General features: G+C 34.8%; 6 protein-coding genes across 9 annotated transcripts; 4 read left to right on the top strand and 2 right to left on the bottom strand.

Annotated features, from left to right (window-relative positions):
• The first annotated feature begins 4141 nt into the window (after window positions 1-4141).
• Window positions 4142-8439, top strand: LOC140958608 (protein NRT1/ PTR FAMILY 4.3-like). Its single transcript, XM_073416119.1, has 5 exons — window positions 4142-4475; window positions 4816-5033; window positions 5528-5971; window positions 6604-6749; window positions 7365-8439. Exons 1-5 carry the CDS (start codon window positions 4343-4345, stop codon window positions 8236-8238), a joined length of 1815 nt encoding a protein of 604 aa, XP_073272220.1. The 5' UTR covers window positions 4142-4342; the 3' UTR covers window positions 8239-8439.
• Window positions 8440-11602: 3163 nt separating this feature from the next.
• On the bottom strand, window positions 11603-28137 carry LOC140958752 (cullin-associated NEDD8-dissociated protein 1). The gene is made up of 27 exons (XM_073416316.1): window positions 27913-28137; window positions 27506-27602; window positions 27233-27402; window positions 25814-26024; window positions 24458-24623; window positions 24219-24348; window positions 23724-23838; window positions 23434-23591; window positions 23151-23342; window positions 20981-21179; window positions 20803-20904; window positions 20608-20706; window positions 19408-19518; window positions 19238-19321; window positions 19023-19163; window positions 16899-16991; window positions 16670-16791; window positions 16375-16537; window positions 16049-16288; window positions 14756-15004; window positions 14488-14664; window positions 14256-14402; window positions 13986-14102; window positions 12992-13160; window positions 12753-12830; window positions 12499-12637; window positions 11603-12105 (listed from the first exon to the last, which is right to left on the bottom strand). The coding sequence occupies exons 2-27, from the start codon at window positions 27539-27541 to the stop codon at window positions 12009-12011; spliced, it is 3705 nt and encodes a 1234-aa protein (XP_073272417.1). The 5' UTR covers window positions 27542-27602; window positions 27913-28137; the 3' UTR covers window positions 11603-12008.
• Window positions 28138-32858: 4721 nt separating this feature from the next.
• LOC140959072 (protein root UVB sensitive 6-like) lies at window positions 32859-40550 on the top strand. 2 transcript variants are annotated; one of them, XM_073416809.1, is made up of 13 exons: window positions 32861-33339; window positions 33573-33671; window positions 33864-33977; window positions 35511-35582; window positions 35670-35780; window positions 35866-35985; window positions 36589-36690; window positions 36803-36875; window positions 38559-38642; window positions 38768-38832; window positions 38949-39050; window positions 39125-39301; window positions 40017-40550. In XM_073416809.1, the coding sequence occupies exons 1-13, from the start codon at window positions 32992-32994 to the stop codon at window positions 40080-40082; spliced, it is 1533 nt and encodes a 510-aa protein (XP_073272910.1). In that variant the 5' UTR covers window positions 32861-32991; the 3' UTR covers window positions 40083-40550. The 2 variants fall into 2 exon arrangements, 1 of the variants encoding a protein (XP_073272910.1); XR_012171898.1 differs by lacking the exon at window positions 40017-40550 and having other exon boundaries at window positions 32859-33339; window positions 38921-39050; window positions 39125-39176.
• Window positions 40551-42227: 1677 nt separating this feature from the next.
• Window positions 42228-47860, bottom strand: LOC140959731 (26S proteasome regulatory subunit 6A homolog). Its single transcript, XM_073417727.1, has 10 exons — window positions 47674-47860; window positions 47407-47523; window positions 46130-46237; window positions 45483-45674; window positions 45193-45384; window positions 44431-44549; window positions 44176-44263; window positions 43734-43853; window positions 43458-43598; window positions 42228-42685 (listed from the first exon to the last, which is right to left on the bottom strand). Exons 1-10 carry the CDS (start codon window positions 47785-47787, stop codon window positions 42608-42610), a joined length of 1269 nt encoding a protein of 422 aa, XP_073273828.1. The 5' UTR covers window positions 47788-47860; the 3' UTR covers window positions 42228-42607.
• A 590-nt stretch (window positions 47861-48450) lies between these two features.
• LOC140959071 (methionine S-methyltransferase-like) lies at window positions 48451-56828 on the top strand. Its single transcript, XM_073416808.1, has 12 exons — window positions 48451-48686; window positions 49449-49642; window positions 49803-50009; window positions 50114-50209; window positions 50675-50863; window positions 50934-51122; window positions 51233-51469; window positions 52802-52936; window positions 53548-53868; window positions 53975-54154; window positions 54734-55699; window positions 56353-56828. The coding sequence occupies exons 1-12, from the start codon at window positions 48473-48475 to the stop codon at window positions 56668-56670; spliced, it is 3246 nt and encodes a 1081-aa protein (XP_073272909.1). The 5' UTR covers window positions 48451-48472; the 3' UTR covers window positions 56671-56828.
• A 3332-nt stretch (window positions 56829-60160) lies between these two features.
• On the top strand, window positions 60161-65167 carry LOC140960539 (2-C-methyl-D-erythritol 4-phosphate cytidylyltransferase, chloroplastic-like). Of its 3 annotated transcripts, none has more exons than XM_073418842.1 (11): window positions 60161-60462; window positions 60609-60686; window positions 61357-61412; window positions 61742-61821; window positions 61944-62026; window positions 62449-62526; window positions 62895-62963; window positions 63734-63802; window positions 63903-63949; window positions 64650-64740; window positions 64879-65167. In XM_073418842.1, exons 1-11 carry the CDS (start codon window positions 60250-60252, stop codon window positions 64933-64935), a joined length of 921 nt encoding a protein of 306 aa, XP_073274943.1. In that variant the 5' UTR covers window positions 60161-60249; the 3' UTR covers window positions 64936-65167. The 3 variants fall into 3 exon arrangements, with proteins under 3 accessions (XP_073274943.1, XP_073274941.1, XP_073274944.1); XM_073418840.1 differs by having other exon boundaries at window positions 60161-60468; window positions 60612-60686; XM_073418843.1 differs by having other exon boundaries at window positions 60168-60462; window positions 60612-60686.
• The last annotated feature ends 534 nt before the right edge of the window (window positions 65168-65701 follow it).

Below are 65701 nucleotides of genomic sequence, written 5' to 3'. Positions count from 1 at the left end.
AACGCCTGGATACATCGTCTTTCCATCAATCGAACACATAACTATGCGAAAAAATGGGGGAGAGTATATATGGAGTATGGGGAAGTTATTTTATTCATGTATAAATGGAATACGCACACGCGTTGCATGTATGACGAAATCAATAAATATTATATATTTCATGCGCTTACTAAATTACAATATTAAAAGATCATTTATATGTAAATGTTATTAATTTTATATATATTCTAAAAAGCGGTAGGCGAACGGCCACTCATAGCTTAGCGGTTAGGCCAATTGTTTTTACCTAAATATCAAATTCTTGTTTATCTTCATATTTCTTCAACTATTTGTCTATATCATATTCAAACTCAAAATTAATAGCATATTTCTCCTCTTTATCCGATTCAAATTGATGAAAAAATATGTCGAACAATCTTTTTAACAAAAAATTAAAAAATAATAAACGTTGTTCAAAAAATCAGGGGCCTATGCGGCTCAAAATCTGTCTAATCGGTTGTAAGGCCCGAGAAATTTATCCTATTAATCTGAAATGATTTGGCGATAATTATTATGATCTATTAGTAATTGAGATGTGTTTATAGACAGAACAGATCAGACCGGGAGAGCCGAAAGAATATTTGACATTATGTGCGAGAAGGAGGCCTCGCGCATATGCGCGACCCTGCCGGGCGCATATGCGCGAGGTAGGCAGAACATTGCGCGCACATGCGCGGCGTAGAGGCGCGCATATGCGCGAGTGTTGGTGTGCGAAGTCAGTGGGTCTCGCGCATATGCGCGGTGTCAGGGCGCGCATATGCGCGAGCTGCCGAGAATGATATGTGCGGAGACAGAATGTCTCGCGCATATGCGCCGACGCTGGTCGCGCATATGCGTGAGACGTGCAGAACATGCAATGAGCCACTTGGTCTCCTTCTGTCTCGCGCATATGCGCCGACGCTGGTCGCGCATATGCGTGAGACGTGCAGAACATGCAATGAGCCACTTGGTCTCCACATGCAATATATATATTTATAGCAAAGTTCATTTCCTCTTCAGAATTCCGAGAAAAGGGTCGTGGGAGGTTAAGAAATAATCCTTACGTCTTTTTGATATTTAGAATTGTGATTGGGGAAGATCCGGCTGTCCGAATTACAATCCGACTTCAGTACTGTGTTCCTATCGGCGCAGGTTACAACTGGACGTAAGTTTTGTTACGTTTAGACATGATTTGAAATTATGATATTGTCAGAATCAAATATGAATCATATATGGTGTTTTTGATACAGTAGACATCGTATATTTGAAGTCAGATTAAAGAACAGACTGTTTATGTAATTGTTATGATTTTTGGAGTTGATTTGATTGAGATTTGATATCAGATTTGTATTATCGTTGAGATTCTGAGTTATACCGATATCGATTATGAGTTCTGGGATTATATCTGTGATGTTGAGATTGACGGGGTTATTGAGATTGTATTATTATGCCGTCAAAACATCAGCAGATTGACATTTGATCAGATTGTGTTTTGATTTGAGTAGTGATCAGAACAGGTTTTGAACTGAGTTATATACTGATATTGTATTTATTCGATATTGTCATTGCCAGATTGGGTATGGACAGAGTTGAATTCGAGACTTCGTCTTCGTCGGACCGAGAAGAAAAAGGTATAAATTAATGTTGAGTTGGGATTGCACAACTCGAGTGAGGTTTGACTCGAGTTTCCCTAAATCACATACTTTATTTGATTGCATTAATATTTGCAATTAATGAGTGAATTGATATGCTTGTTCTATTGATTTATAGATTGCAGGTATTAAATGATTGGTCTTGTGACAGAAGGGCCGGATAGTGAGGAATCGTCATTGGCCCATTGCACTTTGTCACAGGATAGTGTATGGCGGAAGTGCCATAGTCTTTGACGGATAGGTCAGGACATCGGACGTTTGGTCATATCGAAGTGGATAGAATTGGAGTTGCTTCTATTACTGATGTTCGATATAGAAAGGGCCAAAGTCCGTGAATAAGAACGTACCACCACCCCGATCGGGAGTGTAGGTGGGTGTATGTTCTTATTCAGATCGGATCCCTAGATTAAGACTGAGTCGAGTCTGAGAATCAACGAAAGTGATTCATTGATTAATATTGATTTATGTTCATGAATATGATACATGGATTTATGTTCATGATTTTGGTACACGTTTAGAATATGACTTATTATTGATATTGATTTATGTTCTGATTTTGATACATATTATGAATATATGTGATATGCTTTTATATTGTTTATATGATTGCATGTATACATGATTTATACTGAGAATGTAATTCTCACCGGAGTTATTCGGCTGTTGTCTTGTTTGTATGTGTGCATGACAACAGGTGGGACGGAATCAAGAAGAGAATGAGTCAGGACTAGTTAGCGTGGAGATCCGGGCTCAGAAGTAGATTAGGATTCATCACTGATATGTCGTTGAACCTAGTATATCACAGATATTGAGGCCCCAGATTTTTTAAACCGCGCCCATATGCATCGTCTTTCCAAAAATTGGGACAAGTGACCACCCAACACCTAGATGATATCTTTTAAAACATTGACTTTTAGNGCCACTCAACTAGATAGTCCATGTACGTCAAAGTCTGCTATATATCAAGTAGAATTTTTTATTTGCAAATTAAATTATAATCTAAAACATATCACACATGTCAAGATAATACGCTAATTCATGTTCTCACCATTTAATTTACAATTAAATATTTTTGTTGAAAATTAAATATCTTGCACTAAAGTTTTTAGTGGGCGTGGAAAACTTTCCCCCAATTGAGACAATTCTATCCTTTTATTTTTCCTTTTTCTCGTGACTAAATATTATAACATGGTTTTCCAATTTTGACAGCTGTTCATCAAATTGCATGCTTAATATTAATTATGTCCATTAGAAAATATATATGGTCGTGTGAACTTTCTATTTTGAATAGAGAAAATTACAATTTTAATTTAGACAATTTTTATTAGTGTGTTGATGTGACACTACACATGTCAATGTTATATCAGCACCACGTTGACGTTACATCATTATCACGTCAGAAAAACTAAGATTAAAATATGATAATATGACCATTAAATTAATTGCAAAGAAGTAATTATACATAATCAAAATCATAATTTCTTCTAATTTTATCCATAGACTTTGTAAAATATCATAATTATATTCTATAACTGTAATTTTGTATCAATAAGTACTAAATAATTGTTTAATTTATTATTTGTTTGGCTTTTATACTTACTTTTTGACGGAAAATATATTTGTTATTATTTACATTAATTTCTAAATTCAATTATTTTTTGTTGAGATAATGATGATATCCATTTCTTCACATGGCACAAAGCTGCTGCGTGACTAATATTATTATATTATAGTACACATGCAAATGTCAACTGATCGTCGAGTTAAATTTTAAGTAAAAAGGTACGCAGTCCCTCTTGAATTAAAAAAATCGCTCAAATGATTACTGTTCATCATATTGATGCTAATTATGGTAAGTTTGGATAAGAATAAATATTATTTTGAATCACATGAAGTTGCGAATCTATGATTAGCTGTATCTCTAAACCATTGAGAGTCACACAAGTAACATATTATATATTCCAGATGACATATTCATATTCAAGGAGTTGAATTTCGGAGACTTTAGTTTGATTGAAATAAAAGAGTTATAAGTTGATTCCATGTAATGAAAGTGGGGAATTTAGATTAATTGCTAATTAAGTGAGTAGAGTGGAACTGTGTGTTTTAGTGGAGGAGTTAACAAAACTGACAGCGATAATATATAATATGTTTAAATATAATTATAAAAGAACGAATTGATTAAAAATACAGGCACTATAGTAAAATTATGTAGAATCGATCACCAAAAATAGTGCAAAAGACAACTTTTGTTACACTGTACTGTTACTATCACACACCTTAATTTAAGGTCAACAGAACCAATGAGTGGAACTAATTTGACCAGATTTTGAATTATATATATTGATTCTAAATGGGTTTTAATTAAAAATACTTTTTTCTCAAGTTGATGATGATGTATTTATGTTATATGTATATGTATAAGAAGTGTTGCTCACGCGTTAGAGTTAGAAGTGTGTTTAATTTCTTCATGGGCAGTTGGTCGTAATATTCAACTGTCGGGGGGGAGCTGTACATGTGGCTCTGGGATTGTATAAATTGAGGCTACTTTCTTGATTTCAGTATACAATTAGCTAAGGAAAATTTCATATCTTAGCTAGCTAGCTTGCAGAGATATTATTTTAAAGTCTTATACTGATATATTTCACACTCTTGGGTGTGTGTGTGGGAAAATGGAGAACACGAGAAAGTTGCAGGAGTTTAAGGGAGAAAGGATTTGTCAAGGGAGTGGTACCGTTGATTGGAGAGGAAGACCTTCAAACCCTAATAAGCATGGTGGAATGAAAGCTGCTGCCTTTGTTCTAGGTCTTTTTCTTCATCTTTGAATAGTATTTTCTCGAGTCCAAGCTCACACGTGTGTGTGTTTGTTTTGTTTGTGAATAGGCAAAAAGGGTTTCTGAGAACGGTAGTTTCAGCCCCCATAAACCTTGGAATGCAACAGATTTCTTGATTTCTCGTTGTTGCTAGCTAGCTGAAATGCATGTTTTGATCAGTTTCTTTCGAAGTTGGAAGTGCTTTAGTTCTTTGGATTTCTAATATTATAAGAATGTTGGAATGGATCAAGAAATTAACTACAAAACAAATGTATTCTTTTACTTAGAATAATGTTGAATTTTCTTGGTGAAACTAAATATTAATGTTGCAGGGCTTCAAGGATTTGAGATAATGGGAATAGCAGCCGTTGGGAACAATCTGATAACATATGTGATAAACGAGATGCACTTTTCGCTGTCAAAATCTGCAAACACAGTCACCAATTTCGTAGGAACAGTCTTCATTCTTGCACTTGTTGGTGGCTATCTTTCTGATTCACATCTTGGTTGCTTCTGGACTATGCTCATCTTTGGCTTTGTTGAACTTTCGGTAATATATAATAGTATTGTCTTCTTCTACACCTTTTCTCCATACTTTTTGTCTCCCTTTTTAACTATTCCCAATATTTAACAAAAAGTAGCTAGCTTACTTCTTGTCACCAAAATATGCACATATGTCCTATATATGTTCGAGTTTTTTCCCTTTATTTTTTTAATTTCAAATTGTATTTGGATACACTTATATAGAGATTTATTAGATTTTTCTAGGGAGTAGTTTAATCAATTTTTCTGCAATTTTATCGTAAATCCATACTTGGTATAGTACAATTTATTCGTGATGTAGAATTTCCATACCCAACTCAAACTTTTTGCCCCAAAGGCATATTAGGCATACATAATGCTAATTGTTATAATTACCATGACTGATGCATGTGCCACTCATGTTATTCTGACAAATTTATGCACATAATTGTAATATATACTGCCTATGTTCTCTTCTTACCATTTTTTCGATTAAAATCTAACTAGAAATTAATTTTGCAGGGTTTTATATTACTATCAGTGCAAGCCCATCTTCCCCAACTCAAACCACCACAATGCAACATGTTAACAGATACCGAAAACTGCGTGGAAGCCAAAGGGTTCAAAGCATTTATATTCTTTGTGGCACTTTATTTGGTGGCATTAGGGAGTGGATGTGTGAAGCCTAACATGATAGCACATGGTGCTGACCAATTCAATATTCAAGATAATCCAAACCAATCCAAGAAGTTATCCAAATATTTCAATGCTGCTTATTTTGCATTCTCTGTGGGTGAACTCATAGCCTTAACTATCCTGGTTTATGTCCAAACACACTCCGGGATGGACATCGGATTCGGGGTCTCGGCTGCTGCCATGGCCATGGGATTGCTTAGCTTGATTTGTGGAACACTTGTTTATAGGAACAAGCCTCCTCAGGGCAGCATCTTGACTCCTATCGCACAGGTGAGCTCCCGCGATTTCGTTCGAAAAATTTTCGGCACTTAATTCTAATCAGAAGATCATAGCTTGGCTTTAAAATAATAAAATTTTATTCATCTTGACTCCTATCGCACAGGTGAGTTCCCGCGATTTCGTTCGAAAAATTTTCGGCACTTAATTTTAATCAGAAGATCATAGCTTGACTTTAAAATTATAAAATTTTATTCATCTTTAATATATCCCATTATTGCACTCATAACATGCTCGATTACTTCCTAATTATGCAGTTGATCCCTACTATTTTATGTTCATAAATCAAATAATTATCATATTAAAGACGTGTCTTTAATATTCTAGCTAGTGATATTTCCTATTTGATTCTGATGATCATGAATGCAATATTGATTACTAAACAAATTAAACCATATTCCCCTCAATTTTTAATTTAATAAGTTTCTAACTGTCATAGCTAGTGCTCTCATTTGAATATTCATTTACACCATTAAAAGTGACAAATTAATTAATTAATCATAATACAAGATTCCGATTTGTCGGAAGATATTTTGGCAACCTGTTGGTCGTATAATTAAAATTTATTAATCCAGCCTTTTAATTAAATTATTTTTTTCCAATTATTATATATGAATTAATTTCAGGTGATGGTGGCTGCAACTTTAAAGAGAAAGCAAATATGTTCCTCTGATCCTACGATGCTTCATGGAAACCACTCAAAGGAACTAACAAATGGCGACATCTCCATTTCTGATAATATTGGCAATTTTCATCTCACTCAAAGATTCAGGTTAGAATATATTCTTTAAGTTACATGTAAATATCAGAAATATTTGTATTATTTAAAAAAAATCAAAGATGTAAATGCAATATATATACTTGGAAGTCATATATAGTATTAATATTCAGAAATCAAAATATATTAGAATTTTTTTTTTCGGTTTTATATAATTAAACCTTATCTAGCATCGAGGTAGAATTACACGATTTGATTTAAAGTATATGATTGATGTTTCCTTTTTCGATAGTGGGTTTTTCCTCCTTTTTTAGTCTGCTTCCTTTCTCTCCATTTTGAAGCAAAAATGTCTTTCTGTAATAATCTTTACTTTACTATATTATAATGCATAAACCCGTTAGAGATACTATATTTGATAATATTAATGAATGTCCACATTTGTCATTACTATTCTTCCTGTATATTTAAAAATTAAGGCGCAAAAAATTAAAGTGTCACTCAAAAAATTTCCACGTTTTTTTCCTGTTATTTGATTTTAACAACTATATCTCATTATCCTAAATATTATAAATTTGCATGTGCTTGATGCACTAATAATAATAATAATAATTCCTTATACATGTGATTAATATCACCAACATTTATTTCTTTATTTTATTTTATTTGCAGATTCTTGAACAAGGCTTGCATAAAAATTCAAGATTCAAACAACAAGAAGAAAGAAAGTTCATGGAGACTTTGTACCGTAAACCAAGTAGAGCAAGTCAAAACACTAATTTCAGTGATTCCAATATTTGCATGCACAATTGTTTTCAACACCATCTTAGCACAATTGCAAACGTTCTCAGTGCAACAAGGAAGCAAAATGAACACTCGAATCACGAAATCTTTCCACATCCCTCCAGCTTCCCTCCAAGCCATCCCTTACATCATGTTAATCTTCATCGTCCCTCTATACGACACATTCTTTGTCCCTTTTGCGCGTAAAATCACCGGTCACGAAGCCGGGATCACCCCTTTACAAAGAATAGGGTTCGGCCTGTTTTTCGCGACTTTTTCGATGGTATCAGCTGCCATTACGGAGAACAAGAGAAGGGACTCAGATAGAACGATATCTATATTTTGGATTACGCCACAGTTCCTGATATTCGGGATATCAGAAATGTTTACTGCAGTGGGGCTGGTTGAATTCTTCTACAAACAATCAGTGAAAGGGATGCAAACTTTCTTGACAGCTACAACTTATTGCTCATATTCATTTGGATTTTATTTGAGTTCGATACTAGTTTCACTAGTGAATAAGGTGACTTCACATGGCTCTTCTGGTTCGGGATGGCTCAGTGACAATGATCTGAATAAAGATAGATTGGACTTGTTCTATTGGTTGCTTGCAGGTCTAAGTTTCATCAACTTTTTCCACTATCTTTTTTGGGCAAGATGGTATTCTAAAAATCAGTCTGCATCTGGGATATTCTTGCCACAAGAGAATATTGGTTCCAATAATCCAAAAAATATTGGTGGAGATGAAAATGATATTGTATGATCTATTATGCTTATTTTGTAATTCACTTTATTGTTAGTATTATTGTACTATTTAAGAGTACAGAATTGGGAGGAGAAAATAATGTCATGTATGTAGCTAGGATATATATATATATATCTCTCTCTCTGTCTGTGTGTGTGGTGATGGCATTTGCATAATGTGTATATAGAAAACGGCATTAATATCAACTTTCTTATCTTATCTTATGTTGAAATTTTTATTTATTTTATTTTTTTCGATTTATTTTTCAAAAATAAGAAGTCGTTGTCATCTCGGGTCGAAAGAAATCTTTTTCTATAGCTAGTAATTTATTATGTAGAATTATACTAATTTAATTTTCTAGTGCGCAAGAGATATTGCCACTTTTAAGGGTTCTCAAGAACCTTTAAGAAGGAAAAATAATAATAAAAATCAAGGAATTAATATGATCTACATCCAAATCAAGATTCATTTGATTTTGCCTTATTGCATCATTGTCTACATAGTTCCCTAAGCGACAGAAAATGTGAGGGAAAGTGGATGCCCTAGCTAGCTAGCTAGTCAGCCAATATTTTGTCTCTACTTTTTGTTGCTTGAAAGAATAGAGTCCTCATTTGAAATGCAAATTTAACACGGAACGTGAAGCTAAGGGAAGCAAGTTGTAGTAAAGGCGATAGGATATTCCGTTACGTATATTCACTTTGCATATTGACATGTGCAGACGCAGTGGGAGATGTTGAGATTGAGATTTATATTTAACTCAACCTCAAAATTTATCTCAAAAAATATATATATTGTTCAAGTTCATATATGTATCTCTCGTACATTTTATCCAACAGATGTAAAACAATTAATATGATACCAGTTTCACTACTGGTCAATATCCACTCGAATGGAAAAAAATGTGATACAATTTATCAAAATATTTCTTGATTTCATCCAATAAAAAATATTTGAATCTGTTGTAGGTGTTCAAAATTAAGCTATATATATATATATATATTATTTATAGAATATATATATCCTAATCAGTAAATATTCTTAATGATTCAACTTTATTTGGACAAAGAAACACGTCTGGAACACGATGTGACGTTGGAACGTACAAGGCCCTACCTCCCATTGCATCTTCTTTGAAAAGGAGCCTTCTTTTCCAATTCCTAGCTAAAACCAATGCCTCAATTGTGTTGCCTAAAAGATTGACATTTGGTCCCTCCATTCTAAAATGTCTTTTCACTTTTTACTCACTTTCTTTGACAATTTTTACCCTTCAGTCATGGGATATTTCATGATACACCATGACTCAAGGACTTCATTTAAGATCATGTAAAAAAATTAAGCTTATACAATTTATAATCACCTCTTCTGTAGTGTTAATTATTAAATCTTCATTTTGACTCAATAATCATTATATCATATATAGTAAATCCTTCATATATATAAGTCCGTAGTAGTTTTACACATTCTTGTCTATTTATAAGGAGTAGATCTCTTATGAAACTGTCTCACATATCTTTATTAGTGAGACAGATCAATCTTACCTATATTTACAATAAAATGTAATATTTTTCATGGGTGACTCAAATAAATATTCGTCTCATAAAACTTGGGGTAGCTTTATGGCTTTTTCATAAACTATACCCTCTGTTTAGTTTCAAACTTGTATTCATCTTAATTTGTTCCCATTAAGAAATTCGATCTCTTATGAAAATTTGTTTTCTACCATTCAATTTCAATTTGATAAAGACCAAAATTGTCTCATAAATAATTGTCTTTCGACCATTATACGTAACTACACTTCTTTGTTGTAGACTTGTATCTATCTGTATTATATTAGAGCTAGGTTTTATTTGATATCTATTCTGCATAACTGATTAAATCTATCAAAATAACTTTACCTTTCCTGATTAACTATATAGAAAAAATTCAGAACTTAGATTATTCGAGCATAAAAGGATGATTTAATTAAATTACTAGCGCACGCTCCAATTAATTCTTTAAATATAATTTAACAGAAATAATTATTCTAATAATTATAATTTTTTTATGAAAACATAGAAATATATATAAATGTATTTTTAATTTAGAATCGAATTTAGCTTCATGAATAAAGTTTGTGCCAATTGTTGTATTATATTCAATTATAACAAAGTTTGAATTTTAGGCTGAAATTTTCATATATATATATATATACCGACATTTTTTCTGCTTGACATCGTTCGACTCGTGAGAAATGATAATATAATATGCATGATATAGAGATGATGATTAAATCAATATGTTTAGACGACATAAAGATTTATAACTCTAACCTTTTGTATAATTTGAATTAAACGATAATACAAGACCCCATTTAGTTAGAGTGTTGTAATAGAGAAAAGTTATGTTTACTTTCTTCCTCGTCGTCAATTGTAGCTTCGTAAAGATATATTAGATGCAGTAAGTTTAAAGGGGGTAAGGAAAGAAATATTTACTTTTTAATTATATTCGGAATGATATTTTTGACTTATTATATGGCTCTAATTTTGGGACTGTTTCATGCGATCGTTACAAAACGGGCAACACAAAAAAAAAAATTTTGTCGGGTTTGAGTTTTAGCCATTAAAAGCACATGGAGATTTAACTCGTTAATTTTTACATAAGATTTTAGCCTATTTTCGAATTATACATGGGGTTAATTTAATGCACTTTACTCCCAATAAAGTTCTCGCAAATTAATAAATAAGCAACCCCCAAGATCCTAAAATCATTTTTTTTAAAAANATTTATATATGTTCACATCATTAGTATTTAATTATGTACAAATTATGTGGTATGTCCTTTTTTGAGGATGTCACCTTCATTTGTTTCTTTATTTTGTTTAATATAATATAATATAATACACCGCCTTCTTTCGCAGTTACGTTTAAAAAAGAAATTAAGCACATGAGAAACAACGGGCCGACAATTTGTCATTAGTGAGAAACAATGAAATGACAAGGGGAAGTGCGCCCGGTAGATGTTAACCCCACTTTCCCACAAATCATGAAATGACCTAATTTTCTATATTGACGTAAAATTAAAAAATCTAACCCGTTAAAACTACGAGTTCGAAGTTCTAACATCCATATAAAGGAGCTTCTCTCTTAGATGAAAGATATGTACAAAAACTGTCGATATCGAGAAACAAAAAAAACAAAAAAAAAAAAGATTTGGAAGGACTTATCGTTTCGTTAATATTAACAAACGATCATATAAAATGTAGGAATTTATGACGCAAAGGTCAAATATTGTTCAATTTGTAACAATTGCTTTGTCATTTATCATTTACTGCATGTTGGTAACTATATTTTTTAAAAAACAATATGAGACATTTTGGGAACTGAGAACTAATTAAATGTTTACAGACAAGAAAATAAACCTTCTATTGATAAACTATGAAACTATCAAAGTCATCAAATGGTTCCATAATAACATTGTACAAAATATAGAAAATATAAAACCGAGTCCTCCAAATTTAAACTGTAGTCGCCTTTCACAGGACTACGAAACAACAACAAAAGTGCATCCTATACACAGTGCACAGGAAACCACACAGTTTTCAGGAGGGAGGGGGGAGGGGGGGGATCGGTTCAATCTCTTCATAAAAGATTCGCAAATCTAGCAAGTCATGTTCATATTACCACTCCCCTTTTCTTTTAACCTGTAACCAATACATTGTTCGTCTGTAACTGAGGTTAATATCCCAGTTCGAAAAGATCGTGCCCTCAAAGTTTTACAGCATGACCTAGAAAGCATGCACTGAAGTAAGTTCATTCGTTCCGGATTGAAGAGTACTTCTCCCAGAGAGTTGGGGACTTGGCTATTTCGTTCATAAGATACTTAAACTTGTGACTGCAATCATCTCCGCTGCAATCATCAACGGTAGATTATAAATTGAAAAAAGAAATAAAATTCTAAAATGATATAATCTCATGAAGGTAAAAGAAAATATATGCAATGCAGCTAATTAGAAGAAAACTATTGGGTTTTTAAAGGAGACATAAGCTGGGAATAGCAAAATCCATCCTGTTCCACTTCCAAAATATGTCGATAATTTCTACTCTTCCTGAACAGAAGAAAGAAGAACAAAATGCCACAGAGGGGGTTCGGTCGGAAGAGTTTAAAGGATCAAAGGTCTAACAAATCAAGCCTGAGGTGGTTATAGTTTAGGTTTTACCTGGGTGGTTCTTAAACTTGATACGCTGGAACAATCTGAAGAAACACAAAATTGAACTGTCCAAGAAATCACCAGAAACATACCTTATACGATTCAGTGATGCAATTACCCTGAGGGCGCTCCTGATCATGTCTTCATTCCGGTCAACTTCTTGCTTGACAGCGTCTTGCTTAGGTCTAAAATTAATAGTTTTCTGGAGTGGATCCACCAAAGAATCCAGAACTGAACGTACAATATTATCCAGCAATAATGTTTATTAACATCAAATTTAAAAGCTACAGCGAAGCGGAAAAATAAAATTAACTGCAACTGTGAAACAATGAATTGAAATAAATACCTGCCAACACAGCAGACGGACACTTTTCAGCCAACTTCGATAGGATGAGATGACAAGGCATTTTCACGTCATAATGATCTGGAGAAGAAAAGATGGAAGAATGAATACTGCATTCATCAAGGTATTTAAGATATTTATTAGGTCACGGGTCTTACAGTAATGCTCAAAACTAGTATAACCTAACTAGCCAAGGAATAACAAAGTATTGACAGGGTATATGGGGAGTCAGATTGGCTTACCATCTAAACCAGATGAAAGATATGGGACGATAAAAGATGAAGGATTCATTTGATCGAGACAGCTATCCAACAAAGTGTCTACACATTCAAATGCAGCTTTCCTCAACTCAAGCCCATCATCAACAGTGTGCTTGAAAGGACCTAGATCGACTGTCCTGATCAATTCTTGCTGTGGAAAAAAAAAGAAACTGATCAGCCAAACTTCAATGGTAAAATGACTTCAGCAACCACCAGTAACATGTAACTCAAATATACACTAGGTTGCTTGCAGTACAACTAAAGGGGTACAACAAAGAGAGACATTTTTTGAGATAAAAGGAGAAAGATGGTTCACTTTAACCCGCAGTAAAGGCGTGCCAGCTAGATTGCAGTTTAATCCACACATTTTACGGTTTATTAAAACCAAAGCTAACTTTCGGCTTCTTTGGTCTTGGTTTTGGATTAGCTATGCGGTATATCAATCGAGTTAATTTTTGAATAAAGATAATGATCACTGCCAATATTCTGATGTTCTCTAAACATGAGATAAGTCCTATTATTTAATAGAATTTGAATTTAGGAAACATTATTTTTAATGCATTTTCGCATCACACAAACTATCAAAATTTTACATAAAACATTCTCTCAAATATCGAGTGATAATCTCTTAATGAGCCCCAAATATTCATTTAACCATGTATATAGAAAATTTTTGCCGTTCACATAACACGGTTCATAACGCGGAGTCATAAGCACAACTGTAATCTTTTCGAGGATAAGAAATGAAGCTTAATGCTCACTGAAGCATCGAGTGAATGTATGAGTGGCTGAGCATACAAGCATAAAACAAACCTAGAATATAACACTGTAAGAAACAATGCCAAAAGTTTCGACAGCAAACTGCTGGATCCACAATGTTTATTCCGAATAGGACTTTTATAAGATATCATCATTGGTGCTTCTTATAGTTTGTGAGGCGACTATAAAACAGGGATGAAAATACTAGAGAAATCACCTTAATTACGGTTTGGTCATATAAAAGCGGCAATAGTTCGGGAAGCAAGCCCTTTATCAAGTTCGGTTTGTTATGAGCCGCAGTACTTAAGGCCAATACAGCTGCGCGCCTCACATGCTGCACAAAAAATTGACAAGCCATGAATAGCTGGAATTCTAAAACAGCAAGTAGGAAAATCTGGATGAGATATAAAATACTGTTTTATGATTCCACGTGAATCTTAGGTATATGAATGACTCAAGAATTACTAGGAATGATTTGTCAAAATACCCGGTCAGTATCCTTGATAAGCATCAAGAAAGAAGAAATCTCAGGGTACAAAATCTCATCTATCTTCTCTTGACGCTCAACAATAGAATATTTCACTGCAATCACTGCGGTTGCTCGAGTAAAAGCAGCTGGATATAAAGTCCTCTCCTACAATAATATGTCAAGCAAACCAGAAGAGTGATCACAATCAGCTCCTCCCAACTAAGAAAATGTATCATTTCTTGGATGGTACCTTGAGTTCAGGAACAAGCTTTCCTGGTTCAATAAGTGCAATTTTTCCGAGACATTCAGCAACCACATTGCGAACTCCCTCTTCATCACTTTCACAGTGGTTAAAAAGTAAATTAATGATCTTCTCAACGCTAGAATCATCAAATTCAGCTTTATCAACAGATTGTCTCACAATGACCTGTAAACAGGGGAGTAAGAAGCAAAAATCCGTTACCAGAACACGTCGACTAAAAAGTTCTATCAAATGAGTTTAAATTCAGAGAGCACACCTCTTTCAGAGAGTGGAGTAATAGATATTGCTTCTTCTGCTGATTATCGATTTTGTCCAATATAAAAGGCAGATACTTTGAAAGATTACCAACCGCAATATTTCCAAGAGCATAAGATGCCGCAGATTTTATTTCTTCAAAAGGTGATTGGAAGGAGTCGATAACAATATTCTCGATATGGTCCTGGGAACTTAGATCTTTTCTTCTCCCTATCTCCCCCAAACACAGCAAAGCAAGATGTTGCTTGGCCTATGTGAAATAATGCAGATTGGTAAAATAATATGACAACTAAAAATAGTGAGAAGGAATCACCATCCACGTGCATAATGAATTTGTTGAGAAAGTACGCCTAATATTTCTTTAAAGCGACAAATATTTCTTGAAAACAACAAAAAAGCACAAAAGTAATGCATATAAGAACAATGGGGACTGCTTTCATCACATTCCAAATATTTGATAACAACAAGATTTGTTTGATAAGAAGCCCAGATAGTGAAATTCTTCGAAGTCTTCCGGATGGAAATGCTCAAGAAATGTGACAGAAATAAAGCAGGAAGTGTGTGCATGCTAGTAAGCCGAATCCAACTTGTTCCAATTAGATGTTCAAAAGAAAAGGAACAGCTCAAATATTATTTGATTCGTATAAAAAAGTATCAAACTCGAACCAGGTCAATCATATTCGTTTAAAATTTCAAGCCAATTACATCGCAAATCATTTTATTCAGTAGCTTGTGAGCTTTAATATATGATTTATGGTAAATATACTTAAAATGAAATTCGACCCAACTGAATGAAATTCAACTTCGAACTCTAGTTCACGCTCAGCTTGAGCCTAAAATAATTTAGTTTCAAGTCTAGAACCGTCTAAAAAACTCCAAGCTCTGACTCAAAAGTGTAACATTAGTAGTTTTCGACTCGATTCAGTTTTTCTGCATCCCTACTTCCAACCTCATAGTTAAGAAGAGAAGAAAAGCCAAGTAGTTACTCAAATTCCAATACCTATATTTTCTCACATAATTTCTGACTCCACTTTAGCGGGTCATACATTTAATACCTTTGTTTTCAAGTATTTCAAACAAACAGTTCTTTCGAGAGAGAAGACGGTCTAATTCTTGTGAACTAGTTCTATCACACTCACAATTAGAGTTCACCAATAATTTTAGTTTGAACATCCCCTCGTATCCTTTTATTATCAATAATTATGTATCAACTCTTAAATTTTACAATTTATTTTCTGAATGCATACAATGATTGAAGTAAAGTACAGCAGGTAAGACAAATAGATTAGTATACCGAATTGGTGCTACTATCAGCTTTTAAGATATCTGTGAGCATATTTACAGTGGACAAACAATTCTTATCACCAGCAGCGAGGCACAGAACTGCCACACATTGGGCTATGGAAAACAAAGCCTGTTTCGCAACAGCACCAGACTTGGCAGATGGTTTTGCAGTTGAAAGAAGTGAGTCTAACAGGACATCAAAGCTGGTGTTTGTTGAGGATACAAGGGAACTGAAAAAGTGTTGCAGAGCCTGCATTTTTAGAGATAATGGTTACCACATAGCACACGATTCTATAGCAGGTGCACTTGTGAGTTGTGACAGCGTTAGATTAATACCAGTAGGGCCTGCCCTTGCAGCAATGAGCTTCTAATTAGAGTCAGTGCTTGGGGGAGAACTTTGTTTCTGACAGTCAAACCAACATTTGGACCAGATCTTTTGTCGGCCATTAAGGTAGAGCATAATTCCAGGGCTAGAGCAGCCATATGCAAGTCTGAGTCGCTGGAAACACAAGGCAGGTTTAATATAAGAAAAATTACACTGAGCGACCATAAATAATTTATCACCAAAACTTTGAGGATGAAACTAGATAGCAATTGCAGAGGGGTGGACGGTACAAAACTTGAGTAAAACCTTATCAGGGTTGAAAGTTCAACTACTATGACTTCATAAGCACCAGAAGCAATTTTATCACCATAGCCAACAATTAGTGTGTTTAGTGTTCCCAAGGTCGCTTGTCTTAATGCTCGATTAGCCTGTTAATTAGAAAACATGTAAGCTTATCAACAGCTATTGTACCAATTAGTAAGGTTCATTCCAGAAAAACCATTCAAAAGTAACACAGAAATATAGCACGTTACACCTTTCGTAGGAAAGCGGTCAACTCCGAAATTACATGCTCTAATACGCAAGATAGGTCGAGGTGAAGTGGAGAAGTGGCAATGACAGCGAAAGCCTGCAGAGAGGAACAAAGGATTAAACATTTGAAAAGCAGAGGCATTTTTGTGCAGTAATGTCCCAAAAGGTTAAAAAGAAATGGATTTCTTGAGCATGGCGTCTCAATAAAATCAATTCCACAAAATTCATACTATACATGTAGAAAATCTCCAAAGCAGACTAAAGGCCATCTGACAAAGTCCTGAAGGAAAATAAGTTATATAATAATATAAATCTATCAGAAAAATTTAGGCATGTCTTTCTCTACTCATCGATCGGACTTAAAGATAGTTCGGCTTTAATTGAAGGAATTCAGTTGTTACAAACCGAAGCATTATTTGATGAGTTATGCTAAAGGTAAATCAATATTTGTACATCAAATCTTACGTCCCAGAGGTCGTCCATGGACTCCGACAAATCTGCGAATATTCTATTGTTCCTTTCCAACCATATCGACCAAAAGATGCAATGAATTACCATATACCAAAAGCTCGTAAATCTTCTCCCGGTGGGAAATCTTGGCTCCATAATAAGCATGTCATGTGCCTTATTCAGAAAAGTCCATTGAAAATCCAACTCTTGCAACACTTTTATCCAAATACCACTCGAAAAAGAACAATGCACCAATAGATGGCCTTGATTCTCCTCTTGCTTTCGACATAAGCTACACCATTGTAGGCATAAGACACAGGCGGGCGACCTTCTTTGCACCGAGTTACAAGTGGGCAGTTTCCCCAAAGCTACAATACAAGATAAAACTAGAACCTTTTGTGGGATAGGTACTTTCCAAATATTATAATAGTAGGAGAATAAAGGGAAGTTAGAAATGGGGAAAAAAAAGAGTCGTAGAAAGATCGAAAAGAAAACAACCCGGAAGAATCCCCCAACCAAACTCTAAAATCATCCTTAACCAACTCCAATTTGACTGCCTCTAAGACCCCTAAAAGATTAGTGAATTCACCTACTTCGACCTCATTAAAATCTCTTCTAAACCGCACATCCCATTGGAAAGTAGAATTGATTCTGATTTCGACAACATCTACAAAGTTACGGATCGATTTGTTGGTTAAGGTACATATCTGAAACAAAGATGGAAATCGGTCTTTAAACGATGAAAACCCTCCCCCCAAAAAAAACATCCTCCTAAAAACGAATGATATTACCCTCTTTTAGCACCGCCCTAATCAATTGATGAAAAGCCGAGATAAATTTTCAAGAGCTTCTGAATGTCGAGATCCTAGCCAACCCCACGTCACACCCATTATCTTGAAGACCATAAATGCTCTTGATTACTTTTTTCCACAACGTCTCCCTTTCCACTGAACATCTCCACATCATTCCCTAGAAGTGCCTTGTACCTCAAACAAATATTCCTCAATCTCAGGCCTCCCCTGTCCTTCGGTTTACACACTTGATCCCACCCAACGATGTATGATACATTAGCATTATCCTTGTTTGATAGAGGAGGTTGCGATAACACATTAAATATGACTTAAAATGCAGATGTCAATTAGTAAAAAAAATATGCATGTTTCTCCCTCAGAGAAACAAAAGCAAATCCACTACCACGTTTGACTAGAACTACAAAGTAAGCAACTTCAGGAGCTTCAAATGATAGATGACCCAGCTCATTCAGTCAATTAAAAATTTCACTTACCTAATATTCCATGCACGAAACTAAATAAAAATAGTTTACAAAAGCATAACGACGTATCAGAATACGCTTCTATAAAGCACCAAACACTTCACATTAAGACAGCCACATCAAACAAGAGCAGGGCAAAACGATCCATGAAGAAGAACAGTTGTTCGAAGTTCACTCTCTTATAAGCAGACTTCTTCATCATACAAGATCTACTTCATCCCTCAAAAAACTTATTAAAGTATTTCCGAACACTAACACCACATTCAATAACAGTTATATAGTGCAGTTGGCAAAAATACGAGAATTCAGCCCTTAACACAATCGTAAGAAAGCAGCAAATGCATTAACAACCATGGAATAAAAAAAAAGAAAAAGAAGAAAGCCCCCAGCAAAATCTTTCAATACCTTCACAGCTGTAAGTCGAGTTATCTCATTACCCATCCGATCAACAAGCACAGGAAGACACTCAGGTAATTCTCCCCCAACATGATCACCAAATGTAAAAACCACAAGTCCCATGCAAGAAATGGCACATTCTTTAACCTCCTGAGAGAGAAGAGAAATCACACCCCAAAAAACTGGTGAGAGAACAAGATTTCTATACGAAAAATGGCCCTAACCTGATCTTGATCTTGGTTTGTTAGGCGTGACATTATAGCACTATAAATTGGATGGACATAAGGTTTGAAATCAAAACCATAAGCCTGAGGAACAAGATCATAGCAAAATCTCAGGACGTGGCCCTCCAAAATCCGGAAGACAGATATGCACAGAGAATATGAGAATGGACCTCAAAATTTGGTCGTAGAACACGAACAAGTTCTCCACAAACTCTTAATGCCTCTGCTGTAACTTTGTAATACCGTTCACCAACAGCAGATATAACAGGAGCAGAAATGGCCTAGAACAAGATTTTCAGCAGAGAAGCAAGTTTTAGATATTTGTTGGTCAAATTGTAGTGATTATGAGAAACACTGTTTAAATCTTTCACTTGAGCATTTTACAGATTACAAATTGGTGGGCATAAATTGAACCACTGCCCCATGCTCTACATTATGAGCAGAACAACAATCAATGCATCTGGTTTTAAACAAATTTTTCCTCCTTACACCAATAGATCTCAGTAATCATACATCATCATCTTCAATGATTTTTTGCATGCACGGTTAGAGTCCATAAATAACAGCATCCATTAGCTATAATAAAAGAGTGAAGACTGCAACATATCCTTTTGGTGGTAATGTCAATAAGGACATGGCAAGCTAAAAAAAAAAGGTAATCTTTCTATTTATCTGTTTTATTACTTATGGTCATGATCATTGCATAGATAAGCCAACCATACATGCTGTTTATGAATATTGGAGGACCATGGAATATGCACAAGGATATTGAAGAAAATTTCAAAATATGATAACTAGCTTAAACCACTTACTGAAAGAAGTTGGGGGTGTAATTACATGGACCGTACAACAGAAAATAAAGCCACGGCTAAATTCAGCTATAAAATAGATATCTTTAAGTGGCTATGGTAACTTGCAGAAACATGTACTTATGTTTACAGGAAGCTAATGCAGCTGCTGATTATATTACAAAATTTAGGAGTACATGATACAAGGAAATCACTGATACTTTATAGCACACAGACGAGATAGTCAAGAAGTCGCATGGCATTTTCAAGTCAATTCTAGTAACTGCTTGTTTCAATCTAGCTATCTATTATTTTGGAATTTATTCTCTGATAGAGGAATAGTTTCTGGACTCCTCTTTTCCAATCTTTATTTCTGGAATCTGGGGGTTCTAAAATGAACAATCCAAACTTAACTCAAACAGATTAAAAGATAACAGAGAAGCATCCCGACATTCATAACGGAGTTTCACCACCTTTTTCAACTGATAAAATATTAGTTTAGATAAAGCGCGTTCGCAGAAATTCGCCAAATATTCATACTTTTCAAGACATCATAAAACTCTGTGGCATGAAGACAAGTACCTTAATATAGGGATGGAAAACTGAAGGAGCATGCGAGGCTAAAACTAATCTTGTGAAAACAAGAGCTTCAATCTTTAAATTTGAGGTCGAGGATTTATCCTGTTCATAAAGGTAATATAAGTACTAGAGCATCCCTGGCAAAAAAAATAACAAAATTAATTCACAATATAGAATCCCCAAAAGGGTTAAGCTTACACAAAGCGCTTTCTCAATGCCAGGGGTAAGAGATCCAATGTGGTCAGCAAGGCAATCAGGTAAAACAATTACCACCTCTTTCAAGACTGAGAAGGCACCAACCTGTAAGACATGAAAAATGTAAGAAATTTCAGAATCTATTTTAAAATCACAGGGGTATACTTGCCACATTTTTTACCTTAGTTTTGATAGATTTTTCACGTAGCTGTCTATTTACGGATCGAATTATCTTTGGCACTTCTTGCTTCAATAGGTATTTGGGACTGCATAACATATGCAGAGTATCAGGAAAAAAAAGCCGTTGCATACTTGTTGTAGGAAAGGGGAACGGTGTACCGAAATCAGGGTATAATTCATCAAATTTTGACACAAGCATATCAAAAGTAAACAGGGGTCAACGAAAATGCAGAACACTGGAAATCTTGTATCAGTGACATAACACACCAATAGAGCAAGATTTCTACAGAAGCAGGTACGAATCTTCCTTAGGGCTATAGCCCAGCCCATTTTTTTAATTATTTATGTAGGGATTCCAAAATAATTAATAGTGCTGTAAAATTCTTGCCCTTGCATACGCGTTGTTTCTCTGAAATTTCTCTATAAAATTCAGCCTCATGACTTCGGCCTCTCGAGTCTCAAGCACAGGTGCGAAATCCCTTTTTCAGATTATTTTAAATATTACGATCATTGTGTGATGTGAATGTAATAAAAAATGAGACTTTTTCATGATTGATAGATAAAAAAATCGCAATTCTTGAATAATGAAATTTTAATTTGTTAATTTGAATCAACTATTCAATTAGATCAAACTAAATTTATAAGAGTAGGAAAAAATGAAAATTTCAAGTCGTATTTATTGTCTTATTACTCTAAATTCATGAAATTATCGAATGAGTATTAAAATATATTGTATAGAAAACCATTTAGATTGCTTAATTGGTTTTCACTTGAATATTTGTTGATAAGTCATTCATTGGTTATTGCTTGAATATTTGTTGATGAGTCATTGATTCTTCAATATTGATTATTTGTTGTTTAGTAATTGATGGACTATTACTTGTTTATTTGATTGATTTTTATTTTATTTCTCGTTTAGGGATATAACTTGACTATTTCAAAATGAAACTTCGATTTGCTGCAAAGAAGAAAAGACGTAATCATTTGTTGTTATATTCTATTATGCATTAATTATATTTTTCAAAATCTCGTATGGCACAACTTCGTGTGTATATATANTTCAGGAATCATGTACACATGACAACTGAGTCTTTAAGCAAAATAATTTTCTTTTTAAATGTCAATACGCCATCAAGATTAGTATTACCATCGTAAAAACATGACTTATGCCCAACAAAAAAAGATTTTTCCAATAATTATTGCAATTTCAATTTTTTTAGTTAAATTTGACGGAGTTCAAATGATAACCAACATCATAAAACTTTAAAGCATTAAAAGGCAATTTGAAATTCAACACCAAAGAAAAAAAAATTAAAAATGTCCAATCAAAACCTCACTAGGTTTTGTGAAAATGTTATAATCATCACACAATACTGCAACGAGTTAGGAGTGACTGATTGCCTATGTAGCACAAAGGACGTCAAGGTTTATCTGTCCAAAACTATCCACTATAGATTCAAACCAAACAGTTTGACATTTACCACTATGCTCTTCCTTGACCATCAACTGCTCGGGTTACCCTAATTTCAACTATGACAATTTCATCAGATACGGAAACTTGACCAATTCCATATTTTTGGGATTAAATTAACGCCACTATGTACAGTTTTTTCCCTTCCGTCTTGATACATGTCAAATGACAAATTTAGTCATTGTTAATAAATATTATTCCACGTGAAAATAACATAGATTCAAGCAAATAATGTATTAAATTTATCTTATTCATGTAGAAAAGGCGAAGCCTGAGAGTACAGATAAATCTTTGGCATTGCTTGGTTTGTTGAAGTGGAAGCTTCTATTTCTACCTTTCAAGTTTTCAACACTGTCACTAGCAATATATTGCCACCTTACAAGTAATTCTTTTATCTTCCCAATCTTCTATCTTCGTTTCGTATCTTCGGTAAAATGAGTTTAACAAGTTTTGAAGCTCTTTCAATTTAATTATTCGAAACTCCAAAAAGCAGATCAGCTTACAATTCATGAGGAAACATAAAGTAATTAAACAGGCTAGAGCTGTAAGCTCATTTGAGAGAAAAAGTCACCTTGTCAATGACATCTTGAATGACAATTTATTACAAGTCTCTTACAATTTAATTTTGTGGAGAATTATTTAAAGGATGCGTAAGAACAATGCCGAGAGAAGAGCTACAATGATCGTGGCATACTATTACCACACTAAAATAGAATGTTCGATTCCATATAAAGTATGTATACAATCTTGAAACTTATCAATGTATACCTCCTCATATAGTCTTGAGAGCATCTCAGGACGAGAAACAATTAATGCTGCCAAGCATTTAGCAGAAGCTCGACGCACCTTCCAGCTCACATCTTCATCGTCTGTGTATTCATTAGCACTCTCACTACAAGCTCATAGAATGAAATATTAGCATAAATCCTGTCATTGATAACATCCAAGTCCGCAATCAGCAAACAAATAACTTTGGAACATACTCATCCTCCTCTTCCACACAACTCTCCTCGTCTGTGTCTTCCTCCATGTTATCAGTGAAATTAGGATCATAACTAAGAAATTCCAAAGTAAGACGTAAAATTTGGTCGCAGTAGGAAGATATATCCCTGGGACATCTCAGCAAAAAGCTCTCCAATGCCTGAGCAGAAAAGTATTCAACCAAGTATAAAATGAGAGAAATAAGAACAGGGAACTCAAACAAAGATTGCTCTTCAACACATTATTAATCACGAAAATGATCACGGATACACAATATTAAAAGAACAAGTACCTGCAAGCTGTATTCTCTAAGCTCTTCATCATTCTCTGACGCATTATTACAGTAGCCAATTAGTATTGCAACAGTATCTCCAAGGTGCGGACCAAAACGATAACCAACAGCTCGGCTTGAAAACCAAAAATTCAGAAGTCAATCGATATGATTCATCATAGAAGGGTAACAAAAAAGGTAACACAAATGTCACAACAATCCGAGACACAACAGACCCGCAGTATCCGAATTATCAAAGCTGAAGCTGAATAACATTCTAAATTTCCATGATACACATGTTTCCAATGAACACACCACCAAGTAAAAAATTCATTCTCATATCTCAATAATAAAATTATTCCAGTCCTGGACAAATGAAAAAATCTACCTTTACAATAACTAAATCGACATTCAAAAGGATCGTAAGGGTTCACGGCACATGAGATGGCTCTAACAGCATCAGAGCAATCAGACACATCTAACCATCAGCCAAATAAGGTTATTTCAATAATTTACCTTAAAGCACCAATCATTTGGATGTTTGTCCGTGTAATTTCAGATTTTGTGGCCTTGCTTTTCAAAAGCCGAACAACTTCAACAGTAGCTTTAGCCAACAAATCATCAGACAAGCTTGAAGAGAGAGATGCTGCAGCAGAAATATTGTAATAACCAGCGAAAAGGAAGAATTTAATAAACTGATGAAACTAGAAACAACAAAGTATCATCAACAAGATTTTGAATTAGCTTCATCCTACCAATAGAAGAAACAGCCTTCTTTCTGACACTGGCTTGATTCAAACTCAACTGAGGCAACAATGCACCTAACAAGACCTCATGGTCTGATGCCATTACATTCCCATATTTTTGAAGAACATCACATATAATATCAAGACATTCACATTTGATTTCTGTACTCATTCCCTAAAAAAGAGGATACATAAATTTCATAATAAGGATAAAGAACGCCAAACTCGAATTAAATAACGAAAAAATTTTTGTGAATACATAAATATTTCAACTCACTGCAATAAATCTACCATTACAATATACAAAACACCACACACAATTACACAATCTACAGTTTTGGACCCCATAAGACAAGGTTTAAAAACCCCAACACGTCAATTTTTAAGTTTTAAGCACCCATAAATCAAGAGAGAAGAAAATCTTCCATAAAATAGGTGAAAGAAAATTATTGTTATTTCATACAAGATGATAATGACTATGAGACGACAGCTCCAACACTCCCATCTTCAAGCTTTGAAGGACTCCAAGCACGCAAGTTTATCTCCTTTTCTAGATCTAACAGGTTGCATTATAGGAGAAATCTATCTTTCCCAAAAGAAACCTAAACACACACCTACACTAGATCATCTTTAAATAATGCCGGTCCGTTCTGACAGGCATTATAATTTGTAACAAAGCAGACATTTTGAGATGATGAAGCCCGTGCTAAAACAAAAGGTGTGATCATGCAATTATTGTCCCAAAGTGAACGATGTTAATGGTCTTTCTAACAATCAATTTTTCAGCAGTCAAGTGTGAAACACACTAATGGCTCCAAATTCACATTTGTCTCACAACTGGTTTAAGCAAGTTGCTCGGAGATTATGCTTTACTAATAGTGCTTGAAAATCAAATTACTTCAGATCAACAAGGACAATGAGCTCATGTTGATATCATGATAAATCAACTAAGCTCACCCAAGATCCAATTCATGGGAAATAAAAAGAGGATGATAATAATAATATTAACGAAACAGATAACCTTAACTATGAGGAACCCTTTTCCATTCATAGAGAGATCCAATCGTCAAAATCAAATAAAAGACCATCATGGACCAAGATCCAAAGGGATCAATCTTGTTGGGAGGTAATGCCCAAGGAAAGGAAATATCAAGTGACCAATAACTGAGTGACTTGCACAGCTTCAATTAAATTTATATTATTATTGAATCCTAAAATAAAAATCCCTATGCATTCAAACTATTGTCCTCCAACTTCCAACAAAGTTTGCACATTATAGTATTGATAGTAAGTGTGAATCTGCTACTCAAGAAGGTAGTTGTCTCGTCCATATTGAACACATGCGGGATTGATCATGTGACTCACCGGAGCGGTTATTCCTCGAATCAACTTTGGAGAAATAGATACAAGAACAGATTGTGCAATAGATGGGCTAGGAACTTCCCCAACAATCGTCTTTAAAGCAATACTAGCAATGTCACGGTGTTGCTCTTTCCCATCGAGCAATTTATCACAGAGCTTATTAGTCATCTCCAGAACCTGCTGCTCTCTAATTTTCTTCACCAAAGGAACAAGACTGGAAATGAACATCAAAGCAAAATCAATAACATTGCAGTTTCCCAATATTAACTATTATGAACCGAAAATTTTGCGCAGTGATAATCCTACTACAAAGCATCAAACTTGTAGATAGTAATTTAGGGATGAGACACCCAAAAACCACAAATCTTATCACATCAAGAAGCATAATATAAATTTGCACTGAATATAATACGGAAAAGGCAGAACATTAACTAGTTAATTTCCATGTATAGGGTATCACTCTAATTAAAGGGAACCCCCTTCCTGATATTCACGAAGACCAGGAATGAGTCTAAGCCTACAAGGGGATTGGAAATAATTTTCAACCAGCAATAGACACACCTGAATTAGAACCTCACAAAGTACAGCATAAAATGTGTGTCTGGATTAAGAGAATTGAGCAAAAAGAATAACAATTTAATGAGAGAGATATCCAAATGCTAGTGTATGTATTCTAATTCTAAACCTTCAAACGAAACAATGCGTTAAGGAAAATTATCGCTGAAAAATATGAGCTGTGATATAAGCATGAAGAAAACAAAAATTCAAAAGAGGGAAAAGGGCAAAAAAATTGATTGTAGTGGGGCTTGTTTGTTTTCATTTGGGCGGCATTCTCAGGATATATGTTTGGTTATAAATTTAGGGAAATCTTTGAACAAGTAAGACATATATTTTGTAATGTATTGTTCAAATAAAATCAATTATGTTGATATCAAATCATGTCATAGATTACTTGGTCACGTCAAAATACATAAATGATTTAAAATTATAAAATATTGTGTTTCACACTACAACATAACATCACAATGTAGTATTTTTGGAAAATGTTGAACAGTTGAATTGAAAATAACGATTATACTGAGGCAAGTGAAAAAGAGAGTCTTTGGGGAAGAAGAATGAACATTAGAAGGTGATATTCGGTTCCATCTTGGGGGTACACAAAATGGAATTGGAAAACAAATCCTAAACGATGAAGTAGAATCTCCAAGAGACAAACAAGGATTTATGGCTAACAATAAGATGAGCATATGATTGCTTTGAACACTCTGATCTCTGCAAAGGAATGATGACGAAGGATCGAGATATATTTCAAATCAATGCAGTCAAACAGCAGCATAATGCAGAAAAAAAAAATGCATGAACAAGAATAAGACAGAGAGAATAAATCCAAAAGGCTATTTATTTAAAGAAGCGAGACCAAACCACTTCACAGCTAATCCGGAAACATCGCCTGCTGCATCATCCAGTTGTTGTATGACAATATTAGACAATTTTGCTTCAAGGTCGACATCTAGCTTAAATCCCTCTTTGTTTAATTCATTAAGCAAATCAGACGTCGCCATATAACGGTAATCTTTATCCTTTCCCGTCATCTGTAGGGCATAGACAATATTTAATGAATAATTAAGTCATACTAACATTAGAAAAATAAGAGCAACGAGATGAATTCGAGAATATAAAGTATCCATGACTTACCTTTTCAAGTATCCCAGTTAACGTTAAGTTAGCCATCTTCTTGAACCTCTAAGTGCAACTCGTTCAGCTTGTAATTCAACAGAAGAAGATAGACCACCTTTTGAGTTCATAGATACGAAAAATGAGTATAAGAAGATAGACCACCTTTTGAGTTCATAGATACGAAAAATGAGTATACGCGTCTATGACATTACATACATTAATCAATCAATTGCGATAAAAATAAGAGATTCCACAGAAAAACCCCAATTGATAGAACATTTTACCGAAGGGCATCGCAAAGCAGGAAGTTAACAAAATCAATACAAGTCGGTGAATAAACAAATGGGGTAAAAGAACTCTACTGTCAGAGTGGTTGCACCGGCTTATTATCAGAAATTGTCTCGGGATGGATTGGCATGTGTTACCTGAGATTGCGACAGGAATCGGAATAAAATTCACGCGGGAGCCGATGGTGGACGGACCGATTGTGGTTGTTCTTAAACCCTATTAAAGTATCGGAGAGGAGAGTGAGTCACTCGGGTGGTGGCCAGATCAGATGTAGCCACAACAATCGTGAATGCGGCAATGATAACTCGCGCATTCGCAATGCGTGTTATAAATTATGTGCGCGTAGTTAATTCAGTTTGAATCTAGATTTTTTTTTTGTCATAGATGATTTTGTTTGCATTTGGGGTGGGATCCGATCGAGACCCGTCTCGTGCGCTTCTGATCAATTCTATTTTATTTTTATTATAGTATTTGTTTATATAAATTATAGTATTTGTTTATATAAATTTTGTATTTGAAAGAATTAGTTAATCATTAATTTAAGTCCTGAAATTGTCATATATGTGCTAATATTTTTTAAATTAGTAAAATATGCATACATTTAAATAATACTAAACAATTAACATGAAATTATTTTCAATTTAGAAGAGTTGTTCGATTTAAAAGATAAGTTTTGTTTAGATTTTTTTCTATGTAAAATATGGAGTGACTTAATGAGGTTTTTAGTAGAGTAAGAAAGATAATTATGGATTTAAATATTTTGGTGTCCTCTAAAATAGTTACTCTAAGGGTCTCACACTTAATAATATAGTATAGACGTGTTAGTCAATTTGTATATGAGATTTGTCTCAATATTATTTTATTGAAAATTATAATCTTCTGATTCAATATATTAATAATATTTTAATATTTTATTAAAAAATATTAAAATAATCGACGTAATTCTTCTTCTTAAAACAAACTCAACTTTCCAAAATTTAGGAAATTTGGAGGTGAGAAAAAAATGAGAGCTTAATAATAATGTGTTAGTCAAGTGTGTTAAAAAATCTATTAATCTATCAATAAAATATACTAAATATTAATTAATAATATTATTTTGGATCGGACCGGAATTCTCTCGAATATCAATTTTTTTCCTCATTTCTCTCTCGACATTGATCGGGACGGGAAAAAAACCCGAAAAATCAGGTCGGAAAATATTCGAGACGGGAGTGGGTCGAGATTTTGGGATTTTTTTGCCACCCTAGTTTGCATGACTTAATCATTAGGCTAATATTATATATACATATAAATTTAAAAGATAATGAATTATTTAAAATAACTTCCAAAATTAGATACATATCTTATTTTATCTCCTTAAAAAAGTTGATGGAAATATTTTTAAAAATGGCTATTTTAGGAAAAATTAAAAACTCATAAACTAATTTAATAAAATGAGGCTGTGTTTGGTTGGAGGATAAAATTACGAAATGATTAAGAGATAAATGATGAAGAAAATTATTGAAGTAGAAATATAATGTATAATGATAAAATAATATTATATTTGGTATGATTGTTAAGAATGAGATAATTTAGAATCTTTTGATGAATTGACAAAATTGTCCTTCCACTATTGCGACGGCGGTCGGCCGGCGACGGGGGCGATCGGTCGGGGTCGGCGGCGGGGGTGGTCGGCTGGCGGTGGGGTGGTGTTCGGTCGGCGGCGGGTGGTCGGCGGTGGGGTGGTGGGTCGGCGGTCGGTGGCGGGAAGTGGTGGTGAGTTTGGATATAGAAGAAGGGTAAAATTGGAAAAATATGATGGATTAAGAGTTGGATAAATAATCTTATGTGAGAAGGAGTGATTATTTTATCTCATTTAATATAACCTAATCATTTATAGGAGGGATTGACTTGGTTAAATAAAAATTCTACCAAACATGGGATTAGGTAGGTTAAAAAACCATAAACCCACCTAATCCTTCCAACCAAACGCAGCCTGAGTGTATAATTACAATTTTAGATAAAATTTTATCAAATTAATTCGAGGGCCTCTGCTTTAATTATAATTTGTAACATCTGGCATACGATGAGTGCATACGTATTAAAATTTTCGTGTTAGATAATTTTCAAAAAAAATATATTATGAAACCAATATTAGTTACTCAATACTTCTCAGTTTTAATTAGGTCTCATTGATTTATATTTGAGAGACAGATCGACTTGATTTATATTTACGGTAAAAAAAATAACATTTTTGAAATAAAAATTAACAATTTTTCATGTCTGGATCTGATCGAAAATCTGTCTCACAAAATTGACTAGTAAAATTATCTCTTATGATTTTTTTATGTTAATTAATTATAATAAAATGATATACAATAATAAACAATAATTATTATAATATTGTATCACATATCAATTTTGTGAGACATATCTCTTACATCTTATCTCTTATATATATTTAATCGATATGAGTAGGATTCTTTAAGACATGTCTCCATGCACATGCCCAAAAATCCTCATACCTTATTACACATTTATTTAATCGGGTAAAATATTCTCTCTATCTCATCTTCCATTCGGATCAAGTATCAAATTATCCATCGGATTTGGCGGAAATTGTCATTTCTAAGTTCCACTCCTATCATTTCCATTTCAAAAATTGACTATTTAAAAAAATTGATACCTTTAAAACTCGTATAACAAAGTTGTATTTACCAAAGAGTAAGTCTTCAGTGAGACAGTCTAACAAAGTTATATTCATGAGATTAGTTGACCATATCCATATATACAAAGAAAAGTAGTGTTTTTAATATAAAAATAATATTTTTTCATGAATCATATCAGGTTGAATATGTGTCTTACAAAATTGATATATGAGACAGTCTTGTATGAATTTTTGTATTAATCCAATATGTATTTAAGTTCAATGAATCTTACGTGACAATATAAGTATTGAATATTTAGAAGAGAGTAATTGTTGATTCAACCAAACTCCATATCTGAAATATGATGTGGACAAGATGAAAACTAGCATTCAAATACGGACAACACAAAATGAAATATGATCAAACGGTGGTTCAACTAATTTTAAGCATGGCAAGAATAACTATGCTAAAAGAAACACAATGATTTATAGATTAAAAAACGATAACGAAAATAGACGCGAAATCACAGGGTGACCATTTTTTTACGCTTTTTTCTAAACTAAATCTTTTTGTTTATACTTTGCGCTTAATCGCATTTTTTTGTGCTTTTAAAACACAGTTGTCAACATGTTTTAACTTATTTTCACGAGTGATATGCCATGAGTACTTATATCAAACTACATATGTTGAGAGGCCATGGTTGTTAATAATATTAAAAACACAAAAACGGTTATAAAATTATTTTACGGTTAGTTTTCTTCTTACTCAATAGAACACAACTACTTGGTCTTAATTCTTAACCAATGCTTTATTTGAAACGTATAAAATTATCCATGACTCCGGAGTCCTGATAATTATATCACTTAGTACCAAGTTTTATTGAATTGTTATTTTTATTTAAATACTATAATTTGAAACATGTAATGTTCTTGAATTCTTGGAAGTACCATTACATTGCTGACAAGATAATCACACGATCTTGCAAAATTCACTGATTTGTTTAATCAACTTTCCTTTTCGACTTCCATACGTAATCTGCGATGTATTTACGTTGAAACGCAATCTAGGAAAATGACTAATTTTTTGGCATTGGTGCGTAGGAAATCGACAGATTGGAAAAGGAAAGAAAAACGGAACCAGGACTCACAATTCACAAACAATGATGGCCACACAAAAATTAATTTTCGGAACTCTTCGATTTCAAACATTTAATCCAGCCTAGAATATGCAAACTGTTGGTTTTCTCAACAACTGTCAACAGACTCCACCTGCCTAATGGGTCCAAATTCAAAACTAAGTTGTCCAATTTTTTTTTAGCTTAGTTATCGGATAGTTTCAAGGAGAATCTTATGAAAATTACAATAAATACTTAAAAAGTGCTCGTATTAATAATACACTATTTATCATCTCACCACACAAACCCAATATAATATCTATATGTTTATTAGTAGGATTAATATTTTTTAAAATAATCAAAGATTAAAATTTGTCATAACAATAATTATTGGGGATCTTTTTCTTCAAGCCATTAATTGAAGAGATTGACTAAATTAGCATAAAAATTCTTGTAAGACCATATTACGAGTTAAATTGTGTGAGATAAATTTCTGCTTAATTTATAAAAAAAAAATATTGTTTTTTATACCAAAAATATTAATTTTCATGGTAGGTATAGATCAGGTCGACTAATCTTAAAAAAAAAAAACCCATAGGTCGTCTTATAAGAGACATACTCATTAATCAAATGTACATTTCCAAGAGGATGACCAACCTTTCATGTCTCATTTACACATTTTCTACAAGAAACTTCAAACAATCACATTCTGTATAAAAAAGCAGTTTTTTTTTTATTATGAATTTTCCACGGTAATTTGTTTGTTTCGAATAATAAAATTCAATGTTTTTGTATTATCTTTAATTAATTTGATTATAAGTTATGCGATGATTGGAGTCGATAAATAACTATATTATCATTATATTTCAAATTTATCGTCTAATCTCATAAATCAAACCAATTTAAATTCATAATACATATAGTTATCCATTGAGCTATAAAAATAATGTATAAGGAAGAAATTGAATATAAAACGTTAATAAGATTATAAATCAATGTTATAATTAATGAATTTGGGTTAATCACACCATTATATATTTCATAAATTAAGTTTCCATAATAAAACAGAAATCGAACGGGCGAAACGCTCACAGCAGTGGGTGTGGGTTTCCGTGCTGCATTAACTTCCACGTGTCCGTTTTAAGAAATATAACTTTCCATAATAAACAGAAATCGAACGGGCGAAAAACGCTCACAGCAGCAGGTGTGGGTTTACGTGCTGCATTAACTTCCACGTGTCCGTTTCAGTCGTATTCGATGCACCCACACGTCATCGAATCAAACGCTCCCCCCCCGCTCCCCCGCCTTTTCCATCAAAACGGTCTCCTCTCACATGCCGGGAGGGGAGAGAAACCAAAACGAGGAATTCTGACTCTCTCTCTCTCTCTCTATATATATATAATTATATATATATATACGCACAAAACATTTATATACATGCAATCAAAGTGTGATCAAATTCTGAAAAATATGCGATGAAGCTCAAGCACCCTTCGAATTCGGCTTCCCAAACAATTGCGTCCATGGATTCGAGGCTTCTAGTGCGGGAGACCCTTCGCATTAGTGCAAACCTAGCATCAGCGGCTCCTCCGTACCCCTCGGCAGCGGCGGTGACGCCGGAGTGGCAGGATTTGAGACTCGGCGGACTTTCCAATGATCAATTTGTGGATTCGAGCTTGAGGGTGATATGTTGCGAGGAGATCGATGGCAGGAGATGGAAATACTTCGCTGAGAACGATGGTTTTATGAGTCATGGATCGAAGCAATTGAAGAAGAATTGTATTCGTGCTGTCTGCTTGCAGTCACCCCAGGCTCCAGTTGATGTCGGTATTTTCTTCCTCTTTTTTCCATGTTTCAGCATCGTTAAAATAATGTAATTGAGCGATTGAACTTTTTATTTTCATTAACGGCCTGATACTGCAGTTGAAGACCTTGATGTAATAATGGACATTTGTCACAGAAAAGTTGTGAAATACCTTGCATCTGTACATTTGTACACGAAATATTATGAAATACCTTCCTTAATCTTGCCTAAATTCGGTTGTGCCTGTTCCAGGAGTTGATGGCTTTTATAAGATCCTACGTAGTTCCAGAAGGTTTTCCTGATTCGGTTACACCTTCTTATGTTCCTTACATGACGTGGAGAGCTTTAAAGGTACTCTTTACATTTTTCGAATCGAAAGGTTGATGTGTAACTAAAGGGGATCCGGGGTTTACCTACCTTTTTTACCCAATAAAGATATCTAACCTGCACAAGCTAAGACCATTGATAATGTATTTGCATGCCATATACTATAGCATGGTGAAATGTTTAGTTGCTGCTCCTTTGTGATGCATTCTGTTGTAGTACTTCTTTGGCGGGGCAATGGGTGTTTTCACAACTCAAACTCTTCTAAGTTCAGTGGGAGTATCAAGAAATAGAGCTGTACCAGGAGCTGTGGCTATCAACTGGATTATAAAGGTATCATAAAATTAATGCAATTTAGTTGGAAAAAAATGAAGACAAAAATGATTGTTACATTTTAGTTTTATAGGTGCTTGGGTTTTGTTTGTGTATCCTAGAAAGTTAGGACATGTTTCAAATGCTTGACAGAAAAGTGTTGAAACCCTGAAGCTTGAAATAAATCTCAGGGGTAGTTGGTAACAGATATATGCTTCAAGTAGTGGGTCGAAGGCAAATTTTTAAACAATCCAGTAGTACTTAGATTACTTATTGGGTTTTATTGAACGTTATATTTATCATGTTCAGTACATATTTTTAAACAATCCAGTAGTACTTAGATTACTTATGATTTTCTTGTATTTTATCTTTCTCATGGTAAAAGATTTTGCTAGGCATTAAGTTTAGAGGAAAAACCAAAGCTAGAAGACTAGATCTCTAGGTTGGAGAGTCTCCAAACTTGTTAACCATTCCACAATTACTTTTGGAGTCGATATTAGACGTAATATTATCCACCCCTTGAGAAATTGGTCTTGGACGTCTTTCACTCATCTATCAATATTCTTCCCAAACATCTTAATCCAACATATAATATGCACACAACATTATCATTGACACTGATCGGATAGTAACCTTTCCTAAGTCACCCATTCTACTGCATTTGCTCATATTAACAAAAATGTTAAGCTCGAGAGAAAAGCCCTCACCGAAAAGATTAGCTATGGGATAGAAGAATCTCACAAATTATTATGTTCTATAATTTCTTGTGGAGCCTACGTGGGACGTAGTAGTTCTTCCAGCAATATATTAAGTTTTGGAGATGTAGAAAATATCTCAAAACTGTGAAAAATAGTATGCATCTTTGTCCTGCTAACAAGCCAATCTGGATGTAAGAATCTAAGTTTTATCGCGTCTTTTGTTTCCTGTAAGTGCTTGTTAGGAACAATGCTCACCTTTTGAGTTATACATAATCAACTAGGGAACTTATCGACCGAACTTTCCAATGTACGTCTAAATTTCGTTTGATTTACATCCATCGCTTTCCACTATTTGTAAGTGTAGCATTGATTTAACATCTGCTTTATTTTTAGGAAATTTTGGAAGGGCTTCTTTAACGCTGAGTCTTAAAAAAAATTAATGTTTCAGAAACTCATTAAAAATTAGTTGTTTTACACCCTTTCTACCCCAAAGACATATCGGGTAACGTCATTTTGTTTCAAGTGGATTTTGTTCTTTCAGAATTGAAGCTATAATATGTAGCACATATCAAACACATGTAAAAACCTCATCGATAGAAAAATGAAATAGAACTATGCTATTTATTTCTGAATTACATTTATGTATGATAAAAGCAAATGAAACTAAAATAGCAAATTAAAGTATGTTAAAATTGAGGTACTCTTGGATGTAAATGCCCGTTGCTTTACTTACTCAACAGCAATATATAGATTTTGATTGGGTTGCTAATAACAGTTAACACAATTATACAATGGTCTAGATGAAGTCCTGTGATAAAGTTATCTATATCATGTTCCTTGATATAATTAACTGTAGGATGGTGCTGGACGGATTGGGAAGATGCTATTTTCTCGTCAGGGAAAGAAATTTGACTATGATCTAAAGCAGGTATGTAAAAATTTGGAGGTCAAAGGAGATGCTTTTGTGACTTAATTTATAGAAATAATACATCGTCTGATGATTTTTCTTACACAGCTTAGGTTTGCTGGCGATATCATGATGGAGTTGGGAGCTGGTTTAGAGTTGGCAACTGCTGCTGTTCCCCATTTATTTCTTCCTTTGGCCTGTGTAGCCAATGTTTCCAAGGTCGTATCATCTATTGTCACTTTCACTTGTCCGCGTCATGCAATCCTGGCTAATTACGTTGACATTCATTGTGCTTTCCTTATAGAATGTTGCTGCTGTGACATCTGCTTCAACTCGAACCCCAATCTACAAAGCCTTTGCTAGGGGCGAAAATATTGGAGATGTGACTGCCAAAGGAGAATGTGTTGCAAATATGGCTGATCTGGTATGCTCGTCTGATTGAAAATATCACAACATTGTAAATTGTGGAAAATGAGCACTACTGCGAAATAAACTGATTCAAAAACTTCCGGTCCACGAGTGAATGGATTAATCCAATTTATTGCTGATTCCTGGTTTAGGGGTAGATATGAGAGGATTATTATTAAATTTAGAAGTCTAGTTCTTTTCTTACATCCTCTCAGTGATAAATTCAAACTATTAATTCATATATTTGAAAATCAGACGAAGAGTCACTAATGTTAAACTGGTGGAATGGAAGGAAATATACTTTGCAAGTTGAAGCACTGGGTGTGTGGTAACGGGGTTGAGAAGGTAACTACGGGTTAGTTAGGGTCGTTAACCACCAAGTAATTTTATGATCTTGGATAAGGGGTACAAAAGGAAAGGGTCTAACCTGGCCACCTACCTACTTAACATATTTGGTCCTATCAATCTACAATGCTTATGAAGAATTTTTCATTTCTGAGTTGTCATGAATGTCTTTGACTTTTTGACAGAAAAATTGCAACTTTAGTTCTTGCATTTTGAATTTGAACCAGTTTTGTCTCTTCGCTGGAACTGATTATTGAATCTCTTTCTTGTGAAGCTCGGAACTGGACTGAGCATTATGCTGTCTAAGCAAAATCCATCCTTGGTTACCACATTTACTTTGCTCTCATGTGGGTATTTGATGAGCTCTTACCAAGAGGTTGGATAGAGAGAAAACACGGGAACTTTTGTTTTCCTATTTGTTTATTACTTTTCTTTCTCCCAGCTAATATAACTACTGATTTGAGATGAATATTCTATTATTCTTTTAGGTGAAATCTGTGGTATTGCATACGCTGAATCGGGCAAGATTCACTGTGGCAGTTGAATCCTTCTTGAAGACAGGTCAGAATGAGTTCGTCTTCTCCCCGTGTGTGTTTGTGCCGCTTGTTGTTCATCGCCCTTTCAACTTTGTTTTTGTTTGTATATCATATTGATTGGAGAATGTGAGGAATGTATTATTTATTTTTGGTAGGAAACCATAGTAACATATGCTCAGAACTTCTCAAACAAGCCTTTGTCTTTTATTCGCGTTCCTTTCTGCTTATCAGGTGAAGAAAGCTGTTGTTAAGTGCTATTAATTTATTTTGTTGAGTAACCCAGTTAAGGAAAATATTAGGTCTCCTGGAAAGTTGGTCGGTCCCCATGAGAAAGCTACTTGTTCCTGGCTGTAGGGTCGTAGGCTTCGCTTCATGAAGTATTATTTCACGTTGTCTCAGAGATAGGCTGAATATGCATAATATTGGTTAAACCTCGGAAAGAGTAATGACTTTGGCAAGAGTTCAATTCATTAAGTTATAATTTAGTTTATGTGTGTAGACTATGTGCTATCTTCCGTGTGAGGAGACTTATTGAATTAACTCGTCAATCTTGAAAATGCAAAAAGGAAAAATTCATTCATGAAATCTTTGCGTCGAAGTTCTTGTTCCGCATCTTGGTCACTACTAGTAGTCATCTCGGTATTGTGCCGACAAGTAACAACAACTTAATTTTCTTCAGTTTTTCTTTTTGACTAAATTGTTAAAAAAATAAAATAAAAACCCAGTGCAACAACCACTTTTGAGATAAATAAAGGCGCTTGTCCCTTTGAGGATAGAATGAGCTCTCAGCTTCCAGAAGCATCCAAGCATGTCGGTCAATTAGGGGCCCTCATCCTCAGCTGATTCTGATAGCTAGTGAGCTTGGGCAGATTCAAACTCAAATTTAGCATAACCCTACTAGCAATTTGGTAAGTGCAAGTCATTAAGGCACTTCAAATCTATTGTCAGTAATGTAGCTTGCGGCAAACTGAAAATTGTCTAGTGCTCGAACATGAAGAGACCAACATCTCAATACAATCTTAAAGAATGAATCATGCAAAACCCGTATATTGGAGAATTTAAAGGGGTGATTCATCCTGTTGTTTTGAATAAGCGAGACAATACAGGGCAAATGATCCGATGAACAGCCCCAAACCAAGAAGTTAGGGACGCCATGGAAATCAGCTTACAACCAATCCTCATTAACGAGGGCCCCCAACTTAGAAATCACCAAATTTTTGATCAAATATAGAAACCACCAATTGAATTAATTTCAGGAGAGCCTTCGATGTTATCTGGGTGATGGACTCCTGGTAGATTATGGAAAAATATACGATATCTTCATAAGGACGGGGATGATATCGGACTGTTACAAAGACACATGCATGAGGATCTGGCTTGGAAATATTGGATGGAACCAAGTTTGAGCATAGGGAGAAAGGCCATTAGAATATTTTTAAACAAGTCTCTTCAAGTATTTTTGAACATGGTGGTTGACCATTGAGAGATGCTTCAGAGAGTGCTTGCCCATGCTTGCATGGCTAACTTTGCAAAAAACGGTAGCTCAAATTTCTAGTTTGTCTATACCTTCAGCAAAGCAAGAGGGATAAGGTATCCCTTTCGTCCAGTCAAGTTGGAAACGAATTAGGACATGAATTTTGTGCTTCTAGTAGAAAAATATTTACACCTTATGATACCACTCTAACTTTGACATATCTTTATTTTCCAGGGCAAGTTCCAACGTTGCATGAGGGAAATTCAATGGAAAATATATTCAATCTCCCATGGAAGGAACACAGGCCTATTGTTCTTGGTACATGAAAAGCCATATCCTTTACTGGCCCTCACACGAGCTTAGCATATTTTGGTGCTTTTCATCTTATTTTAGCACATTATTCGTGTAAATGTTGATCATACTATTTTCTACTACTTTTGCAGGTCCGCGGTTTAAAGACGCATTCCAAGATCCTAATTCATATCTTGCCGCGGAGCCAATTTTTGAGGTATGCTACCATGCTGAGCAGAAGATATTTTTATTTTTCGGGCTGTACATTCACGTAATTGTCCATTACGACTTTTAATAGTTTACAGCGGCATAATGAAATTTTTTTGGCAACAGAAAGAGCAATATATTGTTACCTATAATCCTTCGAAGGACAAAATATATGCTCTGTTCAAGGATGAAGCAAAGTCTGATGATATATTGAAAGCTGCCTTTCATGTAAGATTGATGACTTTTGATATCATAGTCACTATCGTTGTTGGTGTTTCTTGCTAAATTCTTTTCAATTACAGGCTCATGTGCTTTTTCACATTGTTCGCACCTCCAATAAGAACATGTCTTCCCCTGGGAAGCGAGAGCATGATTTCTCGGTTGGACCAACATTGTCTGATCTTCAATCCTTTAATGCTGAATCATATAAGATGGTGTCAGCTTTATATGGACCGTTCAAGAATAAAGCTATGGAACAGGTGAGGGCAGGCCTACTTATTTTCCTCTCTAATGTTGAAATTTGAATAGAGGAGCACCTAAGTTCAGCTACTTTGCATCAATATTAAATAGTTCTTTTATTATTGATTCAATGGAGCCTATGGTAAAATTGTGCATGACATTAGTAAATCTCATTTGTCCTATGCTTCATCTAAGCCAGTAATGGGGGAGTATTACTAAATAGATATTTTTGGAAGGGCCTGTATAACCCCTACCGACAGCTCTGGCTTCATACATTGAGCCATTAGGCGACTAGTAGAAAGCCTAGAATCTTGATTCGCTATTGTTTATCAGGTTTATGTGCGTCTAATGCTTCAACTTTGTGATCTCGAATGCTTGATTTTCTGTCTTGGTAATGTTTTTGATAACAGCAAGAGAAAGTTGAGACTGAATTTTAGCCGGCCCCACTCAATATGATAAATGTTTCTTGTTGTTTGAGAGTTCGTTTAACATCATCAGTGGGACTGAGATAGTGCTTGGTTTAAAAGAACTACTAGAAACTTTGTAATTCTTCGTTTTAAATCCATCTACTGAAACATAAATACGTTCTAACAAAACTGAACGCTAAAAATATGTTCCAACAAAATAAAAATTATGGGAACGTGACTTGAAGCACCTGTCCTTCCTATTTCTTTCATTTGTAAGATTTTTTTTTAATATATTCTCAATAAACCGACACCTTGTTTTTTTCTGAAGGGTTGGGTTATGTCTGAATCACTGCTTAATCCCGGCAGAGCACGGTTATGTGAATTGGGCAGTTAAGATATGACAAATCTAGTGTTCCAAATATCCTGTAAAAATATCGATGGATTCCGAAGATGTGAAGTTTGCTTGTTATCATTCATTATACTTGAACATGCCCAGAACTGCTGCTATCAGATTCATGTGAACCACGATAATCAAAATCAGTTTTGGCATCAAATGCATTTCTAAGACTTTGTTACTCGAAAGTCGAACCTGGCACTACATCTGATGATTGGGAGGTCAGATTATGCATGGATTCACAATTTTTGATTATGTTTCTGATCCAGTTAAAGGATTCTACGTTGCCTTTTTGTTCTACGTATAATGTACTGTATACTTCGTATCCTGTTTCATGTGCTTTTAGATATATTTAGTTTTTCTATGTATATTCAGTTACGACAATACTCTGTATACCTTCTCAGTGTGCTTCAATTTAGATTCAGTCCTGTAAACGGTTGTGATATGCCTTAATATTTTATCCTTTTTTCACGTTCCTGTACTTTTTTTTTTGATAATCCTAAACTATGGGGTGGGGAGGGCTCGAACTTGAGCCACTTACAGGGAGAAAGTGGGTGAGATCACTTAGGCCAAAGTCCGGTCTCACGTTCCTGTACATGTTTGCGCAGATATTTTACTTTTTTGCCTGTTTATTTCCTTTCCTAATTTTTCTATAGGAATGGTCGTGGAGATCATCCACCATCGCCTTTTTAGCTTCTCATTCAGGTAATAAATATATTTTTTTTCCCAAACTCATTTAATTATATTTCTTGTTTTAGTATTTTTACTTTGGAAATGTCTGATTGTTTGTATCAAAAAATCTATAACGACATTTCTTCAACAAATGATGAAAAAATAAAAATAAACATATATTTATTGTTCAATGGATGTATGATAATTAATTCGATCATGTGCCAGAAGGGCATCTGTATTCTCTACTTATTGTTGGTAAATGGATCTATGAGAGATGTGTGTGCTAAAATTCATTTGTTTCTGAAGTATACTTAATTTAATTTCGTATCGTTTTTAAAGTCAAAATTTGGAAGTTTGTAAACCACAGATTATTTCGTCCATCACAGATCCAACTATAACAAACAAGTGGTGTTGTTTCAACAAGTCTGTTGCTTAGGGACTGCGAAGCAATGAAATTTGCCAGGCTTAATAAAGCGGGGGCACACTCGCACTTCGCCTCCAGAGGTGTGCCTCGGAAAAGGAAATTATTTACTTAAGCTTGATTTCAAGTTCAACAAGTGTTTCTCTAATAGATAGAGCTTGAGCTCAAGAAGCTTGATTTTTAATCTCAAGTAGATTCTTGACCAAAAGATCTAGAGTGAGTATCTTGTGATTCAAGTTGATCCGATCTATATCTGAAGTAAAAATTAATAATTTTTATTAATTTTGACATAAAAAATAAATTTTTTATGGGTCAAGTATGAGACTCGTTTAACAAAATTAAATTTTGACATAAAAAATAATTTTTTTATGGGTCGAGTATGAGACTCGTTTAACAAAATTAGCCTGTAAAAAAATTTCATAAGAGTTTTTTTTAGAGATTTGTTAATTATTAACCTCGTACGAATTCTCAATAACATTTGTAATATGTATAACAAAAGTTGGGATTAGATGGTAAGTTTTATTAAATAAATTTGAAATTAATTACTTAATTTGGCTCGTCAAGTACTCGGAGCCTTAGACTCTTAGTAAGTGACAGTTAATAATATCGATCAGGTTGAAAATTAAATTTTAATCGTTCTGTCATATTGCTTCCTCCTCCGTCGCATCCCCGCCTCTCAGTAGCATCAAATTTTTTCGGGCTCAATTTGTAAACTTCTGACATAAAAGTATCCAACCTGGCTCCGAATGTCCAAGCTCATTACGAATGGGACTATATTATTTATGACTAATTTATTAATTATTATCTATAAATATATATTAAATTCAAAGAATTATTATTCAGTTCGGAACTCAATAAAACATAAATAAAACCGAATGACCTATCCATTTTGCCACCCATCAACTCCTTTAGAGTTATCATTATTGCGAACAGAACTCCCACAAGGCGTGATACATAACAGTGGTGGCTACACTGCATAACGCCTAGCATCCAAAGCTCACATCTAGGAATACAACTAACTCAACCTTGTATCCTAAAAAGATTCATATTCAAGCTTTCAATCGACTTCAGCCATCTCTATTAAATAGGAACTAGCCTTGTTGCACCACTATTTTGGATAATAAAGTAATATACCGTCTTGATGACTTGACCAGTTCATTATTTCTCACATTCTGCAAGAACATGAAACAACGCTTACGTGGACAAAGTAAGTTCATAAACAGAACAATATCCTGCTATTTTCATAGCACAGTTCCTCTACTTGAATGCTTGTTTTACATAAACTACTAGATTCAGACCATATTTCCCTGAATAGAGGGGAATACAAGGGGCAGCCTCGTCATAATTTAATCTTCAACTCCAAGGGGGCGTATTCGCGATTCCCCGAGTTTTTTATGCTCAAGAGTTCCACAGGGTTCAGAGCATTTGACACCTAGGCATAGTAATTTAAGCTGGCCTTTTTCTTTGCTTGAACTTGGATAATACCTTCATTAAAATCTTCGTGGTTTACCTGTTACATCAAGATCAGACATATATTTATGTATCATTAAATTATGCACAAAAAAAGAGAGATTTGAAATCATGAACATTAGGATGCAACTCGTACATTTTTGCTTCTCCAGACAAGTTTACAGAGATAAGCAAAGGCAACAGTCTTACATTCTCAAAGTTCAACAAAATTTTCAAGTGACACGGCAAAAGTTACAGGTTAAATTTGTGTAACCTTTTGAGTAGAATTGATTTCCAAAGTTTATATACACACTGAATTCCAATAAATCTCAAACAATATCACTATTTCCAAACTACAATACTCAAAACCAACAAAGACAATCTTGAATCAAGTTTGGGGCAGGGATTGAATACACTACACCCCTTATATGGGATATTTGAAGTAGACCCATTTAATTCAAATGTCAAAATCTTTGAACCTTCAAATGCCAAATTATTTCCACTTATACCAATTAATCACCAAATCACCATTGTTTTATTTGTTTATTAATTTTATTTAACATGGCATGACGTAAAATTCTAAGTTGGACATGCCCCAGCCCTGACCCTAGTACATTTTAGTCGCACCGCCACGGGAAAAACGCTAAACATATATTTCAATTGTTACGTATAAAACAGCACTGTTTCATTTAGATGCCCGTGTGTCTCAGTAGACATAAACGGGCACATGCATGAGTATGCTCATGTCGAGAGAGGTGTGTGTGTGTTGGTTTTTTTTTTTTTTTTTTTTGGGGGGGGGGGGGGGGGGGGGTGAAGGGGAGGGAAAGAGAGACCTCAGTGGCATCGCGGCGAAGGGCTAGCATGCCTGCTTCTACACAAACAGCTTTAAGTTGTGCACCATTGAAGTCATCAGTAGACCGAGCAAGCTCCTCAAAGTTTACATCTGGATGAACATTCATCTTCCTGGAGTGGATCTGTTATTAAAAAGATTTATAGTTTAGATGTTCCAACAGGGAACTCCTTTAAAATAAAACCTGCCATACTCACTTCAAAACCCAAAATTCTTTTAGGAAAACAATCATATATAGTTTCTCATTTAAAAGGTATACCTGCAAAATCCGAGCTCTGGCTTCCTCTGTAGGATGAGGAAACTCAATTTTACGATCTAGTCGACCAGACCGCATCAAGGCAGGGTCCAAGATATCAGCTCGGTTTGTCGCTGCTATGACCTAAACATGGTAATAAAATGTCGGAGCATAATAAGATAAAAAACTAGAAACAATACACGAGTTTCTGCACCAAAAGAAAACACATTTTACAGAGTTCAGATTCAAATATTGTAATGGTGGAATAAAATGTATCCAACCAAAGATCAAACTAATAGCACATACAAAGTCCATGAAATAAATCAAAGGCCGAAAGAACAGCACAAAGAAATTCCATCCCATCAATCAGAGGTGGGAAGATCAGAAGACAATTAAAAAGTTCCAACATGTAATGATCACTAAAGTACGCAACAAGAAGGAACAAATAAACAAGTAGGGAAAATACCTTTATCCGATCATCGCTGCTAAAACCGTCAAGCTGATTGAGCAGCTCTAACATAGTTCTCTGCACTTCTCGATCCCCACTAACTTCACTGCATAAGAAGAAAGCATCATTAATTATCAGCATAGACAAAGCACCGGAGCCCTCAACAGCCAGTCCTCAGGCTAGGAAGCGTCTCCAATTAAAGCCTCAAGAATCACAAAAATGAAGCAGGGGGACAGATGACAACCAGACAAACAATTAGAAAGTAAATGCCACCTATCAAAACGCTTTGTGCCAATAGCATCAATTTCATCAATAAAAATGATGCAAGGGGATTTCTCTTTGGCAAGTTGAAAAGCATCACGAACAAGTTTTGCTCCATCTCCAATGAACATCTAAAATCCACAGTAGAATCGATTATGGTGGATTCAAGTCATCAAAAGAAAATACTCTTTACTTAAAAGTGAGACATCGTTTGGCTATTTTAGAGCTTCAATTTAGGGTAGTGCCTACTCTGGTTAAATAAGAATCACGTGTCACAAGGACAGCATTTTATATACAGAAATTTCTTAGCAGATGATGCCAAACGAGCCATGTAATGAAATCATAAAAAGGATAAACACCACCAAAATGCATGTTACATGAAGTCTTCAAAACTGCATTAGAATGTGTAGCCGACTAAAAAGGAGGAACACTGAATAAACTAAATCATAGACTCACACACCAGCCTTAATTATGACAGTTTAAACATGAATCAACTAAAGTTGGACGAAGTTTGAAAACTCAAAAATTAAAATCTGCATCTGAAATTAGCAATTCATTCAGCTTTTATCAACTCCAATACAAAAGTCTCAACAATCCAATACTCCTTCAAATTCTGAATAACTCATTTACCATACTGACACTAAATGTATATGCAACAATGCAACTTCAAAACCCAAAAAAAAAGTAGAGATACCTAACAGGCATATTCAAGATTATGATTACTCTAACTCATCAGACAGTAAATCCTCCTCAAAAAATCTTGAATGTAGTTACCTGTACAAGCTGAGGGCCTGCTAGCTTCAGAAAAGTAGCATTTGTTTGGGCAGCACATGCACGAGCCATCAGAGTTTTTCCCGTTCCAGGAGGCCCATATAAAAGGACTCCTTTTGGCGGACGAACTCCTAGTTTCTGAAATCTCTCTTTGTGAGTCATGGGCAATACAATTGCCTCAACCAGTTCTTGAATCTGCAGCAATCATAAAGTATTCCCATTAAGGAATAGAAGCATTAGAAAAGATTTATGACAATGTGTCCATAACAATTGGTCTCAAAGGAATAACTTGCCTGTTTCTCCAGGCCTCCAATATCGTTGTAGTCTTCAGTTGGTTTCTCATCAACCTCCATGGCTTTGACACGAGAATCATACTCAGATGGCAGTGTATCCAAGATCAGGTAGCTGTCTTTGTTTACTCCAACCAGATCACCAGGCTTCAATTTGTCAGGATCAACAAGGCCTACTACAGGTAGGAAAATTGTCTGCATTTGACATAGTATATAGTAAAAATACCATCCATCAAGGAGGGCTGACAACTCAAAGTATGATCAATATAAAAAGGTTCACAAACATTATCATCTTCGGATTATTGATATCTGCAATGCAATTCTGTACGTAAGAGGTAAAGACACACTATCATTGTAATACTTGTACAGTTTCAGATTTTATTGCCAATTTCTATTTCGAGGACTGTATGGTTTCCGGAGAGAAAATCAGATATATGATCTTTTTTACTTCCAATATAAATGGGAACAACACTAACATACAAAGACAAAAAAAATACAAAACATCTACAATCTTGTGACCAGCTTTTCAGATAGAGAGAGAGAGAGAGGTCCGGACCAATGAACAAAAGAGAACCATGCACTAATCTAAGCACATTAAGGAAGAGGAAGAGAGAAAAAGGAAAAAAATGCATGGAGACATGCTATCAAACCTGGCGAGTGGATGTTTTTAGCACTACACATTTACCCTTTCTCTGTGAATCAAGATCAATATTTGCACCATCTTCTTCAGCCTCTTCCTCTGGGTTCATTTCCAGAATCTGACAAAAGTAGAGAATGGGAAAATATGATTCACAAATTCTGGAAAATCACATTACCTAAACATTCTCAAACTACCGGTCAAATGAGAGAAATTAACGAATACAAAATCAACCTCAAGGGAGAGCCTCTAAGAATCATTCATGATAGCAAGTTGCCTAGTCTAAGAGTTGATTGATACCAAAATTCAAAGCATTCTAAAATTCAAATACATATCCTCCCCAACACACACACAAACACACAGAGTAGGCATAGAAACGGACATGGGAACAGAAGGAATGAGGAGCAAACTGCTACAATTCTGGCTTCATTTTAATCAGTTTACATAAGAGGTAGAAAGAAAAATATAGAGCTCCAAATAGACTGACACAAAAGATTAATAGTTATCCCTTCTTTCCACAACCATAAAGTGATTGCTACTACTACCACCAACTTCCATTGGTTCATTTTTCCATAACTAAGTCAATTTTTAATCCAGTCCATATCTGTTGAAATTCATATTCCTTCAAAATCTCATACCTTCACTATGAAATTGCGAGAGAAAGAAACATAGTCTTAACATAATACACCAACTGGATGATGATGCCAGATAATGATTTTTTTCTCAGAATCCAACTAAATACATGTAACTAAGAAGGAATAGAGATTTCCAAATGAGGGAAAGAGTTAATAAGATGAGATCTTGGATCATCAACCAAAAAGAAATCGAAATATGTAGGGAGAAACTATGCCCTCTTAACACCAAACCCTTGCCCTCAAACTGTGAAAAATTTAAAAATAAAAAAAGAAAAAGAACGAGAAAGAAACAGTCTCTCATTGCAACCCGTTAACAGATTTAGTACAGCTCTCAGCACTGTCCGCAATTCACCTTATCGACATTATCGACACAACGGCAACACGTTGCTTCTACCACATGTGGTTCTGAACTTAGAGTTCCTTTTAACCCCCTGACTGAATTTTTCACGCCACCAGTCCATAGTTAGCAAATGACCAAGAACTGTAAAGAGCTAAAACTCAAGATGCCTGTTTTAAACAGTATTCTGTATTCATTTAATTCTGTTTCCTTCTCTCTGAAAGGTCAAAAAATAAAAACTTTTGAACAACACATTGATCAATGGCGCAAAATTATTCCAATTTCTAAAGTTACTACCGAGATGAACAGAAAAAATACCTCTACAATGTTGCCGACCAGATAAGGAAGCTGCTTATTCAGCTTAATTTTTTCTTGATTCTCCTTCGTCTTCTCCCTGAATGAATCTAACTCGAGATTCGTTCTCTGCAACTCTTCCTGTGAAAAAAAGAGAGAAATAATTCAACACCGTAGGACTAAAAAACGTACCACCGAAGATCAAAAATCAAATAATTTTATAATCAACGCAAAATTTTATCATCCATCACCATATTCAAATAAACGTAGAAAAAGTGACCAGAAGATGACCTTGAGGATTCGAATTTCGTTATCAAGAAGGCGAGATGCGCGAATGATATCTTCTGTGGTCATGGAAGAAAGCTGATCGTCCTCGAAATTGTCTTCTACCATCGGCGTCGCCATTTTCCGACCGTCACAGCGGGAGAGAGAGAGAGAGAGAGAGAGAGAGGTATGTTAGGGTTATGCGTAGAAGTGAAGAATTCTCTGCGAAAAGTGGTTTTAAGTCTATGGGCCTACAAGATGTCATGGGCTAGTGGTTCGATTCTGTTAATGGGCTTTGAAGTGAAGGATTCTCTTTTCGGGCTTAAATTTTAGGCCCAAATTTGGGCTACACAAATTTGTACTATATCCCGTCTTACATATACAGTAATTGTGATCCGAGTCCTAACACCAAAATATATTATGCAATTTTATTTATTAAAATTAAAATTAATATATATAGTATGGATTAAATCTTAGAATTTTAACCTATCCCGTCTTACATATACAGTAATTGTGTCAAATCCATGGATTATGTTTGTCAAGAAACTTGTCCTGTTTCCCGCATCACTTATTAGTAAGGCCACTCCCAATTTGCATGTTATATCAATTTTTGAAGAACATTTTGCGTGCTCGAAAATTTAATAGCTATTCAGAACATTTTTTTTTCAAAAATAAAAAATAAAAGAAGAAAACTCGTGCACTTAAAAATTATTATAAAATAGTTGTATGTATTCATATTTATTTATTTTAGGTAATAAAAAGGTTGAATAATAAATACTATAAATTGCGCTTGCTGAAGCTGCACTTCTGCCAACTCTGCGGAGCAATGGAGGAATTTCTGAAGCAGTGCGAACAGTCCGGTGATGGTGCATACGGTGCCCTCCGATCGCTCCTGGAGCGACTTGAGGATCCGATAACTCGCACGGATGCTCGGATTTTCCTTTCGGATATCCAGAAACGGTTTGCCGAGGAGGAGTCCGACCGCTGCCTTCTAACGTACCATTTCCAATTACGAGACATTTATCTTGAGCAATACGAAGGTAGACGCTTTGTATTGATACTTACATGTCTTTGTCGACGTATATATGGTTGTGAATTAATGACTTTATTTTAATTTTTTTGGTGATTTTGATTTGACGGGGAATTTGTTTGGGACACTTTTGTTTTTTCTGTACAATTCTTCTCCATGGGGTTGAGTCGTGGATGCATTTTTAGTTCCGCAGAATTTGGTTCAGTTATGCTTTGATTAATATGTCCACTGTAATACTCTAGCCGATGTGTTAAAACTTAAAATGCACGATGTTTGATTCGGACAAAAGAAAATATCAGACATGGTATATGTATCCAAAATAAGGAAATGCAAAGCATCAAGAGTTGAATTTTATTTTCATTTTGCGAGCTCAAACTCCTGCTATTGCAATGAGTTTGTTTTTGGTGTTTTATCACATGCAAGGAAACTTATATATTCTCTAATGATGCTAAATATCGAGTCAAAAGTACTGTTCGTAATTCTCCTGAGTTAGGAAATCAAACCCTACTTTCTGAATACCTCTGCATTCAACAACTTTAGGAACTTTCTGTTCCCAAAGATCAAATATGTCATCATTCCTAGGTTGCCAATTTCAGATTGCTCCACAAATATATCCTTGACTTCCTTGGTTGTCATGTTGTGGTCATGCTTCTTTATTTCCACAATTGATCAATGTAATTTCATTTGATATGATGGTTGTGGTTTTGAAACAGCTTTTTCTCCAACTTTTGGACTTAGTTACTGGATTGACATTTTCTGTCATCTGTTACAGGATTTCAGAAGAGGAAGAAACTTACCATGATGGTGATACCCAGTATATTTATACCAGAGGATTGGTCCTTTACATTCTATGAAGGACTAAACAGGCATCCGGACTCTATTTTCAAGGACAAGACTGTAACCGAGCTTGGTTGTGGAAATGGATGGATATCCATTGCTATTGCTGAAAAATGGTCACCCTTGAAGGTAATGATTCTTTAATGATACACTACCTATTTTTAGAATACCTCCATCTTTTCATATATTTTTCCTCTAATCATGGTACTATGGTTTTTATCAAATATATGCTGGATACTTGATAAGTATGGGAAGTGAGGTTCCTTAATTGGCTACAATGACATGGCAGGTATATGGACTAGATATAAATCCAAGAGCAGTAAAAATCTCATGGATAAATCTATATTTGAATTCTCTGGACGAGAATGGCCAACCTATTTATGATGGGGAGAAAAAAACTTTACTTGATCGAGTGGAATTTCATGAATCTGATCTGCTCTCCTATTGTAGAGATAATCATTTAGAACTTGACCGAATTGTTGGATGCATACCACAGGTATTTGATTTTGTGAAACCTTGCAAAGTTCATAGACTGATAAAAATTGCCATGGATGGACTCTTCACACATTCCCTAATTTTTAGCATTTGGAATTTTTGCAGATTCTAAACCCCAATCCGGATGCAATGTCCAAAATGATTACGGAGAATGCAAGCGAAGAATTCTTGCACTCTCTTAGCAACTATTGCGCCCTCCAGGTTGTCCCATGCTTCAACTTACTATTCTTATCCAGCTTTGTGGGTTTTAGACTCCAAACTAGAATCTAAATGCTCCACGCTATTATATGAACTTACCTTTTGATTATTTATATGATTATTTTTGGAAATGATTGGGAATCATGAATGCAGTCGGACTATGCTTTATTTCTGAAGTCCGAACTCTTATCTGAAATATATATTCAATTAAAGCTGCTGCCTTTTATTCTCTCTCAATTAGCTTAAACCATTTTTCTCCCTTTTAGGTCTAGTCCTATTAATTTAGGGAAACTACCATCATCTATGGAACAAACTAATTTCATGTTGTGGATGGTTTGATTTGATTTTTTTTAATATGATAACCTGTTAATCAACTGCTTCAAAATATTGTTTTATACTTACTTGCTCAACTGCGGAGCAAAAGAATCGCTGTCACTCGTTTAATGAGTCATAGTTTGTTCTGTTTAGGGCTTCGTGGAGGACCAATTTGGTTTGGGGCTCATTGCTAGGGCAGTTGAAGAAGGGATCTCTGTCATAAAACCTCATGGGATTATGATCTTTAATATGGGTGGCCGCCCAGGACAAGCTGTATGTAAACGCCTATTTGAGAGACGTGGTCTACGTGTTAACAAGCTTTGGCAAACGAAAGTTCTTCAGGTTTACAAAAATATTAAACCATCATTTATATTCATGAAAATGTATATTTTAATTGAATCTGTTGTTGCAGGCTGCTGACACAGATATTTCAGCATTAGTCGAAATCGAAAAGAATAGTCCACATCGTTTTGAGTTTTTCATGGGGCTCGTGGGAGACCAGCCGATTTGTGCTAGATCAGCATGGGCATATGCAAAATCTGGTGGTCGTATTTCTCATGCTTTATCAGTATATAGCTGCGAACTTCGTCAGCCTACTCAGGTATGGAATTAACTTCATGTCTATGTGTAATGATAGACCTATAATGTCATTGAATGATCATAATTTTTGTGACAAAAAAAGTAAAAGTTACCGATGAACTGCTCTGACAGGTTAAAACAATATTTGAGTTTCTCAGAAATGGTTTCGAGGATATAAGCAGCTCTTTAGATTTGTCCTTTGATGATGATTCTGTCGCGGATGAGAAGATTCCTTTTCTATCTTATCTCGCGAGTGTCTTAAAAGAGGTTTCTTTTTTCCCTTATGAACCACCAGCTGGAAGCAGAAGATTTCGTAGTCTCATTGCTGGTTTTATGAGAACATACCATCATATCCCCCTTACTGCAGATGTAAGGAAGACTGTGACTCTCAACTTTTGTAGATACTATTTTTCCTCTTTCAATACAATTTACCTGAACTGAGCAAGAATTTTGTGGTGCTTGCATTATATGTGCGTCTGTTATGTGTTTCTAAATGTAGTCGTATTTGCTTGTGTACTTGCAAGTGTGCCCACGTGTTCTAGATCATTTTTCTTTCTTTCTTTCTTTCTTTGTTTTTTTTTTTGTGAGGGAATGATTTGCCGGAGGTTGTGCAGCGGTTATACCAAGGAGGTCACACATGAATATCTTCCTAAAGATAAATTCAATGATCCTGAACTGCATCATTGAGCCTAACCTCTCTGGAAAATCAGATGTACTCTCCAAAATTTCCACATTGCAACTGCACCCAAAGAAATATCAAACTAAGATTAACAGGCCACGAAAATGCCCATCGATAAAAACATACCTCCCTGGCCAATGGGATTGGGGTTTGGGGAATGGTATTATCGACTTGAGATAAATGATGCTAATTCTAGCCCACTTTACCCGACCACATGCAGGCTAAAAATAGAAGGACAAAAGTTTCTTCTCAAAAAAAAAATAGAAGGATAAAAGTTTCTTCTCAAAAAAAAAAAATAGAAGGACAAAAGTAAAAACCAAAACGAATCTTTAGCACCCTAGAAGAGGGGTCAACTGCCAAAGTTTGAAATCTACCCACTGAGGGATGGAATTCTAACTCAAGTGGGCGAGGGTCCGTTGGTATCATTGTTTCAAAGTCAAAGTGATGTCGTTAATGTCCTTCATTTTTCGAGCCTCAGCATATCACTGGTGCACAAAGCAGTGTAATACAGGTCAAAAGAATAAACAACCTGCCACTAAAATGCTGGATATAATTTGCAGAAGGAAGCAAACAGGATGTGTGCCGCCCTAAAAAAATCATTGTAAAAAAAAGTACAGTGTTGGGAAAGAAAAATACATATCTTTTGTACACATTTGCCTGGCAGGTTTCGGTTGGTTACCAGGGGCAAGGTGGGAGGATTTAAGTGCTGAGTATTGTTTTCTTGACTGATGCAACTTCGATGCAAATTTTGAATTTTCACAGACCAGATAATAATTTTGCTCTTATCTGTATCTCATTACGATGACGAGCTTAGACTTGCTGTGCTGTGAAATATACATTGCAATATTGACTAAAGTTCATTATGGATTCATTGATTTTCACTAAGTGATCTTAAGTTGTTTTTAGGATGTTACATAGTTTATAAAGCTGATGCTTACTTTACTTATCTTTAAGAAATATAAAATAGGCAGATGTCATATCTAATTTGTCACTCTTTAAATTTTGTTATGACTATGAACTAGAACATTGTTGTGTTTCCTTCGAGGACAGTGGCAATTGAAAGTGCTCTACGTTTCTTATCGCCCCACCTCGCCATTGTTGATGAACAATTGTCCCGACATTTACCCAGGCCATGGTTAACATCCTTGAATATTGAGGTAAGGTGATGCCAGAAAAAAATTGTGTATTTTTTATATTAGCTTTTGCATGGCACTAGTTGTAATAGCTGCTGATTTTAGACTGCATTTAAACATGACATCTAAGAGAGCCGAAAGACTGAGGGCTATATGGACAAGTTTCGCCATGCTTTGAGATATGCAGGGGTAACAATCAGCATGATAACATCTAAGAGAATCTGGTTGAAAAGTATAAACTGTCTTTTATAATTTAAGAAATTGCATGACCACTCTCTCTCATGAGCAATGGTCATGAATTACAATTCATAGTCACGGGCAACTAAGGATCACTATTTTCTGGAGTTGGAAGTTATTCCTTCCATTTATGTTTAAATTGTGGACATTGGATTATAAATCGATACATAAATTATATGCACCAGAGTATCTAATTGAACCTCATAACCTTGAAATAATTTAACTTGTAGGGCAAATTATAACTCTGAGATTAACCATAATGCTGTTGGTGTGGTTCATTGTCATTCATATTTGACATTAGCATGTTCCGGAGGCTTTCATAAAATTTTCAACATTTTCATTTATTCTTGGAGTTGCTAGTGCAAGATTTCTCACACTATTTTGTGTTTTCTCTGTAGAATACAGAATCTGGAAGAAAATTAGAGGAAGTAATCACAGTCATTGAAGCACCACGCCAGTCAGATTTAATGGTAGAGCTGATAAAAAAACTGAAACCCGAGGTGGTTGTCACAGGGATGGCTCAATTTGAGTCGGTTACTAGTTCTGCATTCGAGCATCTTTTAGATACTACGAGAGAAATTGGATGTCGTTTGTTTTTAGATATATCTGACCATTTTGAGCTATCTAGCCTCCCGAATTCCAGTGGAGTCCTTAAATATCTTGCTGGAACTCCACTACCTTCACATGTGGCAATCATTTGTGGCTTGCTGAAAAATCAGGTACATACAAGTTTCTCAATGATGGTTTTTGCAAAATCTGTTTAAAAAGCTTTTCTACTTTTATCCACTAGTTGCAATTATTCTATTCGACTTTTTCCTTGTCCAGGTTTATTCAGATCTCGAGGTGGCATTTGTCATATCCGAGGAGGAAACAATTTTTAAAACACTATGCAAGACCGTGGAACTTTTACAGGGGAATACTGCAATAATTAGCCAGTACTACTATGGTTGTTTATTCCATGAGCTTCTAGCTTTTCAGCTTGCTGATAGACACCCACCTGCACAGGTTAGTCTACATCGAAGTTAGTCATAGACTCATAATGTATGTAAATTTTGCTTGTCTTCCATCTACTTTTCATCTGTTGGTCGAGTGGGATATTGCATTTTAAATAATAGTTATAAGTTATAACCACTTAGCAACCAGGCATTGTTTGTATATCTATTTTTCCTAGTTTTGTACCGCCAACTCTCTTTTTAATATTCTTATATCTTAGAATTGAATCTTTGAAGATTCCCTAGTCATGGTCCGTTAATTAAGTGTTAATCATATCTTGCGATGCTAGGACTCAGTAGATTTCTGAGTTCTGAATAACGGTGATCTTTGATCATACCCTGAGGCGTGAATCATGGCAGGTACGCTACCTGTGATACATGTAAATTAAACTGCACTCAAATTTCTCATAGACTAATGGACCCTAAGATTTTTTTTAATAAAGCTAATCAGCAGTTCTTTCTACTGTTGACCAAACACCATGAACGCTGATAAAATAAGTTGCTGTTTCCACTTGGAATGGATCTATTTTCACCGATGCTTTGTAGACTTAGATGGTTTCACAATATGCGTAATTCTTTCTCCAATTCCCAGAGAAATGGCGAGTTATCAAAAGCTTCTAAGGTCAATGGCTTTTCCAGTTCCACTATTTCAATACTTGATCATGCAGAGTTGGCAATAAACGAATCTGATGAATCTCTCCTGGTTCATATGGATGTCGATAAAATATTTCTGCCCATGACAACACCAGTTAAAGCTGCCATCTTTGAGAGTTTCGCAAGACAGAATATAGCAGAATCTGAAACTGATGTTACATGTGGCATTAAACAATTGATTTGCAGCAGTTACGGATTTTCGTCTGATAACCACACAGAATTCATTTATGCGGACAATCCCGTGGCACTTTTTGTTAGGTTGATGGTCTGTTGTGTTCAAGAAGGTGGAACATTGTGCTTTCCAACTGGATCCAATGGGAATTTCGTTTCTGCTGCAAAATTTTTAAAGGCAAGCATTGTAAACATTCCTACAAGTCCCAATTATGGGTTCAAATTGACAGAGAGAACTCTCACAGATACACTTGAGACTGCAAAGAAACCGTGGATATATATTTCCGGTCCAACCGTTAACCCTACTGGCTTGCTTTATGGTAACGACGAGATGCAAAAACTATTAGCCATCTGTGCTAATTTTGGAGCAAGGGTCATTCTAGATACATCGTTTTCAGGTGTGGAATTCAATTGTAAGGGTTTTGATGCCTGGAATTTGGGAGCTACCATGGAGAGACTTTCATCAACTAATCCAACATTTGGTGTCTTTCTACTTGGGGGATTATCTTATAAGATGCTTACAAGCGGACTTGAATTTGGATTTCTTCTTATAAACGAAACGTCCCTCAAGGATACACTCTATGGTTTTGCTGGATTAAGCAAACCTCACAGCACTATCAGATACACAGTTAAAAAATTACTTGATTTGACAGAAAAGAAGACGGTGGATCTTCTAAATGCTATTGCAGAGCAGAAACAACTTTTGGCAAGCCGATATAAACACTTGAAGCAGGTATGCTGTGCATTTATGAACTAAATTAATTCATGTTGAAAACTATCTGATTCCATAAAGGATCCCTTAACAATCTTACCTTGAATGTGTGGCTATAACCGTCTTTTCCTATAGTAGACACTCATTGTGCACTAACAAAAACTAGATGAATACATCTACTATCTTGTCATTAGGTTTCACATAGTTCTAGGCTCTAGCGACTACAATTGATATGTTGCTCTATAGTGGAGTTCTCTAACGCCGATTTTAAAGCATGAGCCAAAGGCAGGCAAGCAATGCTTAAAAATTACTGCCACAGATCGACAAACGGTAATCATTAGAAAACAAACTTCTAGTTAATGTGTATTCAAGACCGATTGATGGGTTCAAATTCAGGAGCTCTTGTTCTTATGTCATACTAAAATACGACTAGTTCCAAAAGTTGCAATTATTATGAAGCTGGCCGACAAGACAACATTAACCAGCCCTGTATCTCCTGCCTATTATGCGAATAATTTGCAATTAACTACCCCAATCCTGTCCCGTATTCTACTTAACATAGGAATAAAGATCACAGGTTCCCAAACCTCAAATCTATGTTGTTGACCATTTACCCTCCTCTACTTCCAAGTGAACCTTTCATGCTAATGTTATATATGATCAATATGTGACAGACTCTTGAAAGTTGCGGTTGGGAAGTTGTTGAAGCTCAAGCAGGTGTCTCTATTGTAGCAAAGCCATCTTTTTATCTTGGCAAGACTATCAAAATGCACAAAGATTCATCTGGTATTCAGGAAATTAAGCTTGACGACTCAAATATCAGGGAAGCCATGATCAAGGCCACCGGTCTATGCATCAACAGCGCTACTTGGACAGGAATTCCTGGTTACTGTCGCTTCACTTTCGGTCTGGAAGATGGTGATTTCAAACGTGCATTGGATGGCATTGCAAAGTTCAAAAGCTTGGTTGATAACCAAAACGTCGTTTTATAGTTCTTTCAACACATTGCTAATTTTTACGACTTAGGTGTTGTGAAGCCATTGTTCCTGTTGAGTTGAATTAGGATAAAATTAAAAGTGAAGCCATTGTTGCACAACTAATTTAATATATTTGTGTTTCATGTCCTTTTCTCGTATATTTTGTTTAACTGCACATACCAATCATGTGTGTATAAAACAGGAAATGAAACGCAATTCGGAACCAAACATTACTAGCGTTGCTATTTTTAATGGGCGAAAAACCATAGTCTACTATTTTCTTTTTAATTCTGGGATGAAAAATCTTTTTCATTTTAAAGTGTCACTTTGTACTTCAAAATAAATAAAAAAAATAGGTGACTTAATAGCTACTTTCAATGTAAAGATGGCATGAATTCCATGCAATTCTTGATTCAGGTTATATCCTAAAGCATTAACGAGTATGAAATTTAAGCGAACACAAAAAGGAAGTGCAATGCTCATTCAATCTTTTAAAGGCATATAATAGTAATTTTTCTACTTGTTTTTTTCCCCAAAACAATTTAATTAAAGAGCAAGAACCAATCTCATAAAAAAAAGGCGTCCTATGTTACCATGTATAAGTAAATTGTCATTGAGATTTTAAACAAAATTTACAAAGAAAAGTTTAATCAAACAATGAAACTAATACAAATTTTTATTTATGGACAATCAATTTATTTATTAATTTTTTGAAGTATGGAGAATCAAATTGATTGAACCAAAAAGATCATATAAATTTGGCGCCTGTGCTAACTTGATATATCATGATCACATATGAACCCCATCTAAGGAGTTTCAAGAGCAAAACGAGCACATATTGAGGGTCAACCTTGTGACTGCACACAAACTTGCACGTATATGTATAACTGGATACAACACTGTTAATTTGGTTATGAATTGAAACTTCATCTAATTGAAAGCAATAAACATGTCCGAGGATTACTTTTACTTAAACACTCGGAAATTGGGAACAGGCAAACACGATGACACCTCATTCTCACGGCCCCACATGCAGGTTCATCTGCTGATTAGCAATAAGTAGCGATAATCAATCACCATACAAAAAAGTCAAATATAAGTGTTAATCTTATAACTTGCATAAATCTGGGAAGAAAGCAAAAATAGTTGAATGCTGTAGAGCATTCTTATAGCAAAAGGCCTTCGAGTCACCACTTGGACTTAGGTTTCGTGGGACCAATTTCCTAGTAATACCAAAGTAGAAGTGTGTGCCACCTGCATCCCTCAATTAGAAAGTCAAGTAATTACGACGTGTAAGGAATTAAATGAATACTCTAACATGCACAACTTCAATTACTATTTGCGAGCAGATGTTCTCTCTCTTCACCTAAATACTGTAATAATTCTCATTGACTTCACCCTTAGGATACAAACTATTCACCTCGATCAGTTTATGACATAGGAATACTGTGAAACTGCTCAGAGAAGAAACCTTGAGTAAGTATCTCTCTCAGGGTGGTGACCATCCGGAGAATCTATACCCAAATATATTGGCAATATTTTGAATGTTTTCACTCTTCAGTAAATCTAAATATACATCACAAATCCAATGCAATCCTTCAAAGAGATGTTTTTATCTCATTTCAAATCTCCTGATATAATCATTAACTCAACTATTCATTGTTCCCCACAACACTGTCATTGTATTAACTTTAGACTCAATACACAAAATTTAAAATTATGAAGTGTCTCATACAAAGTTAACATAAATAAATCAATCCAACAAATTTCTACATGACAGTAAAATAGTCATATTCATAAAATAAAACCAAACATACATTATGTTCTCCAATGCAAGCACCCAAAAATCAATACCAAACATTACTATTTCTCTTTGGCACGTCTATGAGACTTCACGACATATCAACCCATATGCCTAGATGAAAACAAAATTATTTACTCGATTTCAATAACCGTTTCAAATGCTATTTTGATTAATTTGGTAACACCAGCAGAATGTTAAACATTTGTTTCTGCTCACAGTAACTCTCACAAACTGATTCGTCAAGGCAACCATATGAAATTTTCAAATTCCCAATACGTCTTGAATATTGGGGGTACTAAAAACAATTGACCAAACACATAACTGAAAAAAAATTAAAAAAATATTTGCGAAGTACAGTAAAGAGAAAGATGGTGCTTAAGTTGAATTGGACAATATCATGATCATGTTAAATAAAGCCACCAGTTAGATGGACCCATATGTGAGAAATCAAATAAAACTTCACATTTTTTTTGCTCGTGGAGTTCAAGAAAAACAATAGAACATCATATGAAATATCTATAAGAATACTGATATGATCTAGACACTATCCTTCTCTCTCTCGTTTTAGTACTAGAACAACTCGAACAAACATCCAAACTCAGCTCCTCAGCATCGAAGACGCACAAAATCTTATTACCAGTAAATGATGATGGTACATAAATTATCATCCCACAGCAACACTGAAGTTTTAGGCTTTTAGCTTTTGCAACACCACAAAGTACAGACATATCCACTGCCCACCCAAAAGGCACACCCACGTTCTTGTCATGAAACAACTTAGGTTGCAAACTAATAACAATAACGCCCGAGTAACTCCAAGTTCATGTCATAAAAAAAAAAAACTAAATTTCATGGGATGGAAAGACGAGCAGCAGTTAAAAACAATTTATCAGATTAAACACCAAGCAGTACATATACAATTGATTTTGTTTTAAAAATGCTATCCTAGACCGAGAACATTGAGTTATGAGCCCGACCTTATAAAATCAAGTCGCCGATTCAATAGAATTCAGTGAGAAGAAGAAGAAGAAGAAGAGGTGGTATGAGAATGAGATTTAGGAGCGTAGATCTTGTTATACGCGGTTTCTCCGACAAGATATATACCGAAGGCAACAAGTGCGATACCAAGGCCGGGGGTGGCGTGCCGCCACTGATTCGACAACATTGGGTGCTTCCGCCACTCGTCGCGCCGCTTGAAGAACTCTCCGGTGGATCCCAGCGGCTTCGCCATCGACAATGCTTCTTTTTTCCCTGGTGGTTTTATCCCGATGATCAGAAATGAAGCTTGGGTGAGCTGGGAATGGGATGGCTCTTGATTATGGGCTAAAATTGGGATTTGGTTATGTAATGGGGCTTCGTATCAATTTTTTAAAAGTAATTTTTTAATTTAATGTTTGGATAGAGAAATACTTTAACAAAAATAAAATTAAAATCCTGAAAATATGAATTTATTACTTCCATATCAGCTTTTTCTTAAGAATAAAAAACAATATATTTCACATTCATATAGAATAATACTTTTTCATCTCAATTCACAATTTTCTCAACATAAAAAAACTATATTGATAAATTGAATAAATATATATCAGTTAAATAAAAAATCGTCAATTTTGTGAGAGAGAACCTAGTTACACAACAATTAAACGAAAATTTAAAACAGAAAGGAAAACATTGACCAACAACCAAGGTTATTCTTCATATTCACCCCACAATCAAGTCAGACATGCTCGGCTGCTATATATTTATATATCCCTCAGACTGATCTGAGTATACTTGTGAAAAACAAAACGATGTCAACATATCAATTGGCTATTTCAATTTCTCCACTTTTCTTTAAAAATGATTCCCCAATTTCCATCAAATTTTTGCCATTTGTCTCCAATAATCCGACCCATTTCAAGAATTACTCGGTTTCTTCTTCCAGATATGCTAGCAAAGTTAAGTCTTTGAAGGGACACAGATTTTTCCATTCAAGAATCACTTGCTCTGCGGATGCTGCAAAGGTAGAGGTTAAAAACAGAAGTTGCATTATTATATTGAAGTTACGCAAATAATTTTTTTTTTTTTTGGAATTGTGTTTTGTGTGTTTTTAGATGGCTTGGAGTTCTTTGAAAAGTTGTAGTTTTCAAGTTTTTTGGCTGGTATTTAGCAGGGTTCTGAAGTGGTGGTGAAAGACAAAAGTGTATCTGTTGTCCTGCTTGCAGGAGGAAAGGGCAAAAGAATGGGTGTAAGTCATTAAGTCCTCCTTTTATATAATTGTCTGTACATGCTTGTTGGTTATAAAGAATTGGCATTATTTCGTGGTTGGGACGATGGTATCTTAAGTGAAACAAGATAGGAGTTTTTGAATAATCTTTTCAAGATTCGAAATTTCGTTGGGTAACCTTAGAATTCTACTTTTGAATGCTTTTACAATATCGTGAGCTTATGAAATATGTCGACCATGTCAAATTCTCTTCTTCTTTTTTTACCTAGGATCCTTGCTAAAGAGAGCAAGATCCAATAAGAAATGGAATGTAGAAGCTGAAGGCCTTCTGGTATTCTAACGTAGTGATTTAGAATAAAACGAGCATTCAAATTTGATAGAATGGATACGCCCAAATCCCTTTTTTAACAGGAAAGAAGCAGATAAATCCTGTCATTATAGCATGGTGAAGCATGAAAACCGGACTTGCCACAATATTTTGAGAAGGTGAACTGTGATAATAAGATGGAAAGATAGACTAGCTTGTTAAGTTGGCGATAGTTAAAATGAACTGAAATTTGAGAGTCATGAAAGTTTCTCTGGATTTTGTAATTCTTGTTTGTCATGCCCTTTTATGCTTTTACTATGTTATTCACTTTTATGGACTATATTTCAAGTACATGATAATATATGTAAGTGTATTTTGATGTAGGCAAGCATGCCAAAACAGTATCTTCCACTTCTGGGCCAACCGATTGCATTGTACAGGTGAGTGCGGTGACTCAATATTCTTGAACTCGGGACAGTTGTGACCAAGTTATATGACATTTTTCTTTTGATATAACTTTCTTTCGTTTCATTATTTTGAGGTTTTTTTTAAAGTGAACTAGGTAGTAGTTAAATTGTGAAATTTATCCATGTTGAAATCCTTGCTCCGGCTCTCTCGGATACTGATTCAGCAGAAATATGATTATGTCTAGGCTTATCATGATAAAAGCAGAATAAAAATGAGAACTTCAACTTAGGGATTGTAGTTTTTATCTTTCATTTATGATCTTTTTACTTCTTGAAATCACAAACTTGACATTTTCTTGCAGTTTCTATACTTTCTCAAAGATGCCTGAAGTGAAGGAAATTGTTGTTGTATGTGATCCTTCTTATCAAGATATTTTTGAAGGTCTGAAGTTACTCTGTATTAGCTGAAGTAATGCCAAACCAGAAATATTTATTGAAACATTACTGCAAAATACACACTTCTCAAAGATCGATCAAGCTTGTTTTCTCATTGTTTTTTTTTAGATGCCAAGGAGAACATCCAAGTGGACCTGAAATTCGCATTACCCGGAAAGGAGAGACAAGATTCTGTATATAGTGGATTAGAGGTGTATACACCTTTCCTGTTCTAATTTTCGTACTCGGATTGTGAAGGCCTTCCCTTTAGTTGTGTATTTTTTATTTTCCTTCAGCATCCTTTTATCTAAGAAAACTATAATCAAGCATGCAGACTATAATGTTCTAGATTTTACAAAAAACTAGAATACCCCGGCCGCCTTCAAGTAGGATTACTAATGGCTATCTCTTGGGAATTTGGAGACTTTTATTTTCACCAAACATGTAAAGGAACAATCTTGGAACGTTTTCTCTAGAAATAACTATCGTAATTGTTGCTTTTAACTTGAAATTCAGTCATTGAAAACTTATGGCGGCTAACATTTGTAGATAAGAGGATAAGACAACTGTTTTTCTATTGTGAATTATGTATACCTGATTGTAGTGTGAGATGAATGTGTTTTTTGATGTTCAGGCAATTGATTCAAATTCTGAGCTTGTCTGCATTCATGATTCTGCAAGGCCTCTTGTATTAACTGAAGATGTAACCCAGGTTGGTTTCTCAGTTGAATCGGTTTTTCTCTTGTCTATATCTTTCTTTTAACCGTTTCAGCTTCAGTTTTTCTCTTTCTCAAAAAATCCTATTAGTTGTCCATATTTATTTGAATTTACCACTCACATAGATTATTTAACCCTGTAATGAATTGAGACTGTACTTGTTTATGTTCAATTGGCAAAGGAATCAAGAAGCATATATAACTGCATCTTGAACAAGGGATGAACTTAAAAGAATTAGCATTTTATCTCAGCTATTAATTTTGTTTGTGATTGGAAATTATCTGATATATTGGTTTTTTACATAGAAACCAACTTTCTATGAAACCATTCTCCTAAACTCCTACTCTATTGGTTTTGTCATAGGTTCTTAAGGATGGTTGGCTTATCGGGGCAGCTGTATTAGGTGTTCCTGCGAAAGCTACAATTAAAGAGGTGGTTATTTCACATCTCCATCTGTAAAGCTCCGGCTATACAAGAAATAATTTTCTGGAGAAAAGATTAGTTTTACTTTTACATGTGAGGGCTGAACGCATTGTTTTATAATTGATTTCTCATATATTCTAACTTTTGGATTTAAATTCTGTTCTTATGACTGCCAATGTGGCTCAGAGCCTTTACATCCCATAAAATGAGATCTCTTTGATGATATACCTATGATTTTGATTAAAATTGTCTTCTAGTGCGCTTTTGATCAAGAGTTTGCTGATACTTCCTTTTTTTTTTTATATCAGTAATACTTTACAAGTTCATCCAGAATTCTGATCAAGTAACGATGATTATAATCTTAGCAGAACTAGAGTTCTTCTATACGTATATATGGTTTCAAATAAGTTATCATGTTCATGTGTGTGAACTAAAAAATGATTTTGTTGTGTTCAATACATACTGGATGAGAAAAGATTAAACATAGGCTCAAATACTGGATGAGAAAAGATTAAACATGGGCTTTGAGCCTGAATATAAGTTTTTTTGCATAATCACCACCACTCGGAGTTCAGAAAGATTGGAATTTGTGGCATTATCAGATCTCAAAGTAAAGTCATGATTCAGTTACAGTCCTTAAATATGGAACTCAAGGCAAAAATTAGTTTGAAGACTCGTGCAATTAGATAATAAGTTCTTTTTCCCTCTTTCTTATTCATGCATTGTGCACATTGTGTTAAAAAATAAATTTATGTGTCTTTGTGACTGCAATGCATCAGGCAAATAGTGAAGGTTTCGTGGTAAAAACTTTGGACAGAAAGACGCTTTGGGAAATGCAAACTCCCCAGGTTTTAGCATCAAAACTTCATTAGTGCATGTTCACAATGTTATTTATCGAACTTGTTGGGAGGCATTTTCTTACTATTGATGTCATCAACTGTTCGGCAGGTTGTCAAGCCTGAATTGCTCAAGAAAGGTTTTGAATTGGTTAATAGGTAATTATAAAATCTCGACAGCCAAAATAATAACTTCCATTTTTTTTATTATTCATTGCACATCAATTTGTTGGATAAATTGGAATGAATGTGTTCATAATGTTGAACAATAGAGTATGAAGGAAAATAGCTTCTAGTGTAGCCCATTTGTAGAGTTTTGCCTGTGGGTTTGAGGTGTGATATAATGATCTACGAGATGTTCACTGACAGAAAAAACCAAAAAACTAAGTTCTATGTGAGAAATGTTGTGTGAGAGAAAATTCTCATTGAACCTTTCTGATAAGGTGCCACATGCACGGGGACTATCTCTTGAACTCTTATGACTCTCTTATAGATTTTTGGTACCAATGGATCGATATCTTATCCGACAACGAGGACATGGAATAATGTACTGATGAGTATAAAGCCCGTCTCATAACGGTTTGCAAAGTAATTGCTAACCGAATCCATTGTGTAGAGTTTTGCATGTGAAAGCCATAGCTGGGCGTGGCGTCGATCAGAAAATCACAATTTTTCTACTATGAAAGCATTGCAGCTCATTTTAACCCAGCCTAAATGTTTAGCATACTTAAATATGGTAGCAGACGGATAATGGATGAAATAGATTAGTCTCTACTCTCTGGTGTAAAGAAAATGTTCACCTACCTATCTGCACTGGGAAGTCCCATGGAAAATTTTGAAGCCTTTTATGTTTCTACAGGGAAGGTCTTGAAGTCACCGACGATGTATCAATTGTAGAGTATCTTAAGCATCCGGTTTACATTACCAAAGGATGCTACACCAACATCAAGGTAAATAAATAAATTTACAGTCTTGTGAAATTGCTTGTTTCCTTTTGTCGACTCAGATGATGATGATGATAGTGACATTATATTTTACACAGCTTGATTTCGAAAAGAAAATAGTTCAATTAATATTTTGAATTGCAGGTTACAACCCCGGATGATCTATTACTTGCTGAGAGAATATTGAATCCTGATTCTTGAAATTCTACCATGGATTCCTCAACTTGGGTACAGGTAGCCTAAAGTTTTCGTATCCATTTGTCATCGAGGTCTGGCAAAACGTTAGCCAATTTTGAGTTTTACGTGTATTTCGATTTCGAATATTGTTACATCATAAGAAAGTGAATGAATGAAATTTAACAACTCTGTCGCTTCTACAATTATGTACAATTCTATTCAGTGACACGAGTTTAAATAATCTTTTCATACCGCACATATTGTCTGAATTCAAATTTTGACCATTATTTTACGAAAGCTTCTAATATCGGGAAGTGGGCATGTTTCATTAAAATTTCCAAAGAACTTGGATTAAGTTTGCACTGCTCAACATAACTAGTTGTATTGTTAATTTTGAGTGAGAACTTTAATTCACATCTGTGGGAACTCTACTTCTTATCTTTTGAGTAAATTCAAAATGTGTAACGAATATGGACTATTTCAATCTTGAGCGCAAACGGGGACTTTCTCTTAAGAGTTTCTCATATGCTTATACTCCTAACATCATCCACACCTCGTTTCTTTTGTCTCTCTTGTTCGTGCAAGTACAAATTGAGTTGTAATTTAATTTCTATGATTATGATTTCCTCTCTCTCTCACTTATCTTCTGCAAGCAACCAGCATCTTTAACTAAATTCAATAATATATTTGTATGCAATCATAGCATCATCATTAATTTTGTGCGTCCTTTACCTAAAATTTTGTATGCAATCATAGCATCATCATCAAAACGAACTACTTTCTAATATAT

Source organism: Primulina huaijiensis, chromosome 15, assembly GCF_012295235.1.
Source record: "Primulina huaijiensis isolate GDHJ02 chromosome 15, ASM1229523v2, whole genome shotgun sequence".
NCBI classification, from domain to species: domain Eukaryota; kingdom Viridiplantae; phylum Streptophyta; class Magnoliopsida; order Lamiales; family Gesneriaceae; genus Primulina; species Primulina huaijiensis.
The sequence above is the reverse complement of the archived record's forward strand: the minus strand, read 5'-3'. Positions and strand labels throughout refer to the sequence as shown.

What these genes read in the sequence shown, in the direction of transcription:
- LOC140959072 (XM_073416809.1), top strand. Translation starts at nt 32,992, where the DNA reads ATGAAGCTCAAGCACCCTTCGAATTCGGCTTCCCAAACAATTGCGTCC. An exon ending in TTGACTATGATCTAAAGCAG is followed by an intron (nt 35,583 to 35,669) that starts GTATGTAAAAAT and finishes TTTCTTACACAG; the next exon opens with CTTAGGTTTGCTGGCGATAT. An exon ending in TTGCAAATATGGCTGATCTG is followed by an intron (nt 35,986 to 36,588) that starts GTATGCTCGTCT and finishes TTTCTTGTGAAG; the next exon opens with CTCGGAACTGGACTGAGCAT.
- LOC140958752 (XM_073416316.1), bottom strand. Translation starts at nt 27,541, where the DNA reads ATGGCTAACTTAACGTTAACTGGGATACTTGAAAAG. An exon ending in TTCTACGACCAAATTTTGAG is followed by an intron (nt 19,322 to 19,407) that starts GTCCATTCTCAT and finishes CTTGTTCCTCAG; the next exon opens with GCTTATGGTTTTGATTTCAA. An exon ending in GAACTTTCAACCCTGATAAG is followed by an intron (nt 16,538 to 16,669) that starts GTTTTACTCAAG and finishes TTGTGTTTCCAG; the next exon opens with CGACTCAGACTTGCATATGG.
- LOC140958608 (XM_073416119.1), top strand. Translation starts at nt 4,343, where the DNA reads ATGGAGAACACGAGAAAGTTGCAGGAGTTTAAGGGAGAAAGGATTTGT. An exon ending in AGCTGCTGCCTTTGTTCTAG is followed by an intron (nt 4,476 to 4,815) that starts GTCTTTTTCTTC and finishes TTAATGTTGCAG; the next exon opens with GGCTTCAAGGATTTGAGATA. An exon ending in TCTTGACTCCTATCGCACAG is followed by an intron (nt 5,972 to 6,603) that starts GTGAGCTCCCGC and finishes AATTAATTTCAG; the next exon opens with GTGATGGTGGCTGCAACTTT.
- LOC140959731 (XM_073417727.1), bottom strand. Translation starts at nt 47,787, where the DNA reads ATGGCGACGCCGATGGTAGAAGACAATTTCGAGGACGATCAGCTTTCT. An exon ending in ACGAAATTCGAATCCTCAAG is followed by an intron (nt 47,524 to 47,673) that starts GTCATCTTCTGG and finishes TTTTTTTCACAG; the next exon opens with GAAGAGTTGCAGAGAACGAA. An exon ending in CAGGCCCTCAGCTTGTACAG is followed by an intron (nt 44,550 to 45,192) that starts GTAACTACATTC and finishes TGTGGATTTTAG; the next exon opens with ATGTTCATTGGAGATGGAGC.
- LOC140960539 (XM_073418840.1), top strand. Translation starts at nt 60,250, where the DNA reads ATGTCAACATATCAATTGGCTATTTCAATTTCTCCACTTTTCTTTAAA. An exon ending in CTGTATATAGTGGATTAGAG is followed by an intron (nt 62,027 to 62,448) that starts GTGTATACACCT and finishes TTTGATGTTCAG; the next exon opens with GCAATTGATTCAAATTCTGA. An exon ending in CGAAAGCTACAATTAAAGAG is followed by an intron (nt 62,964 to 63,733) that starts GTGGTTATTTCA and finishes GCAATGCATCAG; the next exon opens with GCAAATAGTGAAGGTTTCGT.
- LOC140959071 (XM_073416808.1), top strand. Translation starts at nt 48,473, where the DNA reads ATGGAGGAATTTCTGAAGCAGTGCGAACAGTCCGGTGATGGTGCATAC. An exon ending in GCAACTATTGCGCCCTCCAG is followed by an intron (nt 50,210 to 50,674) that starts GTTGTCCCATGC and finishes TGTTCTGTTTAG; the next exon opens with GGCTTCGTGGAGGACCAATT. An exon ending in ATATCCCCCTTACTGCAGAT is followed by an intron (nt 51,470 to 52,801) that starts GTAAGGAAGACT and finishes ACTATGAACTAG; the next exon opens with AACATTGTTGTGTTTCCTTC.